The following is a 72,089-nucleotide window of genomic DNA, read 5'->3' on the forward strand; positions in this document are numbered from 1 at the left end:
CTCAATTTCCACTTTCTCTCGATTCATATATGACACCGCCTGTGCCTTGTGGTGGATGGGCTGTGTACCGGGAACCAAGTGGATCTGCACCTTCGCCCCCGAGAAACTTCCAATGCCTGGCTCAAACAACGACGGGAATCTGCTCAGAACCTGGGCACATGAGGCATCGTCGACAGACGAAAGCGTTCGGATGTCGTCCCAGTTCCAGCGGATTTTTCCCAGCAAGCTTCTGCCGAACAGTATGGGACCATCTCCTGGCACAATCCATAGTGGGAGTTCGTGAACTGCTCCATCATAGGAGACTTTTACTTCTGCGCTGCCAATAACAGGGATCAGCTCTTTGGTGTAAGTTCTTAGCTTGGTGTGAATGGGGCTAAGCTTGGGCCTGTGTGCCTTTTGCACCACAGCCTGTCGAAGGCCTTTGTGCTCATGATAGACTGAATCGCACCCGTGTCCAGTTCCATGGATACTGGAATTCCATTCAGTTCAACTTTTAACATGATCAGTGGACATTTCATGGTGAAGGTGTGTACCCCGTACACTTCTGCCTCCTTGGTTCGAGTCTCTAGTTCAGCCTGATCCACCATGGATCGATCTTCCTCTGCAACGTGGTGGTTTGCAGGGTTTGCAGCTCGTCTGCACATTCGCTGGAGGTGTCCCATTGTTCCACAGCCTTTGCACACATAGTCTTTGAAGCAGCATTGATGGGCTCTATGATCACCCCCCACGCGCCAACAAGGTGTTAACTGCCTTGCATTAACGATTGATGGCAGACTCTGGGTCATCTGAGGTCATGCAGTTGCCGGCGTGTATGTTCTGCCATATGCAGTCCTGCTTGAAAACAACGTTACTTTGTGTACAGTACTAGCCAAAACCTCTTTATGCTATGAGATTTGTTTGGAGTTATCGCTGGTGGACATAAATGCCTGGGCTATCGTTATGGTTTTGCCATGATTCAGTGTTTCAACAGTCAATAGTTTGCGAAGAATAACCTCGTGGCCAATGCTAAGCACAAAAAAGTCTCTTATTAGTTGCTCAAGGAATCCATCGAATTCGCAATGTCCTGCAAGGTGCCTTAGTTCAGCGACGTAGCTCGCCACTTTCTGGCCATCCGACCATTGACACGTGTAGAACCGATACCTTGCCATCAAAACGCTCTCCTTCGGATTTAGGTGCTCCTGGACCAGCGTACACAGTTCTTCATAGGGTTTTGCTGTTGGTTTCACCGGAGCTAGAAGATTCTTCATGAGGCCATAGGTTGTTGCCCCACAGACGCTAAGGAGGATTGCCCTTCGTTTGGCAGCGTTATCGTCCCCTTCCAGCTCATTGGCCGTGAAGTATTGGTCAAGTCGCTCCATGAAGGCCTCCCAATCATCCCCTTCTGAGAATTTCTCCAGGATACCAACAGTTCTTTGCATTTTCGCGTGGTTGTTCGTTATCTCGTCGCCAATTGTTATGTTCATAATAAAGTGATACAACTGAGTACTGTATGCAATGAGTAAGTGTGACCTTAGCTCCTTTAATTAAACTCCAGAGTGTCGGTACAGCATGGGAGGCCTGCTTATATACAGTGCTCCCAAGGTATGCTGGGATCCCTTGGGACTCCAACGGGTAGGCCCTCTGGTGGTGGTGTGATACAGGTTGCCCAGGGTTACATACATAACAGCTGTCACATCTTTACATTACAACAATGACTACACAACAACACCTTGCATTTATACAGCACCTTTAACATCGTAAAATATCCTAAGATGCTTTGTAGGAGCCATTATCAAATAAAATTTGAAACAGCGTTAAATATTAAGACAGGAGCTTGGTCAAAGTGATCGGTTTTATGAAGCGTCTTAAAGGAGGAGAGACAGAGGTTTAGGGAGGGTATTCCCGAGCTTAGAGCCTAGGCAGCTGTATAGCAATACAATGTATTTCATTGGCTGTATAATGATTTGGCATGTCTCGAGGTCATGTACAACAACAACAACTTGCATTTATATAGCGCCTTTAACGTAGTGAAATGTCCCAAGGTGCTTCCCAGGAGTATTATGAGACAAAAAAAATTTTCACCGAGCTACATAGGAGAAATTAGGGCAGGTAACCAAAAGCTTGGTCAAAGAATTGGATTTTAACGAGCGTCTTAAAAGAGGAGAGAGAGATAGAGAGGCGGAGAGGTTTAGGGAGGGAGTCCCAAAGCTTAGGGCCGAGGCAACAGAAGGCACAGCCACCAATGGTTGAATGATTATAATCAGGGATGCTCAAGAGGGCAGAATTAGAGGAGCGCAGCTATCTTGGTGGGGGGTTGTGGGACTGGAGGTGATTACAGAGATAGGGAGGGGCGAGGCCATGGAGGGATTTGAAAGCAAGGATAAGAATTTTGAAATCGAGGCGTTGCTTAACCGGGAGCCAATGTAGGTCAGCGAGCACAGTGGTGATGGGTGAATGGAACTTGGTACGAGTTAGAAAAGTGCTGGATAAATGCAAGTTCTTTCCTTTGTACATAAGAAATGGGAGCAGGAGAAGGCCATTTGGCCCTCTCGAGTCTGCTCCGCCATTTAATAAGATGATGGCTGATCTGATCCTGGACTCAGCTCCACTTATCTGCCCGCTCCCCATAACCCTTTACTCCCTTAACGCTCAAAAATCTGTCCATCTCCGCCTTAACTATATTCAATGACCCAGCATCCACAGCTCTCTGGGGCAGAGAATTCCACAGATTTACAACCCACTGAGAGAAGAAATTCCTCCTCATCTCAGTTTTAAATGGGCGGTGTCGAGGAAATATTTAGCTTAAATTAACTCAGGCGGAGACTTTCAGAAGTGCACTTCGAGAGAATTTATTTTTAAAAAGCGAGATATATCTCGGAGAGCCTGCTTGGACCGTACCAAGGCAAAATTCTGCTGTACAAGCAAATTGTCCCTATCTTTATACAGAAATTGAATACAGAAATAGAAAAGGAATCTTATTCATTAGTCCCGCGAGTACAAAGGTCGTCTCGGGAGGTACACACTCCTTGCATAGTTTCTCTCTGTTCACAGTCTGATAAGCAGAATAAAAGGAGACTCCCTTTTAATACCAGATGGTCATTTAATTGCATCTCTAAGTTTCAAGGCTAAAAAAGTGTGGCTATTTTTCTAGTCCTATTATTTCTTTAAGCATAGCAAAAACAGAATTTAACCCTTCCCTTTTCCATAAGCCATAATTCATAGATTCTTTCTTTCACAATTCCCTCCTTGTTGATCTTTTTATTTTTTAGATCAACACAATTTCCTGTATTCTCTTCTTGAGCAAAAGGGGGTGTATACCCTTCAGGATAGGGTCGCATTTGGAGATATTCGTCTTCATCAACCTTTTCCTCTAAGGGACTTAACCTTCCTTTCATGTATATACCTTTTCTTTCTATTTCGGAGAGCAGGCCTATTACTTGACTAATTAAATTTTTTAATTTTATCCACATTCCGCAAAGGATTATTAATAATACAAGCATAACCACACCTACGATTACTATGGGGTGTATAGCAAGCTTCAGTACTGCTGTAATCTTTCATCCCAGGCATTTCTGATTTTTATATCTTCCCCTACCAGTCCCCCGACGACCTGGATTTTATATTGTAGGGTCTCGATATCCATGGAGTTCAATGCTCCTATTCCTGCTCCCACTCCACCTAACACAGTCTCTAATACATCCCGTTTCTTTCTTTGGGGCCTTTCTTTTTCAAAAGATACCTTAACACTGGTTGTGTGGCAACCATCTTCTTTCTTTGGGGGATATTTAATTCGTATTGTTAGATTTAATACACCTGGGGATCTTACCACTGGGATGCAAGTGGTCAGTATCCTTTTTAGATGTCCCGAGTCTCGGTCTTCTGGGTGGCCATTTTACCACAAATGGGTCTCCTCCATTCACCGGGGTGTTATTCATGCACAACATCCGCTGCCCTTCTACCATACTTGTATATGAATAACGGAGGAAGTCTTTTCTCTCGTCCGGCCCTCCTATGTACCCCCATCTCTTGTTTTTCCCCGTGCTGTGGGTACACTTCATCCACACATCGGCCTGGTATTCTATGAACAACTGATACCCTTTCCCCAATATAAACTGGAATTCCCCTCTTTCTTCCTTCATTCCACATGCCTCACATCGTGCCATAAAATTCCCTACCTTACAACTTTCCCTTCCATACTCTTCCTTCTTTTAGGACTTCTTCCTCCTGCCGGGAGTTCCCTGTCGCTAAAATGATCAGTATACCTAACGTCCATTTATAATTTTTCCAAGAGTCCCTTCCCATCTTCCCTTTCTTGTTTGTTTCTATACCACTCTTGAAATAAGTCGTTACAATAACAACACGTCCACACGATAGTAACAGTGACCCAAATAATAAAGGCCCAAACTGGCACACAAATGAGCTCTGACATCCGTCCGTGAATTTTGGGCAATATTTTCAAGTCCAAATATTTAATACAAGAGCAGGTACAGTTCTTCAGCGAGAAGATGGCTGTTTTCTTAGTCGGGCGACCGTAGTACGTCCTGGTTCAATGCCTTTTCCTTCGGCTGTAATTCGTCGGGGAAATAATATTTACAGCGGGTTGCATGCACCCAGTTCGGGTGCTTTTCCAACTTCAAAGCGGTTCGTATTGTGAGAATTATCTGATACGGTCCTTTCCACCTAGGAGAAAAGGATTCTTTATTTAATGTTTTTACTAACACTTGATCTCCAGGCCTGAAAGGGTGCATATTTCCTTCCGACGGGGGCACCTGTGTCTGCTTTATTTGTTCATGCAGACTTCTTGCTATTTCACACATGGCTTGAGCATACTTTAGTGATTTTTCATAATTCCAAATTAATACTTTTTTTTCATCTGCCAGTGGTGGTTTTACGCCAGTAGGCATTGGACTTCCCAATAAGGCTTCATGTGGTGTGAAATCAGTGTTTCGGTTTTTCTGGTTTCTCATTGTATACAATACTAATGGTAAGGCTTCTGGCCACTTCAGTCCAGTCTCCTGACATACCTTGGTAAGGGTAGATTTTATTACCCCATTTACTCTTTCTACCATTCCCGAGGACTGTGGCTGATATGGTATATGTAACTTCCACTGGAACCCTAACGCTTCTGCAAGGTTTTGCACTATTTTTCCGGTGAAGTGGGTTCCCCTGTCACAGTTGATTTCCATAGGTATCCCATATCTTGGTACTATTTCTTTAAATAGAATTTTTACTACTGTTCGGGCATCGTCTTTCCTAGTGGCGTACGCTTCTACCCACCTTGTGAACATATCTACTATGACTAATAGATACTTAAGACCTGATACTGGAGGCATGTGGACAAAGTCAATTTGCAAATTTTCAAAGGGCATACTTGGTTGGGGTAGATGATCATATTCAGCAGGTGTTTTACCTCTGTTATTTTGTTGATAAATTTGGCATGTTCTAGCAACTTTCTCAATTACTACTGTTATTCCTGGTGCATACCACTGTGCATTAATAGCATGCATCATCCCTCCTTTGCCCATGTGAGCCTGACCGTGTGCTAGGCGAGACAGGGGCAAAAATAGAGATCTAGGGCAAACAGTTCGCCCATCAGGGTGATACCAAATGTCGTTTTTTAGAAAACAACCCTGGTTTTCCCAAGTTCTTCCTTCCTGCATGGTAACTTGTTGTTGGGCTGTTTTAAGTTATTGGATGTCAAGTACCTGTGGAGGGGAGACTGAGACTGCTTGAAGGCAGTCTGCCGGTGCCGAAGCGGCCTGTTTGGCTGCTTTGTCAGCCCTCCTATTTCCTACTGATACCTCATCCTCACCGGTTGTGTGAGCTGCACATTTGATAACAGCTACCTTACTTGGCAACTGAATGGCGTCTAATAGATTAAGCACCAGTTGAGAGTGCTTAATATGCTTTCCACCAGAGGTGATAAAGCCTCTGTTTTTTCACAGTTGTCCAAAATCATGGACTACACCGAATGCACATCTAGAATCAGTATAGATATTAGCAGTATGATCTTTAGCTATTATACAAGCTCTAGTGAGGGCAAACAATTCAGCAGCCTGAGCCGAGGTTCCGGGAGGCAGGGCGAATGCTTCAACAGTTTCGTGGGGATTTACAATAGCATAGCCTGCCAAAAGCAAATCATCCGACGGCCTATGTGATGATCCATCCGTATAGAGAATAAGATCAGGATTGTCCATGGGCTCTGTGAGCAAATCTGGTCTTGGTAAAGTGGCTATTTCCACTGTTAACAGACAATCATGCTGGTCTGGATCCTCTACTTCTTTAGTAGGAAGAAAGGTGGCTGGGTTCACTACCGGTGCGCGTCGAAAGGTATAGTTAGGGTGTGACAGCAGTAATACTTCATAACCTGTTCTTCGAGACGCTGTAAAGTGTTGTGTGGCAGCTGAATTCAAAAGTAATAACACAGCATGGGCTGTAATGACAGTACATGGATGATCCAAAACAATAGGTACCGACTTTTCCACTATGACCGCAGTAGCAGCTACAGCACGTAGACATGCTGGCATTCCCCTTACTACTGGAGGCAGCAAAACCGAATAATAAGCAACTGGTCTATTTCCCCCACCATGTTCTTGGGTTAGTACTGCGGTTGCAAATCCTTCTTTCTCATTCACATACATCTGAAAAGGTTTACCATAATTCGGAAGTCCCAACGCTGGAGCATTAGTAATGGCTTTCTTTAACTGTTTAAATGCCTCCTCTCTCTCTGGGGTCCACTCCACCTTGGGTGGGGCATCATTTAGGGCAGCTGTTCTTAGGACCGCATCCCATTCTCGATAATTGTCTGAATTCTTTCTGGTCCTAGCTGCCTCTGCCCTTTAGATATGTGAAAACCCAGGTACTGGACTTGAGTCTGACAAAATTGTAACTTTTGTAACGACACTCGGTGCCCTCTTTCACATGGGTGCTGTAACAGTTTCAGGGAATCTTGCATGCACCTGTATCCGTGGCTAGAAGCCACAAGCAAATCGTCCGCATACTGCAGCAGTACAGACTGGTCTGATAATGAACAGTCTTCGAGGTCTCTTTTTACTGCTGCTGCATATACTGCGGGGCTTTCGGTGTATCCTTGGGGCAACCTGGTCCATGTGTACTGCTGCTTCTTGTGGGTGAAAGCAAACAGATACTGACTTTCTTGATTTAACGGGATAGAGAAAAAAGCTGAACACTGGTCTATTACAGTAAAGACAGTTGCTGTTGGTGGTATAGCAGATAGTATAATGTTGGTGACCGGGGTGATAGGGACTACTATCTTATTAATAGCTCTCAGATCTTGCACAAATCTCCATTTATTCGGCCTATTAACCTTTGGTATGGGCAGTATCGGAGTGTTACACGGGCTCTGTGTCTTTTCTAAAACTCCTTGTTCCAACAATGCAAAAATGACTGGCTCTATCCCATTTTCTGCCTCTGGAGGCAGTCTGTACTGCTTAACACTTGGTAACACGGCGTTCTTTATCAATTGTACCCGATGGGGTACTGCAGAATGTACTTGCCCAACATGATTCTTATGCTTTGCCCAAAGTTCAGAAGATACTTGATTCAATGCCATTGGCAGCTTAGGGCTTGGTTGTTCCGGGGGTTGCTGTTTTTCAAAAGTGGAGGCATGATTTTTACCTTTCCACTGGAGAATCCCCCTGTTGTGGGTGATAAAGTCTATCTGAACATTTTGCAGTTCTATTACTGCCCAAGGTTGATAGCCTTGTTGCTGTTTTTCTTTTTCTATTCCTACAATCATCGGACCCATATCTTTAGGTTTCGCTGGCGGTTTTACAGCCAATGTCAGATGGGGTGTCGAGTTCGCTTCTCTTTACCGCTGCTGCTGTAAGGGTGTCAAATCCATGGCTACCCCCAATCCTTCTGGTCCAAAATAAATGCGGGGCGTAGCTTCTACTATTTCTTCTCTATTTAAAAAGGATTGTACCAAACACTGGTAAGTTTCAGCTTTTTGTCGAGTGTACCAGGCTGTACAGTGAAGCTGAACTGCCTCAAAGCTTGTCAAAATTAAATACATCAATTCTTCAGTATTAGAGTCAAATTTAGCTTTTAAGTTTTGTATAACTTCATGTATCAAGGGGGAATAGAAGTTGCCAATCAATTGCCAACAATAGAGGGCAGCCTTTTCTTTGTTATCCTCCCTTTTCTCTTCTTTAATCCCATTAAAGAACTGATGAATATTATTTGGAGGGAGCTCCATGTACATTCCTTCCTTTGTGCAATAAATTGTGGCTCCTAGTTTGCACAGTCTATCTTCCCAATAAAGGGAGCGGTGTTGTTTTAGAGACTATCAAAGTCTCATCATTAACTGATTGTCCTTCAATTATCAATTTGGTAGGTTCAGATAAAAATTATTTCATAGGGATACTGGCCACACCCATACTTAAGACGGTGGTGTTGCTTACAGGTAATCCCACAGAGGATGGTACAGAAGACATAGTAGCACCGGTATCCACCAGGAATTTCACATAAGTGTCTCCTACTTTTACTACTGCCAGAAGGTTTTCTTCTATGTCTGCCGATAAGCGGAGGGCTGCCGCCTGTACCACGAAGCCTCCGGGGCATCCCTATGCTGATTATTCTGTGCCTGTCCTCATCCCTTTTGCTGATTTACTGACCTGCTGTTTAAGCCATATTTTCCTTATAGGTAAATTTTTCCATCTGCCTGCAAAATCTATTCTTCTGCTTTCTGCAAGCAGCGGGTGACTTCCCCTATATCTCCATGCTTTTTAGCTCCCTTTAATATGGCATCCTTGCCCCGGTGCTGCAACCAATGTTCCCGAGACTCATTTCCTTCTATTTTCCCGCCAATCTCCGTTTTCGCCGGCGGGTATAGGGAACATATCTTTTACCCCTTGCCAAGAGGACCCATATGCTGCCTGCAGTAATAATTTCACATCTCCGGGGAGGGGGTTATAAATGGTACAGGTTTGCTCAAGCCAGTTGTGAAAGGCTACTGGCTTCTTAACAGGATTAGGGGCAGCTGATATCATATCCCGAGCTTCTCCCGGTGTCCAGGGCTTTAGGACAGCCGTTGTTCCGATCATTACACGGGGGGCTTGTGTCGTGGGGGTAGTGGAGGAATCGGCCTGTCTTATGGTATTCCTGGTATTCATTCCTGGGGCAGGGGTTGTGCTATCATCCACGACTCCTCCCCCCGCACCCCCCGTCTCCATTTTCATTTTCTAGTGGGTTTTGTGGATTTCCTGGTGGGTTTTGTGGATTTTCTCGTCGCCTAGAGGCCTGATCCAGTTGAGCGGCCACTATTTCTATAATCTCCTGCCAATCATCCGGCTTGGTGGTTGGAAGACGGGGATATAAGCCGACAGGGGAAGCGGTCAAAACCGGGGCACTCGGGGGGCTGTAAGAGGGAGGGGGCTTCTCCTTACCCTCCTCCTCTTTCTTTTTATTTTTAGGGGGCTGGTGCCTCTTTGCCACCTCTGTCCATTTTTTAAAACAATTCTCCATATAATCTTTATCCCTAGTGGGGTCCCCCGCCCCATTTTTGGTGGTCTGTCTCCATTCCTCAATTAAGGACAATTTAAAACTTCCTCCATATGGCCAATCCCCATCAGACCAACCGTACAAATCGCTACTAAACGTTACCGTGTATCTGTCGTCTCCTGTTTCTTTAATTACAGTGTCCGCCAGCGAGCCGGGCGGCACAATGGGATCTCCTACCTTCTCTCGTTGCTTTACTACCTTACTGATTCTTTTCTCAGTCTTAGGATGTACTTTCATTCTTTCAGTCGAGAAGTCGTCTTTCTTTCCTTTTCTAGGAGCTGGGCGCGAGCGCCCTGCTCGACTAGAGCTGTTTCCCATTCTTCTGGGTGCAACGTCTCGCGATCTTTTCTGAAATGAGAGTTAGGACAATCCTACAAAATATATAATAATTTACAAAGCGCTCACCGGTGTTCTCTTTTCTGCTCAGCTCGGGGTCTCCTTTTGCCTTTTTGTTATTTTAGCTTCTTTGCGGTAGCTACCTTATGCCTCACCCCCTCCAGGGGATCTCGGCGGCCCGTCCCCCTTTCAGCTAGGACGGCCTAGGCACCTTTCTCCTTTCAGCTAGGAAGGTCCTTAAAATTCCTTTTTTCTCTTTAAAAGTTAAATTTAGTTCTTTTGGATCTCGTTTTTTTTTAGAGATCCTGCCGGACTACGCCAGAATCTGTCGAGGAAATATTTAGCTTAAATTAACTCAGGCGGAGACTTTCAGAAGTGCACTTCGAGAGAATTTATTTTTAAAAAGCAAGATATATCTCGGAGAGCCTGCTTGGACCGTACCAAGGCAAAACTCTGCTGTACAAGCAAATTGTCCCTATCTTTATACAGAAATTGAATACAGAAATAGAAAAGGAATCTTATTCATTAGTCCCGTGAGTACAAAGGTCGTCTCAGGAGGCACACACTCTATCTATCCTTGCATAGTTTCTCTCTGTTCACAGTCTGATAAGCAGAATAAAAGGAGACTCCCTTTTAATACCAGATGGTCATTTAATTGCATCTCTAAGTTTCAAGGCTAAAAAAGCGTAGCTATTTTTCTAGTCCTATTATTTCTTTAAGCATAGCAAAAACAGAATTTAATCCTTCCCTTTTCCATAAGCCATAGATTCATAGATTCTTTCTTCCACAGGCGGTTCCTTATTCTGAGACTATGCCCCCTAGTTTTAGTCTCCTCCATGAGTGAAAATATCCTCTCTGCATCCACCTTGTTGAGCCCCTTCATTATCTTATATGTTTCATAAGAACATAAGAACATAAGAAATAGGAGCAGGAGTAGGCCATACGGCCCCTCGAGCCTGCTCCGCCATTTAATACGATCATGGCTGATCCGATCATGGACTCAGGTCCACTTCCCCGCCCGTTCCCCATAACCCCTTGTTCCCTTATTGTTTAAGAAACTGTCTATTTCTGTCTCAAGTTTATTCAATGTCCCAGCTTCCATAGCTCTCTGAGGCAGTGAATTCCACAGATCCACAACCCTCTGAGAGAAGGAATTTCTCCTCATCTCAGTTTTAAATGGGCAGCCCCTTATTCTAAGATTATGCCCCCTAGTTCTAGTCTCCCCTATCAGTGGAAACATCCTCTCTGCATCCACCTTGTCACGCCCCCTCATAATCTTATACGCTTCAATAAGATCACCTCTCATTCTTCTGAAATCCAATGATTAGAGGCCTAACCTACTCAACCTTTCCTCATAAGTCAACCCCCTCATCTCTGGAATCAACCTTGTCAACCTTCTCTGAACTGCCTCCAAAGCAAGTATATCCTTTCGTAAATATGGAAACTAAAACTGCTAGCAGTATTCCAGGTGTAGCCTCACCAATACCCTGTATAACTGTTGCAAGACTTCCCTGCTTTTATACTCCATCCCTTTTAAGATCCCTTTGTATAAGATCATCTCTCATTCTTCTAAACTCCAATGAGTATAGGCCCAACCTACTCAACCTATCCTCATAAATCAATCCCCTCATCTCCAGAATGAGATGCACTCCTGTCAGGTTCCTAGAGTTAGAACATTAGGTCTTCTATCCATTATTAATTTAAATGTAATCTCTCTTTCAATGCCATTTAATTACATTTACATTTGGACGTGATTGCTGTAAATATTTCTTCTGACAAGCAGCTTGGCTCAATATAATTCAGTAAAACAGCGACCCTGTGACTAATCTCTACATCTGCGGTACTCAGATTGTCAGTGTACGTATTTGTGTCACTTTGCAAAGGCCACTTTCAGTTTCTATTCGTGCTTAAACAAATGGCGGGTGCTTCACCTCAAGCGTGGTTAGAAGAGGAGTTGCTTTGTTCCATCTGCTTACAGATTTACACCGATCCTGTGATACTCAACTGTAATCACAGCTTCTGCCGAGGCTGTATCGACAAAACCTGGGATGAGGCAGTTTTTGATGCTTACCCCTGCCCTGAATGTGGGGCAGAGTACAGGAAGAGGCTGAATCTGGAGAAGAACTTCGAACTGGCGAGTATAATCCAGAAATACAGTGCTCTGGAGACTTCAATCTCTGCCGTTTTGTGCAACTACTGTGTCAGCAACCCGCGCCCAGCCGCCAAGACCTGTCTGAAATGCGAATCCTCGATGTGCCCTGAACACCTGAGACATCACACCGAGAGCGGCGTGTTTAAAAACCATCTTCTTGTGGGTCCCACTGCGGACGTGTCCCGCTGGAAATGCACCGAGCACCAGGAGCTGCTGAAGGTTTACTGCCGCGATGACCAAGTGTGTGTGTGCACCCTCTGCACTGTGATCGGGAAACACAGGGACCACCGGTTTGGGAGCATCAGCGAGGGAGAGCAGGAGCTGAGAGTAAGATTGGGATATTAATAAACTCTCCATCAGGGTGTCACTTTATATGTGTAGTCGGCTGGTGCAGGGGGGTGCTCACTCTCTGCACCTCCGCAGGAGGGAGCTGGGCTGCTTCCTGACTGGGCAGCGCGTGGGTGAGGCCACGTCTGGAGTACTGCGTACAGTTTTGGTCTCCTTATTTAAGGAAGGATATACTGGCATTAGAGGCAGTTCAGGGAAGGTTCATTAGGTTGATTCCTGAGATGAAGGGGTTGACTTATGAAGAAAGGTTGAGCAGGTTGGGCCTATGCTCACTGGAGTTTAGAAGAATGAGAGGTGATCTTATTGAAACATATAAGATTCTGAGGGGGTTGCACAGGATAGATGCAGAGAGGATGTTTCCCCTCGTATGGGTGCCTAGAACTAGGGGCATAGTTTCAGAATAAGGGGTCGCCCATTTAATACTGAGATGAGGAGGAATTTCTTCTCTCAGAGGGTCGTGAATCTTTGGAATTTTCCAGAGAGCTGTGGAAGCTGAGTCATTGAATATATTCAAGGCTGCGATAGACAGATTCTTGAACTATAGGGGAGTCAAGGGTTATGGGGAGTGGGCGGGGAAGTGGAGCTGAGGCCAAGATCAGATCAACCATGATCTTATTGAATGGCGGAGCAGGCTCGAGGGGCTGTATGGCCTACTCCTGCTCCTATTTCTTATGTTCTTAAGGTAAATAGTTTTACTGATAGCATTTGGTCCACGTGATCTCCTAGACTGGTTTTGATTGCCTTGGGCGGGGAGTAGGGAGGGACGAGAAGAGGAATTTTCCAGAATATTTTTCCTTTATTGGCAATGTTCCTGTTGGCACAGCGTTCTGGAGGGCCCACGCTGCCAGTTCACCGGCTTTGGAACGGAAAAACCACACGTGCGCAGAAACGTGAATGAGCTGCACAGCCCCTTAAAGAGGTGCGCAACCCCCCCAAAATTTAGGGGGAACATTGCCTATTGGCCCTGGATTTTTCTCTGTTTTTTTCCCTCTCCCAGGAGATAACATGGCTGCCATGGTTGAGGGAAAGATGCTCTGGCCATCAGAAGATTAGGGCTTGCTGGATGGACCAGCTAGTCTTTTCCTACCCATCATTTTCGTATGTTCATATGTTCTATAGAAAGAAGCATTTGTACTACATCTTACCATCATCATCGTCATAGGCAGTCCCTCGGAATCGAGGAAGACTTGCTTCCACTCTTAAAATGAGCCCTTAGGTGGCTGAACAGTCCATTACGAGAGCCACAGTCCTTGTCACAGGTGGGACAGATAGTGTTGAGGGAAAGAGAGGGTGGGACAGGTTTGCCGCAAGCTCTTTCCGCTGCCTGTGCTTGATTTCTGCATGCTCTCGGCAACGAGACTGAAGATGCTCAGCACCCTCCCGGATGCACTTCCTCCACTTAGGGCGGTCTTTGGCCAGGGACTCCCAGGTGTCGTTGGGGATGTTGCACTTTATCAGGGAGGCTTTGGGGGTGTCCTGCCCACCTTTGGCTCGTTTGCCGTGAAGGAGTTCCGAGTAGAGCACTTGCTTTGGGAGTCTCGTGTCTGGCATGCGAACAACGTGGCCTGCCCAGCTGAGCTGATCAAGTGTGGTCAGTGCTTCAATGCTGGGGATGTTGGCCTGGTCGAGGACGCTAATGTTGGTGTGTCTGTCCTCTCAGGAGATTTGTAGGATCTTGCGGAGACATCATTGCGGAGATATCTTACCACTTTGCAGGGCAACCGAAAGCAGTTCACAACCAAATAATTACTTTAGAAGCAAAGTCACTGTTACTTTGGAAAATGCAGCATCTAATGTTGGTGGGTAGTGTAACATTGGTCAGGACACCAGGAGAGCTTGCTGCTCTTCTTCAACATGGTGCCATCTTTTATATGCACCTACCGCTCAACCCATAAGAAAACATGGCACCCCCTCACTGCAGCACTGAAGATCAGCCTAGATGATGTGCTCCAATCCTGGAGTGGACCCATGACCTTCTGCCTTGGAAGTGGGAGTGCTACCACTGAGCCAAACTGACACGTAAGAGTAACCTGTCCAAGTTCGACGGGTGAGAACTTGGTAAAGTTGAATGTCTGATGCACATTTAGATCTGGGTGTTACCTTGCCATAAGCAAAGAATCAGAAACGCTACGCCTTAATCTATAGCAGGAATTTCTTTACCGCTGCCGCTGGAAGTGTTGCAGAAACCATGTTTATACAGTTTGTGCTGCACTCCCGCCGACATTATGGCGGTGCACAAGCAGCCCCACAGAAATTCCCGGCTTATGTTTTAATCTGTACATTTACCATTAATTTTTGGATTTATAATTCTAGAGATACCAGCTGGGTATATGCAGGTATTTAAAGCAAAGGAACGATTGATGTAACAAAGTGATTATATTTCAGACTTCGTTCAATGATCAAATGGAAAAGGTGCGGGACAATGTCAGAGCTGTCCAGACTGCTCTTCGAGATCTTCAGAAAGAAAAACAGAAATCTCAGGTAGGCTGCAAGTGGGTTAATGACACAATTCTACAACCTCTGGAGTAAATGAAAAGGAAAGACTTGCATTTATATAGCGCCTTTCACAATCTCAGGATGTCCCAAAGTGCTTTACAGCCAATGAAGTACTATTGAAGCATAGTTGTAACATAGAAAACGCAGCAGCTAATTTTCGCACAGTAAGCTCCCAAAAATGAGTTAATGACCAGATTATCTGTTTTTTTAGTGGTGTTGGTTGAGAGATAAATATTTGCCAGGACACCGGGGAGAACTCCCCCGTTCTTCGAAATAGTGCTGTGGGATCTTTTGCATCCACGTTTTAACATTTCAAGTTAATCCCAATCCCTCAAAGCTGGAATGAAGTGCTCAGAGGAAAGGACAGGCACAGGAAGGGGGTGAGTGTGGCTAGCTTCTTTCGTCTCAGTGGCTGTCTCTATGCTGGCACTTGTGCAGGTAAGATGCCACGACAGAATTGGTGATGAAGTGGAAGGAATTGCAGATGTGGAAGTGGCAGCAGCTGTGACGAAGTGCCTGGTGGTTGTTGGTCACCAGTCTCTTCCTCCGTGGCACCTGCTATGAAACACAGAAGAGCTTGTTTTAAGAACATAACATAATAGGAGCAGGAGTGGGCCATACGGCCCCTCGAGCCTGCTCTGCCATTTAATAAGATCATGGCTGATCATCGATCTCATCTCCACTTTCCCACCCGATCTCCATATCCCTTGCTTCCCCCTAGACTCCAAAAATCTATCTATCTCAGCCTTGAAAACATTCAGAGTCTCAGCATCCACATCCCTCTGGGGCAGAGAATTCCAAAGATTCACAACCCTCATCTTGGTCTTAAATGGCCGACCCCTGACCCTGAGACTGTGACCCCTGGTTCTACACACTCCAGCCAGGGGAAACAACCTCTCAGCATCTACCCTGTCAATCCCCTTCAGAATCTTGTAGTTTCAATTAGATCACCTCTCATTCTTCTAAACTCCAGAGAATATGAGTCCATTCTATACAATCTCTCCTCACATGACAGCTCTCTCATCCCAGGAATCAATCTGGTGAACCTCCGTTGTACACACACTGACATTTGCCCTTGAAGACATAGCAGCTGAGTGTAAGAAAGCACTTGGAGCTGACATTATTTATGAGGAACCTTGCCCTGCCTTTACCAACCTTCTCTTGCCACCTCACCTCCAACCATGCCGTCTCCCACATCTTCTATTTCTCTGCCTATTATTTGCAGAGTTTTTGTTTATGTGGCCTTTCAGGTTTCAGCTTTGATGTTCCTCTCCAATTGTGGTTTTCCAATGCTGATTCTATGTTACCTTTTCTTTTGTGCGGAGATAATACATGTTTCCCAATTGAGCGCATTGCATCCCATGATGATGAGATGTGGATGGATTGTCCCTTTACAACCATCAGAGCTCCTTGCGGCAGTCTATGTGAGTTGACAGAGTGGTTGGGAGGGCGTTGAGCACCTCAAGTTTCGTCGCCGAGAGCATGCAGAAATCGAGCGCAGGCAGCGGAAGGAGCAAGCGACAAACCAGTCCCACCCTCCCTTTCCTTCAAAGACTATCTGTCCCACTTGTGACAGGGACTGTGGTTCTCATATTGGACTGTTCAGCCACCTAAGGACTTATTTTTAGAGTGAAGCAAGTCTTCCTCGATTCCAAGGGACTGCCTATGATGATATGTGAGTTCAGATGATGCTTGAGAGTGTGCAGAGGTTGCGCTTTGCATAAGTGAATTCCCCTGACATCCAGATGCTGACAGAGAGGTGATGAGGTGAGTGAAGGCTGTATGGCTGGGCAACCTTGAGAGGCCATTGACTCTGCCTCGTGTGGCCGTACTTGGGCTGGTGGAGATTGCACTGACTGCTTCTGCTTCCTGTCACCAGGCACCCTCAATCGCCCTCATATGGGGCTTCCTGCCTTCCGTGGCCAGATCCTTTTTTGCCCTGACCTCAGTCAGCCACATATCCCCGGATGCATCTGTTGATCTGATGCACCCCCAGCTCCCCACCCTCCGAGACAGCTGCCCTTTCTGACCTTCTAGCAGTTATACTTGCTGCAGACAAACTGATGCCCTCACCCTTTACCTGCCTTTGAAGGCCGACACCAGAACTGCATGTCCCTCCCTCACTGCAATGGTGACCCAGAGTATTTCTGTCTCTAACCAGTCCCATGGCTGAAGAGAAGTCCAGGAGGAAGGTTCAGTGGGTTCGTGGTGGTGTCACATGGGCAGGCAGAAGTCCTGCCCCACCCTTAACTGGCCAACAGGAGGGCTATTCGGACCAATACCTTTTGAAGATTCTGATGATGGTGAGTGCTTTGGGGAGATACTAGTCGCTGTAAACTTCCCTTTCCTTTTAATAGTTCCTATACTAACTAGTTTATCTAACCATACCCTAAGTTCGATACAAATTAGCCTCTAAATCCCCAGCTGTTGGTAAATATTGAAGTAAAGTTTATTTTGTTTGGCGTCTCTTGGCCATACGGACATGCCACAAGCTATTCTCAAACTGGAGACTGAATGTTAACCTCACCCACAGTATTGACTGACAACCCTGCATCTGTATCAATACCTCTTAGACAGTCCCTCGTATCGAGGATTGACTTGCTTCCACACCAAAAAGGGATGAGTTCACAGGTGTTTCAATGAAGGACCTGATATTCCAGGTCCCGAACTACATCCTGAAGGGTGGAAGATGCCTATGCGTGGATTGTTTTAACGTGTGGTGGCCGTTGCACACCAGCCACCACACGGGCTTGACAGAGCTAGGTCTTGGTCCAGTGGCAAGGATTACCCAAGACGAGTGATTTTGTAATATATAGCGCCATCTAATGGACTATTGCCCCACCTAGTGGTAAATGCAACTGCTCATGTATAATAAAGAAAGGTCAGGTCACCTGACAAGTTCCTGAGTTGAAGTCATCTTGTAAGAGTGTGTTTGTGACGTCATAGAGAATTTATTACATTGGCGATGAAGGATGGGATTTCTGGATAACCTAGCTGAAACTTTTGTTGGTGGATGATTCCAGCCAAACAACAGAGAGACTAGAGAGTTGTGTTGCAGAACAGCTAAAAATCCAAAGTAAATTACAAGCACAATTGGTTAAACTACCAGAGTCCAGATGGCCACGCCTATGGGAATAATAGGGTGCTTGGGTGAATTCCAACCCAACCGAGAGACTTTTGGAGCATATGTGGAGCAGATAGAAATGTTTTTCACCGCAAATAGTATCATCGAAGTCCCAAATGATGAAAACTGTAACCAGGTGGTGTTAGAAAGGAAACGGGCTATTTTCTTGACTGAAACAGGCCCTGAGGTGTATGAAACCTTGAAAAATGTGCTTGTTCCCGTCAAACCAAAGGGCACATCACTTTCAGAGATTCTAAGCAGGTTAGAATAGCACTACAGTTCTGAGCCCCTGGAAGTTGCTGAAACTTATCATTTTGGAACACAAGATCAGTTAAATGACGAGAGTATCAGCGAATACATTGTAGCTTTAAAGAAGCTATCCATTCACTGTCATTTCGGAAACTTTCAGGACTGAGCATTGTGTGAACACATTGTTTGTGGGATGAAATTGAAGCGATCAGACAAAAGTTGTTGAAAGCCCCTAACTTGACTTTGATTTAGCTTGTCAGACAACTCTGTCAAAAGTCAAGTTATCTAAGGAGATCAAGCTAGCATGTGATGCCTCTCCGAATGGAGTTGGTGCAGTGATCTTGCATGTACTACGTAGTGGGGAGGAGAGACTAATTGCTTTTGCTTCACGTACTCTCAGTGCCAATGAGCGTAATTATGCACAGATCAAAAGGCATTAATAGGGTCAAGAAATTCCACAAAAACTTGTATGGTCATAAGTTTACCATCGTTATGGACCATAAGCCCCTGACAGCAATCCTCCATCCAAAGTCTCCAGTTCCAACCTTAGCTACAGCCCGAATGCAGAGATGGGCTTTGATTTTGTCAGCATATACATATGACATTGAGTGCAGATAATCACCTGATCACAGTAATGCTGATGCTATGTCTAGGTTGCCTTCCCCATCACAAGTTACAACCAATAGGGAAGAAGTGTTTTATTTTTCATACATTGATGAGCTGCCAGTCACAGCTGAAGAGATTGGTAGAGCAACCAAACGTGACCCAGTTATGGCAAAGGTGTATGATTACATAGAAAATGGCTGGCCAAACCAGGTATCAGAGAAAGATATTCATCCATTCTTCATTCATAGGAATGAATTATCAGTCGATAAAGATTGTATTATGTGGGGTGCAAGAGTAGTTATCCCAAATAAATTCAGGTCCAAATTATTAGGAGATCTTCATGATCAGCGCCTGGGAATGTGCTTGACCAAGAGTTTTGCACTCAGTTACTTATGGTGGCCAGGTCTAGATAAAGATATAGAGTGCATCGTTAGTCAGTGTACGACATGTCAATTGGTAAGCAAGAAACCACCATCATTACAGCCATGGAAATGGCCTCCCAGGGTGTGGCAAAGGTTAGATATCAATTTTGCTGAGCTAGAAGGACAGAGATAGTTCATTGTGATTGATAGCCATTCGAAGTGGGTAGAGGTGTTTCCAATGCAGAAAATAACAATAAGTAAAACACTAGACAATTTGCGAAGATTATTTTCTTCATATGGCCTTCCAGAAGAGATTGTGTCTGATAATGGACCACAATTATGTTCAGAAGAATTTTCACAGTTCACAAGCAGAAACGGTGTGAAACATACCAAGGTTCCACCATACCACCCTGCTTCAAATGGTGCAGCAGAGTGCACAGTACAAATTGTAAAACATACCCTCATCAAACAAATGTTGGATCCAAATTCAAATAATAGCAGCTATCGCTGAAGCACAAATTGGCTAATTTTCTAATTACATATCGTAATACTCCTCATACAATTATTGGTAGAATACCAGCAAAGTTGTTCCTCAAACGACAGCCACGAACCAGGTTCTCATTGTTAAAGCCAAACTTGGCATAGTCTGTAGAAGAGAAACAATTAAGACAGAAAGAGAATTATGTTGGAGGTAGAGTAAGAGAGAGAAGTGTGAAATTGAATCAGAAGGTTAGAGTGAAGAACCATCACCATAAATGATTAAAGTGGTTAGTAGGAAGAGTAGTGAAGAGATGTGGTCCTCGCACATATTTGTTCAAGATGTTTGATCTTGGACAGGTTAGGTTTGTTCACATTTATTATATTTTACCTACAGATGTGGAGGCAATTGAAAGTTGGAATGATTCGATTATTTCTGACTCATCAGATAGTCTTGTTACAAGTAGAGTACCAGTAGCAAATCCTACATCAGATGTACTAGAAACAAATCCAAGAGAAAGTCAGAATTTAAGTCTGAGTCCGAGTCAGACAGACAAACAGTCTGAAGTTGTACAGAGTTCAAAGGTAGACCAAGGGCATCTCTTGGAGGAAAACGTTCCTCAGGATCAGCCTAGAATGAGTCTAAGTTCGATACTATGTTTGGGAAGTTCTATTCGAGAGCGAAGGTATCCTCTTTGAAAAGGAAAACAAGTGGTTAAGCTTGATTTGTAAATATGACAAAATAAGTCCATATCTTTTGTTATGTATAACCATGCAAGTTATGTAGTATGATTATTTTGTTATAATTAGTTCTTCATTAAGGAGGGAGAAGTGTAATATAGAGCTCCATCTAGTGGACTACTGCTCCACCTAGTGGACTACTGTGGTAATACAGCTGCTCGTGTATAATAAAGAAAGGTCAGGTCACCTGAAACATTCCTGAGTTAAAGCCATCTTGTAGGTGTGTGTTTGTGTGTTTGTAAAGAAAATATATCACAGATATCTGTGACGATAAGGAGATAAACTGCAGGGAGGACAGCCATAATGCTGACCTAGGCACCAGGGAGCAGAGGGCTGTCCAAAGTCGGAGGGAGGGAGGGGGAGAGGGGGGGAGGGAAGGAGCAGAATAAAAACATAATAGTTATAGAGGATTCAATAATTCGGGGAATCGATGGCATCCTCTGCAGCCACGATCAAGAGTCTCGCAGGATGTGTTGCCTACCTGGTGTTAGGATAGAGGATATCTCAATGCAGCTGGAAAGGAATTTGGAAAAGGAAGAGAAAGATCCAGTCGTCATGGTCCTTGTCAGGACCAATGACATAGAAAGGAACGGGGAGGACGACCTGCTGAGGGAGTAACAGAAGTTAGGAGCGTCAAGGATGGTAAGCTCAGGATTATTACCCGAGCCACCTGCTAATTGAGATAGGGACACACAGATCAGGAAGGTGAACACGTGGCGAAAGGAATGGTTTGACAAAGGAGGGGTTCCATTTCAATGTTACCGCTCCCTCTTGTTCCAGTACCCGGACAGGGGGGAGCTGTACCATTGGGACTAGCTAAACCTGAGCTGGCCTGGAGCTAAGGTCCCAGCGGAAAGGATAAATAGGGCGGTAAAAAGGACTTTAAACTAGTAAACGGCGAAGGGGGCTCAGTCAGAAACAATAGTAAAAGATTTTTAAAAAGGGATGAGCAGAGTTCAGGTCACAAACAGTGATATAGATAGTCCAGATGAAGGGAATACTAAAATAACTGAAGTGGTTACAGAAGAAGTGACAAATAAATGTGTTAAGATAAACGGTGTGAGATAGGCACCATCAGGGCAGCAGGACAGGTTAGGGTCTCTTGCCCAAATAAGGATTTTATATACTAACACATGGTGTGGAAGAAATAAACTGAGTGAATTAGAGACACAGACACAGCTTAGAAGGTGTGACATACTGGCTGTTACAGAGTCATGGCTACAAGCTGATTGGGAATTAAATATTCCACGTTATAAGGCTGTTAGAAAGGAGAAGGAAACTGGAGGAGAAAGAGAGGTAACCTTAGCAATTAAAGATACAATTACAACATTAGTAAGCGAGGATACAGGCAAGAGGAAAAAAAATCAGCAGAAACTCTGTGGTTAGAATTGAGGAATAAATAACGCTGAAACCTGTAATAGGTGTTGTGTATAGGCCACCTGATAGCAGCAGTGATGTGGCTGAATGTGTTAATTCAGAGATTAGAAAAGCTTGTAGCAAAAGCAGAGTTGTTTAACGGGAGATTTTAATTTTCATACAGATTGGGAAGAACAGAGTATCTCAAGTCAGAAAGGTAGTAAATTTCTTGAGTGCATCAAGATAGTTTTCTGGAATAATGTGTTGTAGAACCAACTAGATTTAGTAATGAGTAATGAGCCAGACTTTGTTAATAATTGAACAGTAAGGGAACATTTATCTAACAGTGATCATAATACGATTGAATTAAAGCTAGGCTTAAAAAGGAGAAACTTAACACAGTTACTAAGATTTTAGATTTTGGTGAAGCTAACTTTATAAGAACATAAGAAATAGGAACAGGAGTAGGCCATACAGCCCCTCGAGCCTGTTCCGCCATTTAATACTATCATGGCTGATCTGATCATGGACTCAGGTCCACTTCCCCTTCGCTCTGCATAACCCCTTATTCCCTTATTGTTTAAGACTCTGTCTATCGCTGTCTTAAATTTATTCAATGATCCAGCTTCCACAACTCTCTGAGGCAGCCAATTCCACAGATTTACAACCCTCCGAGAGAAGAAATTCCTCAACTCAGTTTTAAAAGGGCAGCCCCTTATTCTAAGATTATGCCCCCTAGTTCTATTCTCCCCTATTAGTGGAAACATCCTCTCTGCATCCACCTTGTCAAGCCCCCTCATAATCTTATACGTTTCAATAAGATCACCTCTCATTCTTCTGAATTCCAATGAGCAGAGGCCCAACCTTTTCAACCTTTCCTCATAAGTCAACCTCCTCATCTCCGGAATCAACCGAGTGAACCTTCTCTGAACTGCCTCCAAAGCAAGTATATCCTTTCTTAAATATGGAAACCAAAACTGTATGCAGTATTCCAGGTGTGGCCTCACCAATACCCTGCATAACTGTAGCAAGACTACCCTGCTTTTATACTCCATCCCCTTTGCAATAAAGGCCAAGATTCCATTGGCCTTCCTGATCACTTGCTGTACCTGCATACTAATCTTTTGTGTTTCATGCACCAGGACCCCCAGGTCCTGCTGTACTGCAGCACTATGCAATTTTTCTCCATTTAAATAATAACTTGCTCTTCGATTTTTTTTCTGTCAAAGTGCATAACCTCACACTTTCCAACATTATACTCCATCTGTCAAATTTTTGACCACACACTTAGCCTGTTTATGTCCTTTACAGGGATTTTGTGTCCTCCTCACACATTGATTTTCCTCCCATCTTTGTATCATCAGCAAACCTGGCTATGTTACACTCAGTCCCTTCATCCAAGTCGTTAATATAGATTATAAATAGTTGGGATCCCAGCACTGATCCCTGCGTCACCCCACTAGTTACTGTTTGCCAACCCGAGAATGAACCATTTATCTCGACTCTCTGTTTTTTGTTGATTAGCCAATCCTCTATCCATGCCCCCAACCCCATGAACTTTTATCTTGTGCAGTAACCTTTTATGTGGCACCTTGTCAAATGCCTTCTGGAAGTCCAAATACACCATATCCAAATATCGGGATGAGACAGAGACAACGACGGCAAACTGGTCAAAACTGTTAATGGGTCAAACTACAGATGAACAGTGGGAGGTGTTGAAAAAATAATTGAACTTAATATAGGACCAGTATATAAAAGAGAAATAGCTTTATTTACCAAATAGCAAAGGAAGACAAAAATAGATAGTAAGAGTTGCAAAAAGGGAACACAAAAAGAAAGGCAAGGGCTATCAAGATTAACACAATAACATTTTATAATTATGTTATAAGAAAAAGTGTAGTCAAGGATGATGTGAGCAAAGGTCCTCTCCCAACTTGACCTCGCCATACAGCACTGCCTCCCGATTATCAAAATCCACGACGAGGCCTTGGACAACGTGGACCATTTTCCATACCTTTGGAGCCTACTGTTAACAAGGGCAGACATCGACAACGAGGTCCAACACCGCCTTCAATGTGCCAGTGTAGCCTTTGATCGCCTGAGGAAGAGGGTGTTTGAAGACCAGGACCTCAAAACCGGCACCAAGCTTATGGTCTACAGGGCAGTAGTGATACTCGCCCTCCTATATGGCTCAGAGACATGGACTATGTACAGCAGGCACCTCAAAACACTGGAGAAGTACCACCAACGCTGCCTCTGCAAGGTCCTGCAAATCCATTGGCAGGATAGGCGCACCAACGCCAGTGTTCTCGCTCAGGCCAACATCAAAGCATTGAACCATTGACCACGCTCGATCAGCTCCATTGGATGGGCCACATCGTCCGCATGCCCGACACGAGACTCCCAAAACAAGCGCTCTACTCGGAGCTTCGACAAGGCAAGCAAGCCCCAGGTGGGCAGAGGAAACGCTTCAAGGATACCCTCAAAGCCTCCTTGAAAAAGTGCACCGACACCTGGGAATCCCTGGCCCAAGACCGCTCAAAGTGGAGGAAAAGCATCGGGGAAGGCGCTGAACACCTCAAGCTTCTGCGGCGGGAGCAAGCTGAAGCCAAGCGTAGACAGCGGAAGGAGCGCCGAGAACACAAGCCCCCCACCCACCCGTTCCTTCAACCACCGTCTGCCGCACCTGTGACAGAGACTGTAGGTCCCACATTGGACTCATCAGTCACCTGAGAACTAATTTTTAGTGTGGAAGCAAGTCATCCTCGACTCCGAGGGAAAGCCTGCCTAAGAAGAACCCTTTAAAAACAGATGCGAGTAATAATTGCAAATTAAAATAAGGAAATGGCATACTTGTTGAATAATTACTTTCTGTCAGTTTTCACTGTACAGGAAGGGGATAATATACCTGACATTCAAGGGAAACTAATAATGAATCAAGGGCTGGAACTCATTGAAGTTAACTTAAGCAAGAAAACAGTATTAGAAAAAATAATGGCACTAGAGACTAACAAATCCCCAGGACCAGATGGTTTCCACCCCAGGGTTTTAAAGGAAGTAGGTGAGGAAATTGCAGATGCTTTAATCATAATCTTACAAAGCTCTCTCGATTCAGGAATTATCCCTTTAGATTGGAAACTCGCAAACGTAATTCCATTATTAGAGAAACCAGGAAATTATAGACCTAGCATCTGTTATGGGGAAGTTTTTAGAATCTATAATTAAGTCAGAGTGATTGAGCACTTCGAGAAATGTGAGCGGCTTAGAGAGAACCAGCATGGATTTTAACGGGTAGATCATGTCTAACGAACTTAATACATTTTTTTGAGGAAGTTGTAGACAGGGCAATGTCTATGGATGTAGTTTTATGGACTTCCAGAAAGCATTTGATTAGGATCCACATAAGAGACTGTGAGCTAGAATTAAAACTCATGGAATTGAAGGCAAATTATTGACCTGGTTAGGAGATTGGTTAAGCGGCAGAAGACAGAGAGTCGGGATAATGGGTAGGTATTTGAATTGGAAGGAAGTGACTATTGGTGTCCCACAGGGATCTTTACTGGGGCTTCAACTATTCATTATACTCATTAATGACTTAGATAACGCAATATCCAAAGTTTGCTGATAACACAAAGATTGGTGGTATAATAAACAGTGTAGATGAGAGTGTAAAATTACAAGAGACATTGATAGATTAAGTGAGTGGGCAGAAGTATGGCTGATGGAGTTCAACCCAGGTAAGTGTGAGGTCATCCGCTTTGGACCAAAAAAGGATAGACCCGAGTAATATTTAAATGTTGAAAAGCTGGGACCAGTGAAGGTCCAATGAGATTTAGGGCTCCATATACACAGATCACTAAAATGTAATGGTCATGTACAAAAAACAATCAGAAAGGCTGATAGAATGTTCGCCTTTATAATTAGAAGGCTAAACTATAAAGGGAGGAAGTTTTACTACAGCTATACAAAGCCCAGCGTAGACCACATCTGAAGCACTGTGTACAGTTCTGGGCACTGCATCTCAGAACGGATATATTGACCTTGGAAGGAGCACAGTGCAGACTCACCAGAATGTTACTTGGCCCCCAAGGATTAGATTATGAGGAGAGATTACATAAACTAGGCTTGTATTACCAGGAATATAGAAGGTTAAGGGGTGATTTGATTGAGAGTTTTAGGATTTCGAAAGGAATTGATAAGGTACATCGAGAGGAACCTTTTCCGCTGGTGGTGGAGTCTAGGACAAGGGAATATCTCCTTAAAATCAGTGCCAGGCTCTCAGGAGAGAAGTTAGGATTTACTTCTTCAAGGAAAGGTGGTAGAAATGTGGAACTCTCTCCCATAAAAAGCAGTAGATGTTAGCTCAATTAATAATTTTAAATCTGACAGCAATAGATTTTTACTAGGGAAGGGTTTAAAGGGATCTGGAGCAAGAACGGATAAATGGAGTTAGGATGCAGATCAGCCATAATCTCATTGAATGGCGGAACAGGCTCGTGGAGCTGAATGGCCTATTCCTATAAAGAAATATAGCGCCTTTCATAACCACCGGATGTCTCAAAGTGCTTTACAGCCAATGAAGTACTTTTGGAGCGTAGTCACTATTGGTATGTGGGAAACCCAGCAGGCAATTTGTGCACAGCAAGCTCCCACAAACAGCAATGTGATAATGACCAGATAAACTGCTTTTGTTATGTTGATTGAGGGATAAATATTGGCCAGGATACCAGGGATAACTCCTCTGCTCTTCTTCGAAATAGTGCCGTGGGATCATTTATGTCCACCTGATAGGGTTTAACGTCTCATCCGAAAGAAGGCACTTCTGACAGTGCAGCACCCCCCTCAGTGCTGCACTGGAGTATCAGCCTAGATTTATGTGCTCAAGTCCCTGGAGTGGAATTTAAATCCACAACCTTCTGACTCAGAACCTAAGGGAACCTATGTCCCCTTGTCCTAGACTCCCGAGCAGTGGGAAAAGGTTCTTTCTATCAACCCTATCAATATGCTAAAACCCTCAATCAAATCTTGTATATCCCAGGGAACACAAGCTAGAAAATAGTTATGTCCTTGAATGGGACTTGAACCTATGACTAATCCAAGGTAAGAGTGCTGAGCCACAGCTGGCACGAGGAACCTGAATCTGCCATGTGGATATTATTTACAGTTTGATGCATTTCTTCTTCCAAAGGATAAGATGAAACAAAAGAAAATTAAAATAAAGGAGAAGAGGGATGCACTAAGGAAGCAGATTGAAAATGAGGAAAGAGAGATTTTCGAATATCTGGACAGAGAGGAGAGTCGTGTAATTGCAGAGATTGATGCCCAGATCACAAATCTCCATGGCAAAATGAGAGATTTCAAGAAATACTTGAACAATCTGAATAACATCTCCAAGAAGAAAGAAATCACCTTCATACAGGTAACAATTGCTGCTTCTGTGCAGAGCAATAAATGAACGGAGTAACTATTTGTCCTTAGTCTCCCTTCTGTCTCCCGACGCATGCGCAGAAGCACAAGTATCACCGACTCCGCCTCCCACCCCTAGCACAATTCACACTAACGCTTTTCTGCGCATTCATCCTCCTCTCCCATCACCCCTCCCACCAACACCCGAGCTGGAACCGGAACCGGCACCGATCCAACACCACGTTGCCTCCGTTCCATCCAGCAGCAGCCCCGAGGCCCAAGCAGCCGAACGCATCTGCCGCACCTCCGAGCCCCCCACAGCGCCGGGCCCCGAGCCCCCCACAGCGCCGGGCCCCAAGCTCCCCACAGCGCCGGGCCCCGAGCTCTCCACAGCACCAGGCCCCGAGCCCCCCACAGCGCCGGGCCCCGAGCCCCCCACAGCGCCAGGCCCCGAGCTCTCCACAGCACCAGGCCCCAAGCTCCCCACAGCGCCGGGCCCCGAGCTCTCCACAGCACCAGGCCCCGAGCCCCCCACAGCGCCGGGCCCCGAGCCCCCCACAGCGCCAGGCCCCGAGCTCTCCACAGCACCAGGCCCCAAGCTCCCCACAGCGCCGGGCCCCGAGCTCTCCACAGCACCAGGCCCCGAGCCCCCCACAGCGCCAGGCCCCGAGCTCCCCACAGCACCGGGCCCCAAGCTCCCCACAGCGCCGGGCCCCAAGCTTCCCACTAGGCGGTTTGGGGGAGGGAGAGCCTGGTTGGGGAGGGGGGTGAGAGAGCCTGGTTCAGGGTGGGGGGGAGAGACTGGTTGGGGGTGGGGGGAGAGCCTACAGCCACACTTGTCTGAAAAAGACCGATCTTGTCTGATCTCGGAAACTAAACAGAGTCAGATCTGGTTAGTACTTGGATGGGAGACCGTCTGGGAATGCCAGGTGCAGTAGGCTTTTGCCATCAACCGGTCCAGGCAGTGGGCGGTCGAGGGGGTCATTCAGCCCGAATGCCTGCCTTTCTTCTGCGCTTACATCCGAGCCAGGGTGTCCCTGGAGATGGAGCACGTGGTGTCCACCGGTACGCTCGCGGCCTTCCGCGAGACGTGGGCGCCGGAGGGACTGGAGTGCATCATTACCCCCGGCAACCAAATATTAATTTGATTTTATATGTTTTAAAGTTTAATTTATTTTATTGCTGGGTTTTAGTGTCTCCCTCCCCTTTTTATAGGGGGCACTTGTAGAATGTATGGTTTTAGTGCCCAAAAAACCCAAAAAACACACAAAAAAATAAACAGGGCCTTGATAAGTGTTTGGAGTGTCCCCCAGATCAGGGGGCACTTGATTTAACTGTTCATTTTGTTTTCTACGAAAGAGTGGAGTGGGGGAGAGAGCCTGGTTGGGGGGTGGGTGGGGGGGAAGAGAGCCTGGTTGGGGGGGGGGGGCGGGGAGAGAGAGCCTGGTTGGGGATGGGGGAGAGAGGGCCTGGTTGGGGGGGGGGGGTTGGGAAGAGAGCCTGGTTCGGGATGGGGGCGAGAGAGCCTGGTTGGGGGGGTTTGGGAGAGAGCCTGGTTGGGGATGGGGGAGAGAGGGCCTGGTTGGGGGGGGTTTGGGAGAGAGCCTGGTTGGGCGGGGGGGGGGGGTGGGGGAGAGGGAGAGAGAGCCTGGGTTGGGGAGGGGTGGGGAAGTGGGGGAGAGGGAACTCAAGGAAGACAACTCACGTTCTTCCAACCACTTTTACACCCACACCCGACATCGTTGGATTGTTTGAAAGTCAAAAGTCATGACACTGACCCTTCATACCCAATAAACCCGTTAACAATCCGCACACAATGCCCCATCTATGGCGGGGGCGGGGGGGTAAGGGACTTAGGCTGGGGGAGGGATGCACTTGCACTGGGGTAAGGAGGGACTTCGGCTGTCGGAGGCTGCACATGTGCTGGGGTAAGGGTCTTCAGCTGGCAGAGGGATGCACTTGTGCTGGGGTAATGGACTTCGGCTGGAACTTGGTGGCTTTTGGGGAGATCTATCCTCTGGCTTCTGAAGTCAAAGTGGATCGAATTACAAATTGGAAAGTCAGTCAGAACTTGGGCTGGGCGGTTCCAGTTACACATTCCAGAGGAACTTCAGGGTGTGGCTTATCCTCCAAGAGGACCAATCAGCAATAGGTTATGGAGAGCCAATCAAAGAAATGGCTGCATTTCAGTTCGTACAAATAGACGCAGCCATAAAGGGAATAGGATTGTCTATCTAAAGAATGACAAATCAGCCAGTCAGAAGTTGTTCCTTTAACTACTTTGAGCACCAACCCATTATTGCACCTTTCTCTCCACATCTGTGAAAATGATTTTCTCTAATATTTCATGGTGCATGTTGCAGCCTTAAGCTTGAGGATTGTGGGGTGAGTGGGCTATGTCCCGCTATTGGCTGGTCAAACTTAGACCATAGCACAATATGCAAATATACCAACATTAACCATGGACTGCTACCCAGAGACCAAAAGGGTTGTATGTGTTAGAAATGTTAATATGATACAGAATCGTGTGGTTGAATATAAGAAACCTTGGTCCATCAAGCCCGATCCCGCCAGTGTACCACACAGAATTACACTGCCATGGCCCCCCCCTTAACCCAATCCAAAATTCCTGAGTATTATAAGGATCTGCCTTAAATCATCTCTCAGGCACAGCGGTATTGTCAGCAGTCTGAGTGTCTTATGTTCAGGAGTGCACCCGTACTACTCACTATCTAATTATACAATAGTGTAGCCCAGGGATTTAACAATAGTGAGCTGAACTGGATATCATGCCTTCCATGTGGGTGCTTCTCCAATCTTTCTGCAGTCAGACCTGGCAAAATGAGGCCTGAAATGAATCATTAAGCTTCTTTATTTACAGACAGTGAGTGAATGTTTAGACGTGATTTGTCAGTGTTTTATGCAAAGTATGATGCATTCAAAACTTGAAATTAATTTGCAAACCTTCCATGGTGTTGCTCACAGTAAACCAGAGGATATGTTGTTTTATAATGACAGGAACACGGTACCTTGTTACAGGCAATGTATTATTCTGCCACTATGGGGCTTGTCCTTTTATGGCCCCTTGGTCTTATTGCTGTATAAGACCACATTCCTAGCTCAAAGAGATTTTCTATTGCTGGAAAGGTTTTTTTTCTGAAGCCAGCAGGAAATGGCTGGTCAAAATGTGACCTGAAATCTTCATGTGTAACAACATGTAGCACCTTATGTATCAGGGACACATATCAAAACATTTGCAATATACTTAGATCTCCCATGATGTTGTTCATGGGTATTCTCTGAGCTGGCACATATTTGTGATGTTCAGCTGCTAACCTGACCTGTGCCTTTAAAACCACTGATCTAACCAGGCAAGTCAAAGCTCGACAGCAACTGCTGAAGGTAATCAAAGGGCATTTGTAATTCCTTGCAAATTTCAGACTCTAAGCTTAACCGGCTTTCTCTTAAAAAAATAGTTTCACATCTGCAGCTAAGTGGGACATGTGAGTGAGCAAGAGAGACAGAGAAACAGAAAGACAGAAACAGAGAAAGATAAATAAAACTGAAAAGTAGTATCTATCAAGGTCATTATTTCTTCTCAAATCTTCTTTGCCAAATTTATCACAAACATTGGAAGGGTTTCTTGGGGAGGGGGGAATTGAACTAAGGAAACATTTTTAAACAATCCATCAGCATTTAAGGCTCTACCTATTGTCCCTTTACTACTCAAATTCCAGAAATCACAACTTTCTACCAAGCTTCATTTCAAACAGTTCATTGAGAACAGGAAGTATTTATGCAAATCCTTCAAGCTGTTTTCCTTCCCAACTTTCACCTGATCCGTCACCTCTGAACGAAACTAAAAAAGTCAAATTTCCAATAGGGTCAAGCAAGCCACAAGTAAAATTAAAATTGTTTATTAAATCATTTATTATTTTGATAACTTCTAAGTATAAATACTTTCCCTAAACATCTAAATTTTATTTAAAGTATTATAAAAGAAGAAAGTTCTTCATTAGCTTCGAATTTCCTTCAAGATGTACCCAACTGCAATTAGGCTAGGGGCCTTAAAGAGACACGGCAGTTAAAGAGAGCTCTCATTCAATGCAATGCTCCTGTCCACATAACACTAGGTACCCTGTGACTTACTATGAGTAATGCCACAGGAGATGTGCTAGTATAAAGAGCTGGAGAGCTCTTACACTCCAGCTCTTATACTTCCCGACCTGCGCCACTACAACTTTCAGCACGAGCTGCTCCAGGTGTGCGACGGCTTTGAGGTGGGCGACTGGGTGACGTCATCAGGACCCAGGTCGCCATTTGGAGCATGGGCAGGAGCATCGGTGGGGCCCTGGTAAAGCAGAGGAGTGGGAAGGTCGTGGCGGAGGTGCGGCGAGTGATCGAAGCGGAGGTGCGATGAGGGATCATGGCTGAGATTCGGTGGGTGATCGTGGCGGAGGTTCGGCGAATGTTTGTGGCGGAGGAGCGGCGAGAGATCGTGATGGAGGTGCGGCAAATGAGGGTACGGGGCCCAGAAGAGGCGAGGGCCCAGGGGCAGCACGGGCCAGCCCACACTGCGATATGTGTGCGCACTAGGTCCGTGCAGCAGAGCAGGTCTCCAGTCGTCCTGGTTAACCCTTGCCACTGGACCAAGACCTTGCTCTGTCAAGCCCGTGTGGTGGCTGGTGTACAACGGTCACTACACATTAAAAAAATCCACACACAGGCATCTTCCACCCTTCAACATGTAGTTTGGGACCTGGAATATTAGGTCCTTCAATGAAACACCTGTGAACTCATGTGGAAACAAGTCATCCTCGTTCGAGGGACCGGCGATGATGATGATGAGTGAATGTACAGGGCAACAATTGTGACCAAATCTTACCTTGATTCGATTGAGTACAGAACCCTCTGTGAAAGCAAGTAAAATAGTAAAATATGCCATGCTTCCCTTTTAATATTCTCACTTAACGCCTCCTGGTCAGCCTTCTGTTCCTCACTGCCTCCGAGCTTCAGATGACCAGGTTTCCCCTCACAAGCCCAGACTTGCAGATGATACTAAAATAGACTGTGTGGTTGATAATGAAGAAGAAAGCTGCGGACTGCAGGAAGATATCAATTAACTGGTCAGGTGGGCAGAATAGTGGTAAATGGAATTTAATCCAGAGAAGTGTGAGGTAATACATTTGGGGAGGGCTAATAAGGCAAGGGAATACACAATAAATGGTAGGACAAAGAGGAACAAAGGGACCTGGGAGTGCATGTCCACAGATCCCTGAAGATAGCAGGCCAGGTAGATAAGGTGGTTAAGAAGGCATACGGAATGCTTGCCTTTATTAGCCGAGGCATAGAATACAAGAGCAGGTGGGTTATGCTTGAACTGTATAAAACACTAGTTAGGTACAGTTCTGGTCACCGCATTACAGGAAAGATGTGATTGCACTGGAGAGGGTACAGAGGAGATTTATGAGGATGTTGCCGGGACTGGAGAATCTTAGCTATGAGAACAGATTGGATAGGCTGGGTTTATTTCCTTGGAACAGAGGAGGCTGAGGAGAGACCTCATTGAGGTGTATAAAATGATGAGGGGCCTAGATATAATGGATAGAAAGGGTCTGTTTCCCTTAGCAGAGGTAGTCAACAACCAGGGGGCATAAATTTAAAGTAATTGGTAGGAGGGTTAGAGGGGATTTGAGGGGAAGTTTCTTCACACACAGAGTTGTGTGGGTCTGGAACTCACTGCCTGAAAGGGTGATAGAGGCAGAAAGCCTCACCACATTTAAAAAGTACTTGGATGTGCATTTGAAGTTACGGACCTCGAGCTGGAAAGTGGGATTAGGCTGGACAGCCTCTTGTTGGCCAGCGCGGACACGATGGGCCGAAATGGCCTCCTTCCTTGCTGTAAACTTCTATGATTCCTCCCCAGACTGAGCAGCCTGATTGCCTATTTTTCCCTTTATCTTTTTTTCTGTATTCCTTTGTCTTATTCCCCATTCAGCGATTCACCAATTGTACCGTCAACCAAACCAACCACCTTTCCTCCCTCCTTGAGATGTGCATCTCAAGAGATCGTCTCCTGCTATTCTCAAATGCCTGGAATTACCGCAGGTGATAATATCAGTAATGGTGACCATGATTGTGATAAAAACCCATCTGGTTCACTAATGTCCTGTAGGGAAGGAAACCTGCTGCCCTTACCCAGTCTGGCCTATATATGACTTCAGACCCACAGCAATGTGGTTGACTCTTAACTGCCCTCTGAAATGGCCTAGCAGTTGTATCAACCGCTATGACAAAGTCAGCATTGTGGGAGTACCTTCACCACACGGTTCAAGAAGGCGGCTCACCACCACCTTCTCGAGGCAATTGGGGATGGCAATAAATACCGGCCTTGCCAGTGACGGCCACATCCTGTGAATGAATAAAAATAAAAATAAAATGGTCTCTGGCAGGACCCACGGAAAATCAATCTATAAGGCTAAAAACTGCGATTTGTGCCTTGTCCCCGGGGATTGTGCCAAAGGTATGGCAGGCGATCGGGACAAGTACTGATCAAACAATTAGGCAGAGTGAAAATCAGGTAAGCAATAAATCAGGAGATGGTGATAAATGAAAAAGATTCTCTCAAGGGTCAGTACCTTGAACTGTTCTCCTGGGCTCTGTCTGTTCATGATACGGAATAGGTATTAATGTTAGCAATTTTGCCAAGTTATGTGCCCCGAAACTCAGTGCAGAGGACTGGTGAGGACACATTTGGAGCCCTGCATCTAGTTTTGGTCACCTTACATGATGCATTGGAGGGGTTGAGAGGAGAATGGTTCAGACAGGCGGCGTGTCATTCCACAAACTGGTGTGTCTGGCTTTCATACACAACTTCAATGCCCGCAGCCTGTGGCTTATTTTTTAAACCTGTGCGAGTTTACTGTGCTTTAAGATACAATACTTAAACATAACTCATTCCCAAATATTTTCCTTGAGGATCAAAAAAAAATAACAATTCCCGAAACATGACAAAGGCAATTTATTCCACATAGGTCTCCCCAAAAACCATAGCAACAAGCTTCCTGCATATCTTGTTGCCTTATACGACTGACATATTACAAGTGGCTAAATGTATCTGAATGACTTTTAATCCCACTGTTTGCGAGATAATCCTCCAAATTACTGTTAAAGGAGCAGCGAATTAACGCCAAAGAACTTTGATGGAGGTCCAATCCAGACACTGATCATTCTTCAACAAAAAAATTCTAACAAATCTTTTGTGATCACAACTTAAGCCACAAAACCCACTTACATCTATGCCACTCACTCCAAGGAAAACCTAGCACAATCTGAGCACAATGGCCTACTCTTTGTGCTGTTATTTCTTGTTCTTTTCCCAGGATCTCAACGCTGTTGGATCGCTTACCTTCATCTGAGGAACTTTTAAAACTCAAGCTTAGGGTTCCCTAATCATTATTCCTTGATTTATCCCAACTGCTCCCATACTGTTTGCAGCCTGCACTCTGAGTGCAGCACTTCACTTTGGTCTCAATAAAAAATGCATAAGAACATAAAAATTAGGAGCAGGAGTAGGCCATTCGGCCCCTCGAGCCTGCTCCGCCATTCAATAAGATCATGGCTGATCTTCTACCTCAACTCTACTTTACTGCACTGTTCCCCATATCCCTTGATTCCCTTAATATCCACAAATCTATCGATCTCTGTCTTGAATATACTCAAAGACTGAGTCGCCACAGCTCTCTGGGGTAGAGAATTCCAGAGATTCACCACCCTTTGAGTGAAGAAGTTTCTCCTCATCTCAGTCCTAAATGGCCGACCCCTTATTCTGAGAATGTGACCCCTGGTTCTAGACTCCTCAGCCAGGGGAAAACATCCTCCCTGCATCTACCCTGCCAAGCCCTGTAAAAATTTTGCATGCTTCAATGAGATTACCTCTCATTCTTCTAACCTAGTATAGGCCTAGTCTACTCAATCTCTCCTCATAGGACAGTCCCAGGAATCAGTCAGGTGAACGTTTGTTGCTCTCCCTTTATGGCAAGTATATCCTTCCTTAGATAAGGAGACCAAAACTGTACACAATACTCCAGGTGTGGTCTCACCAGGGCTCTATATAATTGCAGTAAGACGATTTTACTCTTGTGCCATGTATGTAGACCATGTATACTAACTGTATAGTCACATAAGGTGTGCCACCAGAGGGCATTGCGGTGGGAGACCTGAGGGTCACCTGCATAGCTGTGCAGGGCCCAGTATAAAAGGGCTGCCCACCATGTTTGTGCCTGACTCTGGAGTTCTAATAAATGGGACTAAGGTCACAACAGTTCAAGTACAATACGAGACCTCGTGGAGTCATTCATAAGAGTATTAAAGACTTAACATCTTGTACTAAAATCCTCTTGCAATAAAGGCCAACATATCATTTGCTTTCTTAATTGCTTGCTGTACCTACATCTTAACTTTCTGTGATTCATGTAAAAGGACACCCAGGTCCCTCTGAACACCAACATTTTCCAATCTCTCACTATTTAAAAAATACTCTGCTTTTCTAGTTTTCCTATCAAAGTGGATAACTTCACATTTCTCCACATTATATTCCACTTGCCGTGTTCTTGCCCACTCACTTACCTGTCTATATTCCTTTGAAGCCTCTTTGCATCCTCCTCACAACTTACATTCCCACCTAGCAAACCTGGATATATTATATTTGGTCTCCTCATCCAAACCATTGGTATAGATTGTGAATAGCTGGTCTACTGAAGCTGTTATTTCTCTTGAACGCTTGCATTGAGTACATGTCAACACACATGCTCTATTTTAATACTTCCTTCCATTTGTATTTTATTCCAGATGTTTAATTCTGTAACTGACAGGTAAGTAGCAGATTTTTTCCTATTTTTTTAATTGAACATGTTGGAAGATAATGTCCAATGGCATGCGGCCATGAAGTGGTTGCACCCAATTTGAACTGATAGCGCCTTTGGTCAGCTGAAGTTCTATACGTGATCTGACACATGTGTAGAAACCCTGTATATTGGGGCAAGGAGACATGACCCAGTGTTACAGATGTAAGAATTGGGCAATAAATTGAAAGTGTTAGCGGCAGAGAGAGGGACCCAGAATTTGATTTAAGAATGTCCAAGGGCGATTTTGACCAATGCAGAGACTGGCTGAGATCAGATAAAATAGGAGTTGGCTGCATGAAGAAGTGGTGCATTGTCCCTTTTACTTCTGAGATTTAGTTTTACACCCAGCACAGTTGGTTTTATAAAATGATGCAGTGATGTTGAATTTGTCCATAATTGGAGTATCGGGTAAAGTTCTGGAGTATGGAGTCTGGAGTATGGAACAATGAAGAAGGTATGATCAACCATGATCTTATTCAATGGCAGAGCAGGCTCGAGGGGCCAAATCGCCTGCTCCTGCTCCGATTTCTTATGTTCTTATATAAGGTACCATGAGGGCTCACTAGAATCAGGAACGAGAGGCTATAGTTACAACAAAAGGCTCGAACCTTGGGACTAGTCTCACTGGAACAAACAAAAGTTAAAGGAAGGATCAAATAGTGGTGTTCAAGATTAGGGAAGGTTTTACTCGAATAAACAGTGATAGATTGTCAGTGAATCAGTAACAAGGGGCCGTTAAACCCAGGGTGATCACGAGAAGACTGAAGGGAGAAGTTGGAAGATTTTATTTTACAGAGAGTTATTAGAACACAGAATGCTTTATCACAGGGGCTACTGAGGCCGGGACTATAACATCATTTAAAGGGAATTGGGTAAGTATTTGAAAAGGAAGCATGTAAAGGAATATGGGGAAAGGGCAGGGAATGGGATTGGAGTAGATAACTTAGGAATGTCCCATGTCTCAACTGTGCTGACTTAGTTGATAAAAAATGAAAGAATTAGCATTTATATAGTACCTTTCACATCCTCAGGATACCCACCCCAAAGTGCTTCTCAGGCAATGAATTACTTCTGAAATGCAATTACTGTTGTAATGTAGGCAAAAGGAGCAGCCAGTCTGCATACAGCAAGGTCCCACAAACTACAAATGGGAGAAGTGATCAGTTAATAAAATCAGTAAATGCTGGAAACACTCAGTGGGTCAGGCAGCATCTGTGGAGAGAGAAACAGAGTTAATGTTTCAGGTCAATGGCCTTTCGTCAGAATTGGAAGAAGTTAGTGATGTAACAGTTTTTAAGCAAGTGCAAAAGCAGGGAAGGGGAGGTGGGGTAGAGTAAGGAAGGAAAATGAGCAGTTTAATGATGAAGTATAATGTGGATAAATGTGAGGTTATCCACTTTTGTGGTAAAAACAGAGAGACAGACTATTATCTGAATGGTGACAGATTAGGAAAAGGGGAGGTGCAACGAGACCTGGGTGTCATGGTACATCAGTCATTGAAGGTTGGCATGTAGGTACAGCAGGCGGTTAAGAAAGCAAATGGCATGTTGGCCTTCATAGCGAGGGGATTTGAGTACAGGGGCAGGGAGGTGTTGCTACAGTTGTACAGGGCCTTGGTGAGGCCACACCTGGAGTATTGTGTACAGTTTTGGTCTCCTAACTTGAGGAAGGACATTCTTGCTATTGAGGGAGTGCAGCAAAGATTCACCAGACTGATTCCCGGGATGGTGGGACTGACCTCATAGAAACGTTTAAAATTCTGACGGGTTTAGACAGGTTAGATGCAGGAAGAATGTTCCCAATGTTGGGGAAGTCCAGAACCAGGGGTCACAGTCTAAGGATAAGGGGTAAGCCATTTAGGACCGAGATGAGGAGAAACTTCTTCACCCAGAGAGTGGTGAACCTGTGGAATTCTCTACCATAGAAAGTAGTTGAGGCCAATTCACTAAATATATTCAAAAGGGAGTTAGATGAAGTCCTTACTACTCGGGGGATCAAGGGGTATGGCGAGAAAGCAGGAAGGGGGTACTGAAGTTGCATGTTCAGCCATAAACTCATTGAATGGCGGTGCAGGCTAGAAGGGCTGAATGGCCTACTCCTGCACCTATTTTCTATGTTTCTATGTTGCACAGGACACTGGGGAGAACTCCCCTGCTCCTCTTCGAATAGTGCTTTGAGACTTTTTACGTCCACCTGAGAGAGCACATAATCTAAACTGACATTTCAGTGCAATGCTGAGGGAGTGCTGCACCATCAGTTTAATGTCTGATCTAAAAGACGGCACTTCCAACGGTGCAGCACTCCCTCAGCATTACACTGAAATGTCAGTTTAGATTATGTGCTCCAGTCATGGTGCGATGCTTGAACCTTCTGACTCAGTGGCCTGTGTGCTCGCACATTGCCTTTTCTTCCCCTGACCCAGCCTTGACCCAGGATGACCCCAGCACTAATGCTAGCATAGAATCATAGAAATTTACGGCACAGAAGGAGGCCATTTGGCCCATCGTTTCTGTGCCGACTAGGCGTGACGATTGTCCGGCTCAGAGAGCGGAGAAGGAGAACAAGAGCATGACAAGAATAGTCGATGCATTTGGGAAATTTTATGATATGTCTCTCTACCGGGAATCTGTCCGTAATAGACAGTGCTGAGAACAAACTGCTTTAATTGATCAGATACTCTTGGTCCTAACTGTGGAGCGGTAAAGCTTCAATAAATCATTTTTGGACTGACCAATGTTAGCAGGCTATTAATGAAGTGAACAAGTATTGAATTCTGAGTTAAATTAGGTTATGGTCGTGTAGTAGTTATATCACTGGACTAGCAATCCATGAGACTTCGACTAATAATATAATAGAGCATGAGTTCAATTCGCTCCATGGCAGTTTGAAAATTTGAATTCAGTTTTGTAAATGCTGGAAAGAAAAGGCTGGTATCAGTCCACGTGACCATAAAACTGTTGGATTGTCGTAAAAACCCAACTGGTTCACTAATGTCCTTTATGGAAGGAAGCCTCCGGGCGGGCCTATATGTGACTCCAGTCGCACACCAACATTGTTGACTGCCCTCTGAAATGGCCGAGCAACCTCCTCAGTTGGATCAAACAAAAATGCTGCAAAACATTGCAGTGGTTCAAGGGCAACTTGGCTGATCGGTAATAAATTCTGGCCTCACCAGTGACTCCCACATCTCGAGAATACATGGTGCGAACCTATGATTATAAAGCTGTCAGTCGTGGCTCAGTGGTAGTACTCATGCCTCTGAGTCAGAAGATTGTGGGTTCAAGAGACTTGAGCACAAAATCTAGGCTAACGCTGTTGGAGGTGATGCCTTTCAGATGACACGTTAAAAGATCCTATGGTACTATTTTGAAGAAGAGCAGGGGAGTTCTGCCAATATTTATCCCTCAACCAACATCACTAAATCAGATGATTATAACACTGCAATGTGTAGGAGCTTGCTGTGCACAAATTGGCTGCCGCATTTCCTATATTACAACAGTGACTACACTTCAAAAATACTTAATTGGCTGTAAAGCGCTTTGAGACATCCTGAGGTAATAAAAGGGGGTACATAAATGCAGCCTTTTTTTTTAAAGGGGCACTTTGTATGGAAAGCATTGCAGAATATTGAAAAGGAGCATACATTCCAAAGTAAGGTACCATAACAGGATGTCACGATGAAACAGTTTTAATATCTGCCAGTAGAATCCTGATCTCAGTCACATTCCTCAAAAGCTCACAGCCTTTTAAATGTGATTGTGTGATTTATCAGATTGAGTGACTTATCGAAACCATTCCCATTGCTCCCAACTCCGGGACTGGATACAACAAAACTACAGGAGATGGAACATTGGCTGCAGGAACGGGTGGAGAGGGACAGAGATATCACGGTTTTACTGTGTAAGTTGTGAAGCAATACAGTATTTACACCATCCGCGCTTATTGAAGCTGGCAATGAGCAAATGATGCTAACCATTCACCATTTCCATTGAAGTCAATTACAAAGACTGGATGAGTGCGGCTCCACCAACACTCAAGAAGCTCCAACATCCAGGACAAAGCAGCCCGCTTGATTGGCACCCCATCCACCACCTAAAACATTCACTCCCTCCACCACTGGCGCACCATGTCTGCAGTGTGTCCAACCTATAAGATGCACTGCAACAACTTGCCAAGGCTTCTTCAACAGAACCTCCCAATCTCTACCACCTAGAAAGACAAGGCAGCAGGCGAATGGGAGCACCATCACCTCCACATTCCCCTCCAAGTCACACACCATCCTGACTTGGAAATATATCGCCGTTCCTTCATCGTCACTGTAATGTATTTGCTTCATGGGTTCTTTGCTTAAGAATTCAGAGCAACACATTGCTATTAAGAACTATTTGGTTTATTAGCAAAACGGCATTTTGGTTAAGCTGAAAAGCAAGACCATTATACTGTGAGCTGAAGAAGGAGACATCTGGAGGCTTGAGCTGTAATGTGCATATATTCTGTGGCAAAGCATCCACTGAAGCCTTTCAATGGCGTCAAGGGAATAATTTCCCAGGAAGCCCAGGAGCTCCCTGACACACAGCCTTGGCATGGCGATGAAGTGGGGTGGGGGGGGGGGTGGAGATTGGCCAACAGTTCCATATAGTGCAACTGTGGTCAGTGCTTCGAAGCACTGACCACATTCGACCAGCTCCGCTGGGTGGACCACATTGTGCGCATGCCTGACATGGGACTCCCAGGGCAAGCGCTCTACTCGAAGCTCCTACACAACAAGTGAGCCCAAGGTGGGCAGAAGAAATGTTTCAAGGACACCCTCAAAGCCTCCTTGATAAAATGCAACATCCCCACCGACACCTGGGGGTCCCTGGCCAAAGACCGCCCTAAGTGGAGGAAGTGCATCCGGGAGGCCATTGAGCACATCGAGTCTCATCGCCGAGAGCATGCAGAAACCAAGCGCAAGCAGCGAAAGGAGCGTGCGGCAAACCAGTCCCACCCACCCTTTCCTTCAACTACTATCTGTCTCACCTGTGACAGGGACTGTGGTTCTTGTATTGGACTGTTCAGCCACCTGAGAACTCACTTTTAGAGTGGAAGCAAGTCTTCCTCGATTCCAAAGGACTGCCTATGATGATGATGGTGCGACTCTCCCCACCCAGCCCCCGGGGTGTAAATACACTCACTCCCTCTCCAGCCCCAGTACTTTTATCCTCAGAACAGTTCCCAGCAATGAATGACAAGGAGTTACTCAGATTTCTGCTTTTGTTCACAGATGGACAGACACCGATTCTGAATCGAGGAACAGCCCATCCTCAGCTCGCCGTGTCCTACAGTAACAGGAGCGTGACACTAACTAGGCAGAAACCCAAGTACCCCGACAATCCGGGCCGGTTCGACTGTTTCCCACAGGTCCTGTGTGCTGAGGGGGTGAGCTGCGGCCGCTCGTACTGGGAGGTGGAGGTCCGCGGAGGCTGCTGGCGGGTGGGGGTCTGTTACCGGAGCCTGAGACGGAAGGGGCCTGGTGCTGAGTGCTCACTGGGAATGAACGATAAATCATGGAGCCTGTGCTCAGTGCTGGGCTCCTATACAGCGCTGTACAATGGGAATAAAACAACAATATCTGCCGCAAACCCCTCCAGGGTGGGAGTGTACGTGGATTTCGAGGCTGGAATGATCTCGTTTTACAGTGTGTCAGACAGGAGACTCACCCTACTACACATCTTCCCGCCGCAAGCATTCACTAAGCCCCTCTACCCGGCTCTGACAGTTAATGAATGCGGTGAGTGCATCACTATGTGTGACTTGAGTCAGACATTTTCTTGACTCTGTTAATTTTTTAATTTTTGAACTGCTGGAGGAAAATAACCAGGAGTTTGATCTCGGCTCTAATGATGTAACAAAGTCAAAATTGGTTATGGCCGTTTTTGAGGTGGTGTCACTGCCTGAGTGTTGATTTTACCGCCGGGCGTTAGGTGCAGCCTCAAACTGCCAAATTGAGTCTTTACGCCCAAAGATGAGCGAGTAGCACTAAAAGTGGCGTTGCGCACTCATCCTCAGGTGGCAGTGGGGCGGGAGCTCAGGAGGCTGGCGCAATTTCCCAACGGAAGGCTGCTGGCATGTGAGCTGGAAAAACTGGAAGAAAAAAACCCGAAACTTCTCCGACCCACACCCACACTTCCCCACTGGTACAACTAGTAAATAAATACTGAAATAAATAAAGTAAAAGACTTGCCTTGATCTCTGGGCAATTCTGCCCGAGATCCGCTATGTTCACACCACTTTTTGCAGGCTGTACGAAAGCCTGCTGGTAAGGCCACCGTAGAAACACAATATTGCGACAGCGGTGCCAAGAGGGCGCTGCATGCTATCTGACATCACCACGTGGGTGGCATTCGAGAACGCAGCATTACCTCTTGGCTCCTCCACCAAAGGCCAACTCAATTTCGACGGCGGCATCGAAGCCGCTTACTGCCAACGGTAGGGCTTTGCCACCCATCGCCGGGCGGCGTTATCTAGGGATTTTCAGCCTCTTAACGCTCTCATTTTCTACTGGCTGAAGAAAATTGTGTAACTAGATTTAAAGGCAAAGTTTTAAAGATATGCATCTGGGCTCAGATAGTAACTTGCTGCAAAATTGATTCGTTTATTTTTTGTAATTTTTATGTTTAAACCATATTCTATTTTAACATATCTATGATATATTAAAAATCTAAAGTCTGCATATACATCCTGTCTACAAAACCTTACTTCCTGGTGTCACATTTTTGTCGCACGTTTCTGTCAACTTTTACCATTATAAATTGCTTTGTCCACATTCATAATGGAAAATTCTTATATAAACGTGTCAAGTTGTAATTATCCCCTCTTGCCAGAGGTAGTGTAATGTATTTGCTTCATGGGTTCTTCGCTGAAGAATTCATAGCAACACATTGCTATTAAGAACTAGTTGGTTTATTAGCAAAGGTTTAACAATCACACTGCACATTACCAGTTCATCCACCAGGCTCACAACCACCTGCCTCATCGTGGATCCCCTGAACCCAACTGGCTGGGGTTTTATTGAGTCTTGTGAACATCACGTGACTGGCTAAGCCACTCACAACTCAACAGCTCTACAATTATTTTAAAGTTGCACCTGTAAATCAAGTAAATGAAGTGCCCCTTGGTTAAAGGGGGGCACTAAAACTGACACAATTAAACAAATTAAACTTTGGACAGTCAACTGGATCAAATTACAATTTGGTTGCCGGGGTGATGATGCACTCCAGTCCTTCCGGCGCCCACCTCTCGCGGAAGGCCGCGAGCGTACCGGTGGACACCGCGTGCTCCATCTCCAGGGACACCGTGTCTCGGATGTAACCGCGGAAGAGAGGCAGGCAGTCGGGCTGAACAACCCCCTCGACCGCCCGCTGCCTGGAACGGCTGATGGCACCCTTGGCCATGCCCAGGAGCAGTCCTACAAGGAGGCCCTCCGACCTGCCCGATCCCCTCTGCACAGGGTGCCCAAAGATCAGGAGCGTGGGACTGAAGTGCAACCAGAACTTGAGGAGCAGCCCCTTCAAATATTGGAAGAGGGACTGCAACCTGACACACTCAACATACACGTGGAACACGGACTCTTCCAGACCGCAGAAATTGCAGGTGGCCTGGGAGTCCGTGAACCGACTTAAAAACTTATTGCACGGGACTGTTCCGTGCAACACCCTCCAGGCCAAGTCCCCAATAAATAGAGGGAGGACTTCTGCACTCCATTGGGGACCCCCGCCTCCTCTGGACGGCAAGATGATATGCCATGGCGTGTCCGGACGACAGATGAGGATGGCAAAGTGGAGAGTGTGCAAGAACAGCCTGTGTAGGAGTCCCCTCCGTGCAGAACTGAAAGGCACGGAGGGGATTTCCCGGAGGAGATTCAAGTTGTGAGGCGCCGGCTCTCGAGGGAGGTTTCGGGGCTCGGCGCCGATGAGGAATTCCGTCCGGACGGGGGTCAGTTCGTCAACAGCTCTACAATTATTTTGTTGTATCTGTAAAACATAAATCATTAATTCAAGTGCCCCCTGGCTAAAGGGGGGGGGGTGCACTAAAACCGACAAACTTAAACAAATTAAACATTATACGTGGTTCAAATTAAAATTTGTTTGCCGAGGGTGATGATGAACTCCAGTCCCTCCGGTGCACACCTCTCGCGGAAGGCCGCGTACTCCATCTCCAGGGACACCCTGGCTCAGATGTAACCGCGTAAGACCCCCTCGACCGCCCGCTGCCTGGACCGGCTGATGGCACCCTTGGCCATGCCCAGGTGCAGTCCTACGAGGAGGCTCTCGGACCTACCCACTCCCCTCCGCACAGGATGCCCAAAGATCAGAAGTGTGGGACTGAAGTGCAACCAGAATTTGAGGAGCAGCCCCTTCAAATAATGGAATAGGGGCTGCAACTTCATACATTCAATAAAAACATGGAACACGGACTCTTCTAGAGTGGAGAAATTGCAGGCAGCCTGGGAGCTCGTGATCCGACTTTAACGTTTATTGCACGGGACTGCTCCGTGCATCACCCTCCAGGCCAAGTCCCCAATAAATAGGGGGAGGACTCCCGCATAGAGTGCACTCCATTGGGGACCCCCGCCTCCTCCGGACGGCAAGATGGTGCGCCATGGCGTGTCCGGACGGCAGACAAGGATGGCAACGTGGAGAGTGTGCAAGAGCAGCCCGTACAGGAATCCCCTCCGCGCAGAACTGAAAGGCAGAGAGAGGATTCAACAAACTCTACAACTCTTTTAGTTGTGATCAAATAAACAATTAAATCAAGTGCCCCCTGATTAAAGGGGGACACACACCACACATTTTCAAACAAGTGCTTCCTTATTTTTTGTTGTTCTTTATTTTGTTTTTTTTTGGGGTGGGGCACTAAAAGCACAAATTATACAAATGCTCCCTGGCTAAAAGGGGGGGGGGGGGCACTAAAACCGGCAAATAAACAAATTAAACTTTAAACAATAATAATCAAATTAAAATTTGGTTGCCGGGGGTGATGATGCACTCCAGTCCCTCCGGCGCCCACCTCTCGCGGACGGCCGCGAGTGTACCGGTGGACACCGCGTGCTCCATCTCCAGGGACACCCTGGCTCGGATGTAACCGTGGATGAGAGGCAGGCAGTCGGGCTGAACGGCCCCCTCGACCGCCCGCTGCCTGGACCGACTGATGGCCCCCTTGGCCATGCCGAGGAGCAGTCCTACGAGGAGGCCCTCAGACCTGCCCACTTCCCCCCACACAGGGTGCCCAAAGATCAGGAGTGTGGGACTGAAGTGCAACCAGAATTTGAGGAGCATCCTCTTCAAATATTGGAAGAGTGGCTGCAACCTCGCACATTCCATAAAAACGGGGAACACGGACTCTTCCAGACCGTAGAAATTGCAGGCGGCCTGGGAGCCCATGAACCAACTTAAAAACTTATTGCACGGGACTGCTCCGTGCACCACCCTCCAGGCCAAGTCCCCAATAAATAAAGGGAGGACTCCCACGTAGAGAGCACTCCTTGCCTCTCCGGACGGCAAGATGGTGCGCCATGGCATGTCGGGACGGTAGACGAGGATGGAGAGTGTGCAGGAGCAGCCCGTACAGGAATTCCCTCCGCACAGAACTGAAAAGCATGGAGGGGACTCAACAAGCTCTACAACTATTTTAAGTTGTGATCAGTAATCAAGTGCCCCTGATTAAAGGGGGAGGGACACTCCAAAAACTTTTCAAGTGCCCCCTTGTATTTTTGGGGGTTTCTTTTGAGGGCACTAATGTAAAGTCCTGTCCCTGCAGTACAGACTTATACGAGGCACATGCTGAAGTCAAGGTCACTCAGGACCTGCACCTTTATTTCACAGCTCTGGAATGCCATACTTGCCTGAGACCTGCCTTTATATACCTGTGTGGGACAGGTGTGCAGTGTCTCCTGCAAGTGCACCCCTGGTGGTAAAGTATGCTTATGGTTACAGGTCATATCTAGTTACAGTCATATATAGCATGGTAAGATACAGTTATATACAGTGGTGTGAGATACATGACATCACCCTCCCCCAAGGTCTTATTGTCTTTATAGATTCAGTCTCTCAGGTGGTCTACACTCTCGTGTGGAGCGTCTTAGTTGTGGTTCAGTTGTTTGCCTTGGTGCCTGTTTTTCTTTCGGTGTGATTGCTGGTATTTCGCCTGGGCTGTCTGTTTCATTCAGTATGATTGCTGGTATCTCGCCTGGGCTGTCTGTTGAGACTGCCCTTTCCTCAGGTTGTTCCCTCTGTCTGTCCACCAGGTGTGGTGTGAGTTCCACATTGTAGTCTGCCTCCGGTTCTGCAGTGTTGTTGGTGAATCTACTTTTTACTTGGTTGACATGCCTCCGGCAGGTTTGGCCTTAGTCTGTTTCCCTCCTTGCCTGTTACTGTCCCTGCAAGCCATTTGGGACCCCTGCCATAGTTTAGCACAAACACTTTGTCCCCTATCTCATTCCACCTCCCCCTCGAATTTCGGTCATGGTATTCAGCTAGCTTCCGGCGCTTTGCCTCGACAATTTCATGCATGTCTGGGAGGATTAACGAGAGCCGAGTCTTTAAGGTCCGTTTCATCAATAGTTGCGTGGGGGGAACCCCAGTCAATGAATGCAGACGAGATCTGTATGCCAGCAGCAATCGCAACAGGTGGCTCTGCAGCGTGGGACCTTGGATTTTAAGCATGCTTTGTTTAATGATTTGCACTGCTCGCTCCGCCTGGCCATTGGAGGCCGGCTTGAACGGTGCCATCTTAACGTGATTTATGCCGTGGTCAACTATAAAATTTTGGAATGCTACACTGGTGAAGCATGGACCATTATCACTGACCAATATGTCAGGAATGCCGTGCATTGCAAACATGGTTCTAAGGCTCTCCACAGTGGTGGAGGTGGTGCTCGAGTTTAAAATGGTGCATTCGATCCACTTTAAAAATGCATCGACAACTACGAGGAACATTTTGCCCATGAATGGGCCCGCATAGTCTACGTGCACCCGCGACCACGGTTTGGTGGGCCAGGGCCAGGGGCTCAGGGGAGCCTCCCTGGGGGCATTGCTGAGTTGGGCACAAATGGTGCACCGTCGGACGCAGAGCTCCAAGTCCGCGTCAATGCCAGGCCACCAGACGTGGGATCTGGCTATGGCCTTCATGAGAACGATCCCCGGGTGCTCACGGTGGAGCACCCGGACAAACGCCTCTCTGTCTCACAAAGGCATGACTACTCGGCTGCCCCACATCAGGCAGTCTGCTTGTAGTGATAATTCATGCATGCGCCTATGGAAAGGTTTGATCTCCTCGGGGCAGGCATCGCGAGCCTCTGCCCAGTCACCAGTTAAAACACATCTTTTGACTTGGGATAACGTGGGGTCGCTGGTCGTCCAGGCTCTGATTTGGCGAGCTGACATGGGTGAACCTGTGGACTCAAAGGCATTGATTGCCATGACCATCTCACAGTCCTGTTCATCGGACCCTTCCGTGGTCGCCAGGGGTAGCCTGCTAAGCGCGTTGGCAAAGTTGTTTGTGCCTGGTCTGTGCCTTATTGTGTAGTCGTAAGACGCCAGCATGAGTGCCCACCGTTGGATGCGTGCCGAGGCATTGGTGTTTATTGTCTTGCTCTCGGATAGCAGGGACGTGAGGGGCTTGTGGTCGGTTTCTAACGCGAACTTGGCCCCGAAAAGGTATTGGTGCATCTTTTTGACACCGTACACGCACACGAGCGCCTCCTTCTCCACCATACCATGCCCACGCTCCGCCCGCAAAAGTGACCTGGAGGCATAAGCTATGGGTTGTAATTTATCCGCAGCATTGACATGCTGTAAAACGCACCCGATCCCGTATGCTGACGCATCACATGTAAGAACTAGCTTTTTACCTGGGTCAGAGGGACCTGGGGGTCCTTGTGCATGAATCCCAAAAAGTTAGTTTGCAGGTGCAACAGGCAATCAGGAAGGCGAATGGAATATTGGCCTTCATTGCGAGAGGGATGGAGTACAAAAGCAGGGAGGTCCTTCTGCAACTGTATAGGGTATTGGTGAGGCCGCACCTGGAGTACTGCGTGCAGTTTTGGTCACCTTACTTAAGGAAGGATATACTGGCTTTGGAGGGGGGACAGAGACGGTTCACTAGGCTGATTCCGGAGATGAGGGGGTTACCTTATGATGATAGATTGAGTAGACTGGGCCTTTACTCGTTGGAGTTCAGAAGGATGAGGGGTTATAGAAACATTTAAAATAATGAAAGGGATAGACAAGATAGAGGCAGAGAGGTTGTTTCCACTGGTCGGGGAGACTTGAACTAGGGGGCACAGCCTCAAAATACGGGGGAGCCAATTTAAAACCGAGTTGAGAAGGAATTTCTTCTCCCAGAGGGTTGTGAATCTGTGGAATTCTCTGCCCAAGGAAGCAGTTGAGGCTAGCTCATTGAATGTATTCAAGTCACAGATAGATAGATTTTTAACCAATAAAGGAATTAAGGGTTATGGGGAGCGGGCGGGTAAGTGGAGCTGAGTCCACGGCCAGATCAGCCATGATCTTATTGAATGGCGGAGCAGGCTCGAGGGGCTAGATGGCCTACTCCTGTTCCTAATTCTTATGTTCTTATGTTCAAAAAAAGTCAAAACACTGTTGGAACATAGAAGGTTGCGTGCCTTATTGAAGGCGCATACTTGGGCGTCCCCCCAAAACCAATCACACCCCTTTCTGAGTAGCACATGGAGAGGCTCCAGCAGATGCTCAAGTTCTGCATAAAGTTCCCAAAGTAATTGAGTAGCCCGAGAAAGGCGCGCAGTTCCAAGACATTCCGGAGCCTGGGTGCCAAACGAATTGCTTCGGTTTTGGATTCTGTTGGACGGATTCCATCAGCGGCAATCCTTCTGCCCAAAAGTTCAACCTCGGGCACGCGAAAAAGGCACTTGGATTTCTTAACTCTTAGGCCTACCCGATCCAATCGCTTTAGTACTTCTTCCAAATTGCGGAGATGGGAGTCGGTGTCCTTGCTCGTGATGAGTATGTTGTCTTGAAACACAACCGTCCCCGGGATGGACTTGAGCAGACTCTCCATGTTGCGCTGGAATATAGCAGCTGCCGACCTGATGCCGAATGGGCATCGATTGTACATGAAAAGGCCTCGATGTGTGTTGATGGTGGTGAATAGCTTAGACTCTTCGGTCAGTTCTTGCTTCATATACGCAGCTGTGAGATCTAGTTTCGAGAAAAGTTTTCCTCCAGCCAATGTGGCAAATAGGTCCTCCGCTCTGGGCAGCGGGTATTGGTCCTGTAGGGAGACTCTGTTTATGGTAGATTTGTAATCCCCACAGATTCGTACGGATTCATCAGGCTTCATGACGGGGACGATGGGACTTGCCCAGTCGCTAAATTCCACAGGTGAGATAATGCCTTCCTGCAGAAGCCGGTCCAGTTCATGTTCAATCTTTTCCCTCATCACATAAGGCACAGCTCTAACCTTGTGATGGACCGGTCTAGCATCCTGTGTGATGTAGATTTTTACTTTAGCCCCTTTGAAGGTGCCCACACCTGGCTGAAAGAGATGGTCAAATCGACTTAGAACTGTTGAGCAGGAGGTCCGTTCCTCTGACGACATGGCGTGAACATCGTCCCATTTCCAATTTAGTTTTGCCAGCCAGCTTCTCCCCAACAGTGCTGGGAGATCTCCGGGGACAATCCTCAGGGGAAGTCGGTTCAACAACCCTTTGTGTGTGACTGAGAGCATGGTGCCTCCAAGGGACTGGGCCGATTTCTTTGGTATAGGTCCTTAGTTTGGTGTCGACCCTTGTGAGTTTTGGTCTGTTGCTTTTGTGCAGCCACAGCTGTTCAAATTGTTGGATGCTCATAAGAGATTGACTCGCTCCCGTGTCCAGTTCCATGTTGACGGGTATCCCATTGAGTAAGACCCTCATCGTTATTGGAGGCGTCTTGTTGTAAGAACAGTGGACATTGATCGTGTTGACCCGCTGTACCTTGGTGTCCCTGGCACTGTCCCCACCGTCTTCTGGTCCGCTTTCCGACCCTTCCGATTTGTTAACCAGCTGAGCTGCTGTTTTTCTGCACATGTGGGCCAGATGCTCTGTATAGTTGCAGTTTCTGCAAACGGCATGCTGAAATCGACACCACCTTGATGAGTGCCTTCCCCCACATCTCCAGCACAGACCGCTTCCATTGTTTCTGAAGGATGAGCTGCGTCTGGCTGATCTCTCTTGAGCTTCTCTCGGTTTGTAGTTGATTGCTCGCATTGTGGGTTGATGAGGTGTGAACAGCCGTTCATGTGGCCCTTGATGGCTTCTGGCGCCACTTCCTGCTGTTGAAGGCCTGCTCTCCTGCCTTTGTCTGTGTGTGGGGGTAGTGGCTTGTTTCACGCTGTGAACCCCTTGTTCCGATGTTTCGTTAGTTGTCGTACCCGCAGTATAGATCAACCTTGTTTCTTCTTCTCCTGCCAAGAATGTCTGTGCGACCAGTGCTGCTGCCTCTAGGGTCAAGTTCTTGGTCTCTATGAGCTTTCGGAATATACCTGCGTGGCCTATTCCTTCAATAAAAAAAGTCTCTCAGTACTTCTCTCCTTAGTTCATCGGAGAACTCACATAAACTAGCCAGCCTCCGAAGTTCCACCACAAAGTCGGGTATGCTCTGGCCCACACAGCATCTGTAGTTGTAGAACCTGTGTCTAGCCATGTGTAGGCTGCTCGCTGGCTTCAGGTGGTCTCTTACAGTGTGCTCAACTCTTCAAACGACTTGCTTGCTGGTTACTCGGGTGCCAGCAGGTCCTTCATTCAGGCGGATGTTTTCGAGCCACAGCCTGTCAAGAGATGGGCTCTTCTCTTGTCTGCTTTATTGTCGCCCAACCAGTCTTTGGTTACAAAGCTTTGCTGGAGCCTTTCTATAAAGTCCTCCCAATTATCTCCAGCATTGTATTTCTCATCTGAGCCGTTGGTAGCCATTCCGTGGATTCTGTGATCCTGTAACTCGTCGCCACTGTAAAGTCCTGACCCTGCAATACAGACTTACACGAGGCACATGCTGAAGTCAAGGTCACTCAGGACCTGCACCTTTATTTCACAGCTCTGGAATGCCACACTTGCCTGAGACCTGCCTTTATATACTTGTGTGGGACTGGTGTGCAGTGTCTCCTGCAAGTGCACCCCTGGTGGTAAAGTATGCTTGTGGTTACAGGTCATATCTAGTTACAGTCATGTATAGCATGGTAAGATACAGTTATATACAGTGGTGTGAGATACATGACACAATTATACAAGTGTCCCATGGCTAAAAGGGGGGGGGGGGACTAAAACCGGCACATTAAACAAATTAAACTTTAGACAAAACATCAAATTAAAATTTGGTTGCCGGGTGATGATGTACTCCAGTCCCTCCGGTGCTCGTCTCTCGCGAAGGCCACTGTGGACACTGTGTGCTCCATCTCCAGGGACAGTCTGGCTCGGATGTAACCGCAGAAGAGAGGCAGGCAGTCGGACTGAACGACCCCCTCGACCGCCCGCTGCCTGAACCGGCTGATGGCCCCCTTGGCCATGCCCAGGAGCAGTCCTACAAGGAAGCCTTGTGACCTGCACGCTCCCCTCTGCACAGATCAGGAGTGTGGGACTGAAGTGCAAACAGAATTTGAGGAGCAGCCCCTTTAAATAATGGAATAAGGCCTGCAACCTCGCACATTCCATAAAAACATGGAACACGGACTCCTCCAGACCACAGAAATTGCAGGCGGCCTGGGAGCCCGTGAACCGACTTAAAAATTTATTGCACGGGACTGCTCCGTGCACCACCCTCCAGGCCAAGTTCCCAATAAATAGTGGGAGGACTCCCGCGTAGAGTGCATTCCAGCGGGAACCCCCAACTCCTCCGGACAGCAAGATGGTACGCCATGGCGTGTCTGGACGGCAGACGAGGATGGTAAGGTTGAGAGTGTGCAGGAGCAGCCCGTACAGGAAATCCCTCCGCGCAGAACTGAAAGGCACGGAGGGGATTTCCCCAAGGCGGCTCAAGTTGTGAGGTGCCGGCTCCCGAGGGAGGTTTCGGGGCTTGGCGCCAATGAGGAATTCCGTCCGGATGGGAGTCAGTTCGGACGGGATCTCCCCACGTGCTTGAGCCTCCTCGACACACCTAATGGAGTCAGGGCCCAGAGCTGTTTTTAGCGACTCGATGGCATCGGCCGCGCGGCGGACGCGGCCGAATTTAGGCGCTATGCCAGCATGTCTGCCACCATCCAGCCCGCTCCTCCGCCATTGAGCAGGTCCCTAACCCTGGTCACCTCACCAGCCACAGCCCTCTCGTTCGCCTGCCACCTAAAACCTCGGACGTGGAGGTATGGATGCCTGAGCAGCGGCTCCTGCAGGACAGCCGCCACTCCAGATGGTGGGGAGCTGCGCTTGGTGCAGACTTTGTTCCAGACCCTGATGAGTTCCTGGTAAAAGACAGGCAGCCTCCACATGGCGGTCCTGACGTCCCCCCCAGGCTCACAAACAGGAGCTGTGTGTCGTAATTGAGGCTGTGCTGCTGGTGGAAGAAATACGTCGCCAGCGCACGCCACCTAGGAGGAGGCTCGACATAAAGGTATCTCTGCAGGGTCTGAAGACGGAAAGTCGCTAGCTGGGTGCCGATGCACACCAACGCCTGACCGTCCTCCCTAAGCGGGGGACTCAAGACCGCAGCAGAGACCCAGTGCTTCCTGTTGTTGAAGAAGTCCACCAGTTTCTTCTGTATCAACAAGTTCTACAAACCGGTGAGCGTACTTACAGGTGCATACATTACCCTACCCATTTTTATTCTGTATCCCTTGATAAGCTCTTCTCTTAGACATCTCTTTTCCAGGCTGAAAAGCTCAAGTCTCTCCAGTCTCTCCTTCTAACTCAGACACCGTCACTCAGGATCAATCTCATGGCTTTTCTCTGCACTGCCTCCAGTGCTTGAATGTCTCCCTTGTGTCTCAGTGACCAGAACTGGACACAGTTCTCAAGGTGCGGGCGGACCAGAAGACTGTACCCTTTGACCATGACTTACTCTGACATGAATTCTTCTGTTTTGACTGCATAGTTTAATATCCTATTGTCTTTACTGATTGCCGCTCTGCTTCGTTCAGACATGTTGAACGCTGAGCCTCTTTCAACCTCACCCGTTGCTATTTCATAGAATCATAAAAGTTTACAGCACGGAAGGAGGTCATTTCGGCCCATTGTGTCCATGCCGGCCAACAAGAGGCTATCCAGCCTAATCCCACTTTCCAGCTCTAGGTCCGTAGCCCTGTAGATTACGGCACTTCAAGTGCACATCCAAGTACTTTTTAAATGTGGTGAGGGTTTCTGCCTCTACCACCCTGTCAGGCAGTGAGTTCCAGACCCCCACCACCCTCTGCATGAAGAAATTTCCCCTCAAATCCCCTCTAAATCTTCTACCAATTACTTTAAATCTATACCCCCAGGTTGTTGACCCCTCTGCTAAGGGAAATAGGCCACTATATCTAGGCCCTCATAATTTTATACACCTCAATGCGGTCTCCCCTCAGCCTCCTCTGTACCAAGGAAAACAAGCCCAGCCTATCCGATCTGTCTTCATAGCTAAGATTCTCCACTCCTGGCAACAGCCTCGTAAATATCCTCTGTACCCTCTCCAGTGCAATCACATCCTTCCTGTAATGTGGTGACCAGAACGGCACGCAGTACTCCAGCTGTGGCCTAACCAGTGTTTTATACAGTTCAAGCAAAACCCCCTGCTCTTATATTCTATGCCTCAGCTAATGAAGGCGAGCATTCCGTATACCTTCCTAACCACCTTATCTACCTGACCTGCTACCTTCAGGGATGTGTGGACCTGCACTCCAAAGTCCCTTTGTTCCTCTACACTTCTCAGTGTCCTACCATTTAATGTTTATTCCCTTTCCTTGTTAGCCAGCGCACTTGGGCTCTCCCTTCCTCAAATAGTCAAGGCGTTTGGCCAAGGGGGACCTTCCTCTTTAATTCATGTTGACTGCTGGTCTGTATGGCTCAGTTTGACATGAGGACGCTGAACATTTTTGTTAGACAACTCTCTCTCGTTCCTCTGTGTTTGTGGAGGGATGGCAGACATTGGCAGTTAATCATTCCCAGCTTGTATACCGGGAACACACTCACTCACAGCCCACTGTATCCCACACCCTCACTCACAGCCCACTGTACCCCACACCCTCACTCACAGCCCACTGTACCCCACACCCTCACTCACAGCCCACTGTACCCCACACCCTCACTCACAGCCCAATGTACCCCACACCCTCACTCTCAGCCCACTGTACCCCACACCCTCACTCACAGCCCACTGTACCCCACACCCTCACTCACAGCCCAATGTACCCCACACCCTCACTCTCAGCCCACTGTACCCCACACCCTCACTCACAGCCCACTGTACCCCACACCCTCACTCACAACCCACTGTACCCCATACCCTCACTCACAGCCCACTGTACCCCACACCCTCACTCAATGCCCACTGTACCCCACACCCTCACTCTCAGGCAACTGTACCCCACACCCTCACTTAATGCCCATTGTACCCCACACCCTCACTCACTGCCCACTGTACCCCACACCCTCACTCAATGCCCACTGTACCCCACACCCTCACTCAATGCCCACTATACCCCACAACCTCACTCAATGTTCACTGTACCCCTCACTCCCTGCCTACTGTACCCCACACCGTCACTCAATGCCCACTCTGCCTCACACCCTCACTCAATGCCCTCTGTACTTCACACCCTCACTCCATGCCCACTGTACCCCACACCCTCACTCAATGCCCACTGTACTCCACACCCTCACTCAATGCTCACTATATCCCACACCCTCACTCAATGCCCACTGTACCCCACAACCTCACTCAATGCTCACTATACCCCACACCCTTACTCAATGCCCACTCTGCCTCACACCCTCACTCAATGCCCACTGTACTTCACACCCTCACTCCATGCCCACTGTACCCCACACCCTCACTCAATGCCCACTGTACTCCATACCCTCACTCAATGCTCACTATATCCCACACCCTCACTCAATGCCCACTGTACTCCACAACCTCACTCAATGCTCACTATACCCCACACCCTCACTCAATGCCCACTGTACCCCACACCCTCACTCAATGCCCACTGTACATAGAAACACACAAACATAGAAAATAGGTGCAGGAGTAGGCCATTCGGCCCTTTGAGCCTACACCACCATTCAATAAGATCATGGCTGATCATTCCCTCAGTACTCCTTTCCTGCTCTCTCTCCATACCCCTTGAACCCTTTAGCCATAAGGGCCATATCTAACTCCCTCTTGAATATATCCAATGAACTGGCATCAACAACTCTGTTAGATCTCTTAATTTCCAATGAAATACGAACTCCGATGGTAGTTTTAACTTTTTAATCTTGGCAGTGAGCAACAAGCAGCTGGCTGATTGCCAGTTCCTTTGTCTTACTGAAACCACATGGTCAAAATGGCTGTACTTATACCTGGATCAATTTACAGAAAAGAACTCACCTTCTTTGACCTTATTGGCTCACTACCCAAGGGTCCTAAAATGTCAAGTTGATTGATGGCTTAATGAAACATGCTACCACTCACATAGCATCTCTGACTTGTTGTCTGTGAATTTTCACAGCCTGTCTAAATGCAGCCTGTTTGAATTCTCTATCAATCCCCCCTTTGATTCTTTCACAAACTGAATCATAAAACATCAGTTATCACTGGTTAAACATTCTACAAAATAATTTCATACATGTTAATAGAGTTTCCTTCTAAAATTTGTTGATGTGTTTCGCCACATGTCTGGACTAGTAGCTTCCACACAAATTTACACCAACCCGAGTTCCATCGTGGCCACAATGGAAGTCTGGTTTTAGTAGGTTAATTAACCTTATTCCAATTTAATCTAAATCAATATCTTAATTCAACCAGTAAACAACCTTCCCTTAAGCATAACATACTCCTGTGCCACGTACAGACGGTCTGCTGGGACCTGCAAGGTGTCTCACCTGCGGGACAGAAGCTACAGCCGCCTGGTCGCAACAACATTTAATCAACATAAACAAACAATATAAAAGTAAAACAATTACAACAAATAGAATTAAACCTTCCACCAATGAAGTTCCTATTGAACCTAGCCATTCAGTGGCTCCACTCCACAAAGTGAATGATGGGGGTTGCTTAAGTTTTTCTACCTCCTTTTGGATATGCTCCGCTAAGTGGGTAATTTCTTCGGAGCTATCTGGGATATATGTGCAACGCTCAGTTCTGAGTAGGGCGCAAGTACCTCCCTTTTCAGCCAGGATGTAATCAAGGGCCAGTCTATTCTGTAGGGCTACTGTGCGGATTACTACCATTTCTGCATTGATTTTAACTAGGGCCTCTGAGGTATCATTGGCTACTCGTTCCACAACGGATGCCATGTTAATGGATTCCCTTGCCAGTTTGGCAGTCCCATACCCAGGGATCAGAATGGCAAAGAACCTCTCTGTTTCTGTGATAGCTCTCTTAGGACGGTGTAAATGTTCCGACAGTGACTTTATATGATACATATAAGGCACAATGTAGGCTAAATAGCAGGATCCCATCCAATTCTGGGGCAGCCAAGGGTAGGCCTTGTGGCTACACACCCAATAGGTGCCATTATATGCAATCAATGTTAGCTGTTTCTTTGTCAGCAACACTCCGGGGCCTGTCCAGGCTTTTCCATCTGTTTTATTCAGAATCCCCGTTACGTTAAAAACTCCCACATCGGTCCAGTTTGGACAGTTCCATGGCTTGATTATATTATAATTCCGGGAGCAGTTACTATACCCCATATTTTGGCCTCCTTTGATGTTTCTAATCAGACAGACCGATTCCCCTGGTCTTCCTATTCCCGTTGTATTAGTGATAACAAAAAATGGGGGCCGTTTGGAATTATTGTAGCACGGTTGGTATCCCTCTTCAAAGGTAGTCAGATTGTAGCCTGCTGACTTCCATTTACGTGCCCAGTTTTCCGTATCCTGAAACGCATTGCCTGTTTTGTTTTGATTAATTATCCACTCAGCCATTTCCGAGATATTCAAGGGAACTGGCCTCAAGGGAATCCCTCCCTTTGAGTGAATAGGAATATGCGCACACACCCAACAACTAGAAATGTTACCTTGTTTGGCATAAATGTATGACATACCGTATATACTCGCGTATCCTGCGATCTCACGTATCATGCGACCCCTAAATTTTCGTCCCCAAAACATGATTTTACCATATATCTCATGTATCATGCCAGTCACTTTTTTGAGATCGAATACAGATCTTAACATGAAACATCGAGTGGATTCTGCTCTCTCTCCATGCTCTCTCTCCGTACTCTCTCTCCGTGCTCTCTCCCCGTACTCTCTCTCCGTACTCTCTCCCCCCCCGACCTCCGCGACCCTCTCTCCCCCCCCGACCTCCGCGACTCTCTCCCCCCCCCCCGACCTCCGCGACTCTCTCCCCCCCCGACCTCCGCGACTCTCTCTCCCCCCCGACCTCCGCGACTCTCTCCCCCCCCGACCTCCGCGACTCTCTCTCCCCCCGGCCTCCGCGACTCTCTCTCCCCCCCCGACCTCCGCGACTCTCTCTCCCCCCCCGACCTCCGCGACTCTCTCTCCCCCCCCCGACCTCCGCGACTCTCTCCCCCCCCGACCTCCGCGACTCTCTCCCCCCCCGACCTCCGCGACTCTCTCTCCCCCCCGACCTCCGCGACTCTCTCTCCCCCCCGACCTCCGCGACTCTCTCTCCCCCCCCCGACCTCCGCGACTCTCTCCCCCCCCCCGACCTCCGCGACTCTCTCCCCCCCCCCGACCTCCGCGACTCTCTCCCCCCCCCCCGACCTCCGCGACTCTCTCTCCCCCCCCCGACCTCCGCGACTCTCTCCCCCCCCCCGACCTCCGCGACTCTCTCCCCCCCCCCCGACCTCCGCGACTCTCTCTCCCCCCCGACCTCCGCGACTCTCGCTCCCCCCCGACCTCCGCGACTCTCTCTCCCCCCCGACCTCCGCGACTCTCTCCCCCCCCGACCTCCGCGACTCTCTCTCTCCCCCCCCGACCTCCGCGACTCTCTCTCCCCCCGACCTCCGCGACTCTCTCTCCCCCCCGACCTCCGCGACTCTCTCTCCCCCCCCGACCTCCGCGACTCTCTCTCCCCCCCCGACCTCCGCGACTCTCTCCCCCCCCGACCTCCGCGACTCTCTCTCCCCCCCCCGACCTCCGCGACTCTCTCTCTCCCCCCCGACCTCCGCGACTCTCTCTCCCCCCGACCTCCGCGACTCTCTCTCCCCCCCCCGACCTCCGCGACTCTCTCTCCCCCCGACCTCCGCGACTCTCTCCCCCCCCGACCTCCGCGACTCTCTCTCCCCCCCGACCTCCGCGACTCTCTCCCCCCCCGACCTCCGCGACTCTCTCCCCCCCCCGACCTCCGCGACTCTCTCTCTCCCCCCGACCTCCGCGACTCTCTCTCCCCCCCCGACCTCCGCGACTCTCTCTCCCCCCCCGACCTCCGCGACTCTCTCTCCCCCACCGACCTCCGCGACTCTCTCTCCCCCCCCGACCTCCGCGACTCTCTCTCCCCCCCCGACCTCCGCGACTCTCTCCCCCCCGACCTCCGCGACTCTCTCTCCCCCCCCCGACCTCCGCGACTCTCTCCCCCCCGACCTCCGCGACTCTCTCTCCCCCCCGACCTCCGCGACTCTCTCCCCCCCCGACCTCCGCGACTCTCTCTCCCCCCCCCGACCTCCGCGACTCTCTCTCCCCCCCCGACCTCCGCGACTCTCTCTCCCCCCCCCGACCTCCGCGACTATCTCCCCCCCGACCTCCGCGACTCTCTCTCCCCCCCCGACCTCCGCGACTCTCTCTCCCCCCCGACCTCCGCGACTCTCTCTCGCCCCCCGACCTCCGCGACTCTCTCCCCCCCCCGACCTCCGCGACTCTCTCTCCCCCCCCGACCTCCGCGACTCTCTCTCCCCCCCGACCTCCGCGACTCTCTCCCCCCCCGACCTCCGCGACTCTCTCTCCCCCCCCGACCTCCGCGACTCTCTCTCCCCCCCGACCTCCGCGACTCTCTCTCCCCCCCGACCTCCGCGACTCTCTCTCCCCCCCCGACCTCCGCGACTCTCTCTCCCCCCCGACCTCCGCGACTCTCTCTCCCCCCCCGACCTCCGCGACTCTCTCTCCCCCCCCGACCTCCGCGACTCTCTCTCCCCCCCGACCTCCGCGACTCTCTCTCCCCCCCGACCTCCGCGACTCTCTCTCCCCCCCGACCTCCGCGACTCTCTCTCCCCCCCCGACCTCCGCGACTCTCTCTCTCCCCCCCGACCTCCGCGACTCTCTCCCCCCCCGACCTCCGCGACTCTCTCCCCCCCCGACCTCCGCGACTCTCTCTCCCCCCCGACCTCCGCGACACTCTCTCCCCCCGACCTCCGCGACTCTCTCCCCCCCCGACCTCCGCGACTCTCTCTCCCCCCCGACCTCCGCGACTCTCTCTCCCCCTGAAGAGAAGAATTTCAGCAGGAGTCAAATGGATTTTTTTTTGCATTGGGAGGATGTAGTTAGTGGTGTGCTGCAGGAACTTGGCTTGTTTTCCACATAAACTAATGATTTGGTCATGAGTATCGAGGAACTAATATCAACCAGGGATATTCGATTTACAACCATCATGGAGAGTGAGAGGAGAAACCAAGAGAAATGTCTTTACATAGAGGATTGTTGGAGCATGCCGAGATTCAGCGTGAATACGGTCTGCTTAACAGCCTAACAGCCTAATCTTGGCCAACACTTCACACCCGCAAATTTTGTATCTCGCGTATCATGCGACCCCCCAAATTTAGGTTACAATTTAGGTCTTCAAAAGTCGCATGATACGCGAGTATATACGGTATATAAAAAGGTATTTACATGTAATTCCCTTGCTACCCTACTATTTCCCTTTGGTGCAGAAGGTCGGCTAGTAAGAAGTAGGCCTATGCCTAGAATACCTATAATCAATAATACAGTAAATTTAAAGATTTTCGCAAAAAGTAATTGTCCTTATTCGATTTCAGCTTCAGTTACGGGTGCTCGTTTAACGTGTGAAGCATGGATCCTGGCTTTCTTTCCTTGGACTTTAACAGCTGCCTGGGTCAATAATACTTGATAAGGTCCCTCCTACTTGGCACCCAAAGGTTCTTTATGCAACTTTTTCACATACACCCAGACTCCCGGGATGATGTCGTGTCCTCCTTCGGGTGGATTACCCCAAGCTGCCGATACCTGTCGGGAAACAGAACTAATAGCATTGGTTAAGTTCTGACAGTATGATAACAAAGTGTCACTCATTAAGTGAACATCAGCTTTCCATAAATCGATAGTTCCTGGCAGCGACATGGGTCTTCCTGTTATAATTTCAAATGGGCTTAGACCTGTAGTTCTGTTCGGGGTTGCCCTAATGCTACATAGCACTATTGGTAGTGCCTGGGGCCATGGAGTTCCTTCAATTCTTCTTTCTTCAAAGTTCTAATTGACCATGTCACCCGACCATCCTCGAAATGCAACGATGAATCTATTTGGATTAGAACGTCCATTCCCAAAAGGGGTTGATCTACTGGGCCTATCCAGACCGGCGTGGTTAGTTCATGTGGACCCAGCCCTATAGGTACCGGTGTTGTCCTTTTAATTTCCATTTTATGGCCCCCAACTCCATAGGCTGTACGTGCCCTACCATCCAACGGCAAAAAGTCTCCATATTGTAGGGGTAAGCATGTTAATTCCGTCCCTGTGTCTAAAAGACAGTCCACATCCTTATCGCCCACCCTCACAGTTATATATAGCTCATCTCCCCTTTGTTGTATTAGTGCGAGGAGGTGGACCAGGGTGGGCTCTAATCATTTTTTGCTATCCCAAGTAACTCCTTCTGTTGTTGTATTGTCAGTTGCTTAAATGCTTCTATGAGGTCGTTATCTTGTGACAAGCCTGGCTTGTTGGCTGAATTGTATCCCTGGCTGCGTCCTCTTCCCCAGCCATGACCTTTCTGTTTTGCCCTGCACGGCTTGGCCCAGTGACCTTCTTTCCCACAATAATGACATTTTCCGGGTAATTTTCCTAATAACTGTTTATCGGAATCCTGGAATTTCCATCCCATAGCCTGTACAGTTCGGACTTTAGCTCCCATATCCCGATCTAATTGGTTACATCGATCCACCAATGCTGCAAAGGTAGTTCCTCTACCTTCCCAGTCCGGTAACACTACCTTAAGCATTTTGGACAGTTCTGGCTTTAGACCTGCCACGAAAGCTGCTTTCAGGGGTCCAAACACTTGTTCATCCATTTCCTCATCCGTATTATTCACACCCGAATGTTCTAGCCACGTGCATCTAAACCGCTCGTCATACTCCAGGACCTCCTCTGTTCCTTTCTGTTGGCAGGCTGCAATTTTTCCCCAGTCTGTCTTAGCTGGACTGAAGGCTTGCAGCCAGTGTTTAATCGCCTCCCATCCTGCGTCTAATTCTTGCACATTCTGCCCCAAAGCTTCATCTACCTTGTCGTGCAATTTTCTTCCCTGTATTTTTGGCACCGTTATGGTCAAAATTTGCACTCCGTCCCAGGGATGAAGTTGATATATATTTCTTAAGCGGTCCAATTGGTCCCATGTTTTTACTCGCCCTTTCTTTGGATTGGGCAATTTTTTGGACCATTTATCAATTTTCTCTGGGTCTGCCGGAGCATGAACTAGTATTCTTCATACACCCTTCTCTTTGTTTTTTTGGTTCCACCCTCATCCGCAGTCTCTTCTGATTTGACTACAACTTGTCTTTTTTTAAACGGGGCAAAGCGCACCTCTAATTCTTCATCCTCCCACACTGTATTGTCGGAGGATTCAGAATCCATATCTATTCCTCGGTCGTGTCTTCGGGTTTGTGCTTTTAATTTACCCTGGGAATTGATCAATACATTTTCCTTTTCCTATTACTGCCTCTTGACCTAATGATTTTTTCCATTCTTTAATTTCACCTTTAAGATCTTTAACTTCCGCTTCCAGCTTTTCAAGTTCAAGCTTTTTCTGTCGCAGCTGTGCACAAACTGCTTGCAATTGATCCTTTGTACTGGTCAGTTCTCGATCATGTTGGGAACGCATTATAATTTCATTCCGCTTTCGGATCTGGCCCATAACCGCTAGGGACCATCTAGTTCGCTCTTTATTTTTCATACGGGTCGTTTTTCCCCAGACCCTTTTAATCTTGTCCAAGGACCATTGTCCTTTGGAGGTTCCGTACTTTTGTTCGATCTTAATACAGGTTTTAGCTAAGTTGAATTGTTGCTCTATGTATTCTTTCAACTGTTCGAGGATTTCATCTAGCGAAACTTCAGATGGTGCCTGCCCACCTTTAACAGTTGTAGGCAATTCTTTGCTCTTATCTCCTGCTGCCATTATACTGAGTTCTTTACTGGGGTCTCGAGTCGTAGGCTTGCTAACCGATCAATAGGTCGGTGATTAATTAACTAACACACCGCCGAAGTTTAGACGTCTATGGGACCTCGAACCGGCTACCAACCGGAGGGTTCGCAAACCGGAGGCTTTTGGAATCGCGTAGAAGGAGAGGCGAATTTAGACTTTTGACCGAGGACTTTTTAAAAAGAGGAGTCCTTACCTCAATATGTAGGTCCGATGTCCAAAATTCAGTTTCTTTCCTCAGCGATCCTGTTCGCAGCGCCAAAATTGTTAGATCTCTTTATTTCCAATGAAATACGAACTCCAATGGTAGTTTTAACTTTTTAATCTTGGCAGAGAGCAACAAGAAGCTGGCTGATTGCCAGTTCCTTTGTCTTACTGAAACCACATGGTCAAAATGGCTGTACTTATACCTGGATCAATTTACAGAAAATAACTCGCCTTCTTTGACCTTATTGGCTCACTACCCAAGGGTCCTAAAATGTCAAGTTGATTGATGGCTTAATGCAACATGCTACCACTCACGTAGCATCTCTGACTTGTTGTCTGTGAATTTTCACAGCCTGTCTAAATGCAGCCTGTTTGAATTCTCTATCAAACTCTCTGCGGCAGGGAATTCCACAGGTTAAGTTTTTCCTCATCTCAGTCCTAAATGCCCTACCCCTTATCCTAACACTGTGTCCCCTGGTTCTGTACTTCCTCATCATCGGGAACATTCTTCCCGCATCTAACCTGTCCTGTCCCATGAGAGTCTTGTAAGTTTCTATGAGATCCCCTCTCATCCTTCTAAACTCCAGTGTATAAAGGCCCAGTTGATCCAGTCTCTCCTCATATGTCAGTCCCGCCTTCCCGGGAATCAGTCTGGTGTACCTTCGCTGCACTCCCTCAATAGCAAGAACGTCCTTCCTCAGATTAGGAGACCAAAACTGAACACAATATTCCAGGTGAGGCCTCACCAAAGCCCTGTACAACTGCAGTAAGACCTCCCTGCTCCTATACTCAAATCCCCTCGCTATGAACATACCATTTGACTTCTTCACTGCCTGCTGTACCTGCATGCCAACTTTCAATGACTGATGAACCATGACACCTAGCTCTCGTTGCACCGCCCCCTTTCCTAATCTGCCGCCATTCAGATAATATTCTGCCTCCCTGTTTTTGCCACCAAAGTGGATAATCTCACATTTATCCACATTATACTGCATCTGCCATGCATTTGCCCACTCACCTAACCTGTCCAAGTCACCCTGCAGCTTTTTAGCGTCTTCTTCATAGCTCATACCGCCACCCAATTTAGTGCCATCTGCAAACTTGGAGATATTACACTCAATTCCTTCATCTAAATCATTAATGTATATTGTAAAGAGCTGGGGTCCCAGCACTGAGCCCTGCGGTACCCCACACCCTCACTCAATGGCCACTGTACCCCACACCCTCACTCAATGGCCACTGTACCCCACACCCTCACTCAATGCCCACTGTTACCCACACCCTCACTCAATGCCCACTGTACCCCACACCTTCACTCACAGCCCACTGTACCCCACCATCATCATAGGCAGTCCCTTGAGCGAGGATGACTTGCTTCCACACCAAAAGGGATGAGTTCACTGATGTTTCAATGGAGGATCCGATATTCCAGTCCTGAACTCTAGGGGATCCACCTGTGCATAGATTTTTTTAACATGGGGTGGCCATTGCACATCAGCCACCACACGGGATTGACAGAGCCAGGCCTTTATCCAGTGGCAAGGGTTAACCAGGACGACTGGAGACCTGCTCTGCTGCACGGACCTAGTGTGCACACATATCGCAGTGTGGGCTGGCCCATGCTGCCCCTGTGCCTTCGGCTCCTCTGGGCCCCGCACCCTCATTTGCCGCTCCTCCGCCACAATCTCTCACCGCTCCTCCGCCACGATCCCTCGCCACTCATCTGCCCCGACCTTCTCTCTCCTCCGCTGTGCCTGGGCCCTGCTGAAGTTCCTGCCCATGCTCCAAATAGCGAACTGGGCCTTGATGACGTGACCCAGTCGCCCACCTCGAAGTTGTTGCACACTTGGAAGTTGTAGTGGTATGCCCATGATGTTGTAGGGCTCGCGCTCCAGCTCTTTTATCCTTCCGACCTGCAGTGGTGTTCTCTCACAGGTCTGGGTGGCCCCCACACCTCTCACTGCCCACTGTACCCCACACCTTCACTCAATGCCCACTGTACCCCACACCCACTCCCTGCCCACTGTACCCCACACCTTCACTCAATGTCCACTGTACCCCACACCTTCACTCAATACCCACTGTACCCCACACCTTCATCCCTGCCTACTGTACCCCACTCCCGTATCGAGTGGATCGAAAGGGAGGAAAGGGGATCAAAGGGGGGAGAGGGTATCGAAGGGGGGAGAGGCGATCGATAGGGGGAGAGGGGATTAAGGGGAGGAGGGGATCAAGGGGGGAGAGAGGATCAAGGGGGGAGAAGAGCTCGGGGGGGGTCAGGAACTCAGGGGGCGAAGAGCACGGAGAGAACCATGGGGTTGGGGGAAAAATGTGATCCAGATGGGAAGACAGACCACGTTGATCCACCCCAACCCTCTTTGCACCCACACCACATTCTCCATGTTCTCCCCGTAGACCTGGTTGATTTCTCTGAAAGCCCTTTCTACCCAATAAACCTGTTCACAATCCGTGACCCACACACAATGCCCCATGTATGGGGGTGGGGTGGGGAGGTCATAAAGTCGAGGAGGTCACGAACCTGGGCAGGGAGAGAAAGTCAGGAACTTGTTCGGGGGGGGAGGGGGGGCAGTACTGTGAGTTCTGTCTGGAGACTGCCAGTCAGAATGAATTGATCAAATTCCGCGTTACAAAGTACTTGATTACTCAGGTTACACATTCCAGACAAACTGCTGGGCGTGTCTTGTCCTCGAAGGGGACCAATCAGAAATCTGGTCTTGTCTTCCCAGGGGACCAATCATAACTTTGGTGTTGCAAATACATACTGCCTTAAATATTACCTGGGATATCAGGGAGAATGTCCCTGCTCTTCTTCAAATAGTGCCATAGGATCTTTTACATCCACCTGAGAGAGCAGACAGGGCCTCGGTTTAATCTCTTATTCAATAGATGACTCCTCTGACAGTGCAGCACTCGTTCAGTATTGCACTGGAGTGTCAGTCTAGAATTTGTGCTGAAGAGGTTGAGTGTGCTGCCACTGAGCCACAGGTTACGGCTGACAACTCTGGGGTTCATCCATGTTGCCGTAACCTGTAACTTCTCTGGATCCACAATGTCCTCTCTGAGGTGGGAGGTCCAAATTGGTTTACAATATTCTAGACAAGGTCTCACCAAAGCCTTATACAGCCTTGGTTTTTATTCTGGACAGTGCAGGCAACACAACCCAGGGTCCTGGTCACTTTGGCCACTTGACAATGAGCTCAATCATTTAGGGAACAGTCAACAATCAAATTTCTCTCTCTCTCCCAAAAACATTTAACCTACCCCCACTCGCGCTATACCTGAATTTTACTCACTGATCTGCATAATTGCACAATTACCAACGTTGAAAGACATTTGCCAATCTTGGGCCCATTTCTTCAATCTAGCCATTTGTAATTGAATTCCTGGCTCCCCACACGATGTGGTACCATCTCCATATCGGGACAATTGAGCGCTATTTGTACTTGACCTTTCAAGCAGGAATTGTGCCACTTCTTAACTACTTCGACCTGAAGATAAACTTCGGCTCCTATCTGGAAAGATCTTAAGCAATTGCCAGAGGAAAGAGTGAGAATCGGAGGGAGAGATGATCTGACTGCTCTACCCCATGCCCCGACACGCGGATCAAGAGCTGCTTTGGCAGAAGACTGGAAGTCCATGAACTGTCTGGAGGATGTTGTGTAGCATGGGGAGCCTCAACCAGGAATAAGAAGCGAAAACATAAACAACTTAAAATGTACGGTAAACCCAGATTTTAGGAATGTGGTTGGCCGAAGTCACAGGATCTGAGGTTTACGAGATAGGTAGAGATGAGGGAGGAGATTTAGCCCATATTAGCTCACCCACCAGGAATAAAAACCTACACTTTCCCCCATCTTGTCATCTAACTGAGCACTGAACATATCTAAAGTTGTCCTTCCTGCCCAGCCATTGCAAGTGTTAATCGGCCTTTCTGTGAAGTGCTCCTGATATCCGTCCTGAATTTTACTGTCACTATTTTAACATCCTTCTGTTTGGTCTAGTATCCTGGCATAATTTGTCTATGCCTTTTAATCATGGAATCATAGAATAGTACAGTACAGCACAGGAGGCCATTCAGCCCATTGAGTCTGCACCGGCTCTTCCGAAGAGCAATCCAATTAGTCCCACTCCCCGCTTATTCCCCATATCCCTGCACGTTTTCTCCTTCCAAGTACTTATCCAATTTCCTTTTCAAGGCTACTATTGAATCTGTATCCAGCACCCTAACAGACAGCGCATTCCAGATCCTAACCACTCGTTGCGTAAATTTGTTTTTCCCCATGTCGCCTCTGGTTCTTTTGCCAACCACCTTAAACCTGTGCCCTCTGGTTATCAACCGTTCACCCATTGGAAACAGTTTCTCTTTATTTACTCTATCTAAACCCTTCATGATTTTAAACCTCTTTCAAATCTCCTCAGCCTTCTCTGCTCCAAGGAGAACAACCTCAGTTTCTCCAGTCTATCCACATAACTGAAGTCCCTCGCCCCTGGAACCAGTCTGGTAAATCTCCTCTGTCCCCCCATTGGCCAGCTCAGGACCTCCCAAAACACTTTACAGCCAATGAAGTACTTTTGTGTCGCAATGTAGGAAAAGGGCAGCCAATTTGCGCACAGCAAGATCCCACAAACAGCAATGACATCATGAGCAGTTTCTTAAACGATAAATGGATAAGGGGTTATAGGGAGTGGGCGGGGAAGTGCAGCTGAGTCCATGATCAGGTCAGCCATGATCGTATTGAATGGCGGAGCAGGCTCGAGGGGCCGTATGGCCGACTGCTCCGATTTCTTATGTTTTTTTTTAAGTGATGTTGGTCAAGGGATAATTATTGACCAGGACATTGGGGGAGAACTCCCCTGCTCTTCTTTGAATAGTGTCATGGGATCAACATCTTGCATATTTCTGTAAAGTCCCCTCTCAAATCATCCTCTTTCAAGGGTAAAGAGCACAGCCTCTCTGTAATTGCTTGTAACTTTAAACCTTCATGTTCTTGCCAACACGGCCTCAGGATGTTGCCACATTCTTCTGGTAAATACCTGTCCTTTCAGTTTCGGTCCATCCCAGTTAAAGTATGGCTGCTGCATTATCTCAGCAAACCTTAGAGGAAGGTCCAATGGGTCCTCTCTGCCTGCAGAAGCACAGCCACCCAGTGGGACTGAGCAGTGATCAGAGCTTTTGCCAGCCTTGTGTCCAGTCTGGGGATCAATTTGTCACTGCTCCTCACTGCTGTCCAGAGAAGGACCTTCAACTACAGGACATGGCGCAGGGACAGCGGGCGGTGGAGATCTCCCAGGGTGTGGTTCTGTGCAACCATTGCACCGAGAACCCGCGCCCAGCCGCCAAGACCTGCCTGAAATGCGAAGCCTCGATGTGCCCTGAACACCTGAGACCTCACACCGAGAGCGCCGTGTTTAAAAACCATCTTCTTGTGGGTCCCACTGCGGACGTGTCCCGCTGGAAATGCACCGAGCACCAGGAGCTGCTGAAGGTTTACTGCCGCGATGACCAAGTGTGTGTGTGCACCCTCTGCACTGTGATCGGGAAACACAGGGACCACCGGTGTGGGAGCATCAGCGAGGGAGAGCAGGAGCTGAGGGTAGGTGTGTTCAAATCCCTCGGGATTTTCCTCGGTCTCTCGCTGTAACTGACGATGGGGAAACGCCAGGGAAATGGGATGAAGGGTCGTTGCAGCAAGAGATGGGAAATTCCCAGAGGAATTTCAGGGCACTGTGCCCATCACTGGCAGGGTAGATGCAGCGTGAGAACACCAGCGGCAGGTCGGGGCCATAAAAGGAGCGGCGAGCGGCCCCCGGGCCGGGCGTAGAGGCCCCGGGGCCCCGAGAGCAGGAGACTACCTCAGGGAGCAGCGCGAGCGGGTGCAGGAGGGCCAACGGCAGCGAAAGGTGACGTCATCAAGGTCCAGGTCGATAATTGGACCGTGGGCAGGTGCAGCGGGAGCGGCGAGAGACTGTGGAGGGATGTGATGGGGCCCGAGGGAGGCGAGAGTTCGGGGCCAGAAGAGCCGAGGGCCCAGGGGCAGCGTGGGCCATCCCACACTGCGATATGTGTGTGCACTAGGTCCGTGCAGCAGAGCAGGTCTCCAGTCAATCCTTGGGTAACCCTTGCCACTGGACCAAGACCTCGCTCTGTCAAGCCCGTGTGGTGGCTGGTGTGCAACAGTCACCACACGTTAAAAAAATCCACGCACAGGCATCTTCCACCCTTCAGGATTTAGTTTGGGACCTAGAATATCGGGTCCTTCATTGAAACACCTGTGAACTCATCCTTTTTTTGGCGTGGAAGCAAGTCATCCTCATTTTGAGGCACTGCCTATGATGATGAGATGCAGGGAGTTTCCTCTGGTTGGGGAGTCTAGAACCAGGGGTCGCAGTCTCAGAATAAGGGTCGGCCATTTAGGACTGAGATGAGGAGAAACTTCTTCACTCAGAGGGTGGTGAATCTTTGGAATTCTCTATCCCAGAAGGCTGTGGAGGCTTATATTCAAGACAGAGATCAATAGATTTTTGGATGTTAAGGGAATCAAGGGATATGGGGGACAGTGCAGTAAAGTGGAGTTGAGGTAGATCAGCCATGATCTAATTGAATGGCGGAGCAGACTCGAAGGGCCGAATGGCCTACTCCTCTTAATTCTTATGTTCTTATCAACAATAGTTACCACAGTAACCACAAAGGAATACAAACCCAGTCTACGCAACCTGTTCTAATTTAACCCTTTACGCCCCGGTACCATTCTGGTGAATCTGCACTGCACCCCCTCCAAGGCGACTATATCCTTCCTGAGGTGCAGGGCCCAGAACTGAACACAGTGCTCTAAATAACATGTTGGGATCCAACATATGAGTAATTTGAGACATGAGGTGTGGTGATTGTAGTGAGCTTGGGAGGAACAGGGGACTTTGGATCGATGGTTCCTGAAGCTCTTGCCTCGTGTCTGGGTCTTTTGTTGACTCAGTGATAGTGATTGATTGCTGTGATTAGTCCATTATCGTATCATGTGGCTACCAGGATAGTAGAAGGCGAACTCGATGAACCATGGTCTTTTTCCTATCGCAATTCCTATGTTCCCGCATGATGGATCTATCTTTCTAACTATATTTCAGATTGACTTACGTGATCAGCTGCAGAGCCTGCAGAATAATATTGACGCTATACAAGAAGCTCTCAGAGATCTTAAGGGAAAGGAATCTTACACTCAGGTGAGTTCAGATGTGGTAGAATGAACTTCCGTATATAGCTCAGTGGGTGGCTGGTTCATGTAGAGCAGGTTGGTGTCAGGTTCAGTTCCAACTCCGCCCTGATGTCGCTGATGTCAAGCAAGGCAGGAGCTGGAGTATCACATTAATCCTGAGTTAGAGGGGGGTGGAAATCAGCCCGTTAACAAAAAAAAAAGATGAAACCGAAGCTGTTGAGTTTAAGCTATATCACTCTAGAAATGAGTGGCTGTGAAGTTAACAGACAAATGCTCAATGTGTTCGAATGACCTTCCTCATTCATTCTAAATGGGTTCACCTCTTCGTCAAAATGCCAGGCAAAAAAAAAAGCTAGGACTCTTTTCTCCAGGAAAGATAAGGTTGATAGAGGTCTTTAAAATGATGAAGGGTTTTGATAGGGTAAACATGGAGACAATTTGCGGTGATTTGATTGAGTTTTTTAGGATTTTGAAAGGAATTGATAGGATAGATGGAGAAAACCTTTTTTCCGCTGATGGTGAGTCCAGGACAAGGGGACATCTCTTTAAAGTCAGAGCCAGAGTATTCAGGACAGAAGTGAGGAAACACTTCTTCAAAGAAAGGTGGTAGAAATGTGCAATACGAAAAGCACTAGATGCAACTCATTTAATCATTTTAAATCCGAGATCGATAGAATTTTGCTAGACAAGGGTATCAAAGGATTTGGAGCCAAGGCAGGTGAATGAAGTTAAGATACAGATCACCCATGATCTCACCGAATGGCAGAACAGGCTCGAGGGGCTGAATGGCCTCCTCCTGTTCCTGCGCCTGGATTTATTAGAGTTAACATCAGACTCGAGGGATAATTTACTATTAAGTACATAGATGTATAACTTGCTTCTACTTTCTGTCAATATTAATAAAACCACTGTTAATTATCTCTGGTGTCTAAACCTGTATAACTTAGATTAATCTACTCGGTTGATTTTAACAAGGAGAAGTCCAGTGTGACGCTAACTCATTTCCTCTACATTCTGTATTGCTTGACTGGAACAAAATACTTCAATGAGATTTGTGTATACTCCTCTTGGCATTGAACTAGCATTTGTCATTCAGAATGCATAATTTCCTGCAACAATTTGAGAGCTAAATTAATTGATCATTTCATCTTAAAAGCACTGAGAAAAGCTTCACAGGGGCGAAAGGGTCTGCTCCTTTCAATAACTCAAACTTTTCCACTTTTTTTAAAGAGCTACATAATGGAAGCAAAGGTGAAAGTTAACAGAAACTGCAGTTCACTTAGAAAGCACATTGACAATCTAGAAAGAGAAGTTTTCCAACATCTGGACAAGGAGCAGAGTCGAGTAATTGCAGAAATCGACACCCGAATCCTCAACCTGGAAAAACTACTGAAAGATTATGAGAATAGCTTGGCTGATCTCAATTGTGTTTCCAACAATGAGGAGCTTGTGTTTATACAGGTAGTGTTCTTTGTGTGATAGAATGCAAACATGCTCAGCACATTTATATCTGCAAAATACTATATTTGTGAGAATAATTCTATAATCTTTGATGATCTGTATACAACACAGCCAGTTTGCACTTCCATTGAAAATGCAATATACAATTTCTGTACTTGAGCACATAATCTAGGCTGGCAGTACTGAGGGAGTGCTGCACAGCCGGAGGTGCTGTCTTTTGGATGCAATATCTGCCATCTCAGATCTTATGATGCTATTTGAAGAAGAACAGAGAAGTTCTCCATGACTAAAAAAACAGATCATCTGGCCATTTGTTGGAGCTTGCTGTGCTCAAATTGGCTGCTGTGTTTTTTATATTACAACAGTGACGACACTTCAAAAGTACTTCATTGGCTGTAAACAAGCTGCATTTATATAGCACCTTTAACATAAGAAATAGGAGCAGGAGTAGGCCATAAGGCCCCTCGAACCTGCTCCGCCATTCAATAAGATCATGGCTGATCTGATCATTGACTCAGGTCCGCTTCCCTGCCCGCTCCCCATAACCCCTTATCCCCTTATCGGTTAAGAAACTGTCTATCTCTCTTAAATTTATTCAATGACCCAGCTTCCACAGCTCTCTGAGGCAGTGAATTCCACAGATTTACAA

General features: G+C 47.4%; 2 protein-coding genes and 1 pseudogene across 2 annotated transcripts in view; all 3 read left to right on the top strand.

The window, feature by feature from the left end:
• The first annotated feature begins 11,752 nt into the window (after nucleotides 1-11,752).
• Nucleotides 11,753-42,019, top strand: LOC139229038 (E3 ubiquitin-protein ligase TRIM11-like). Its single transcript, XM_070860698.1, has 6 exons — nucleotides 11,753-12,316; nucleotides 14,723-14,818; nucleotides 26,937-27,167; nucleotides 36,005-36,027; nucleotides 39,833-39,960; nucleotides 41,324-42,019. The coding sequence occupies exons 1-6, from the start codon at nucleotides 11,753-11,755 to the stop codon at nucleotides 41,872-41,874; spliced, it is 1,593 nt and encodes a 530-aa protein (XP_070716799.1). The 3' UTR covers nucleotides 41,875-42,019.
• LOC139229407 (5S ribosomal RNA) lies at nucleotides 27,977-28,095 on the top strand (annotated as a pseudogene).
• A 25,819-nt stretch (nucleotides 42,020-67,838) lies between the features above and the next one.
• Nucleotides 67,839-72,089, top strand: part of LOC139228736 (tripartite motif-containing protein 14-like) — a 19,877-nt gene continuing 15,626 nt past the window's right edge. The window contains exons 1-3 of the mRNA XM_070860046.1: nucleotides 67,839-68,365; nucleotides 69,891-69,986; nucleotides 71,210-71,440. Coding sequence (XP_070716147.1) covers nucleotides 67,841-68,365; nucleotides 69,891-69,986; nucleotides 71,210-71,440 — 852 coding nt within the window. The 5' untranslated portion in view covers nucleotides 67,839-67,840. The remainder of the gene's footprint in view (nucleotides 68,366-69,890; nucleotides 69,987-71,209; nucleotides 71,441-72,089) is intronic.

Source organism: Pristiophorus japonicus, chromosome 18 (genome assembly GCF_044704955.1).
Source record: "Pristiophorus japonicus isolate sPriJap1 chromosome 18, sPriJap1.hap1, whole genome shotgun sequence".
Classification (NCBI taxonomy): Eukaryota; Metazoa; Chordata; class Chondrichthyes; family Pristiophoridae; genus Pristiophorus; species Pristiophorus japonicus.

Coding starts and splice junctions, on each gene's coding strand:
- LOC139229038 (XM_070860698.1), top strand. CDS start 11,753: ATGGCGGGTGCTTCACCTCAAGCGTGGTTAGAAGAGGAGTTGCTTTGT. Junction 12,317..14,722: donor AGGGAGAGCAGGAGCTGAGA/GTAAGATTGGGA, acceptor ATTATATTTCAG/ACTTCGTTCAATGATCAAAT. Junction 39,961..41,323: donor AGATATCACGGTTTTACTGT/GTAAGTTGTGAA, acceptor TTTTGTTCACAG/ATGGACAGACACCGATTCTG.